The 72,089-nt window shown below is 37.2% G+C and overlaps 3 protein-coding genes across 5 annotated transcripts; 2 read left to right on the top strand and 1 right to left on the bottom strand.

The window, feature by feature from the left end:
- The first annotated feature begins 37,163 nt into the window (after window positions 1-37,163).
- On the top strand, window positions 37,164-39,176 carry LOC107820859 (protein NUCLEAR FUSION DEFECTIVE 4-like). Its single transcript, XM_016647215.2, has one exon. It carries the CDS (start codon window positions 37,262-37,264, stop codon window positions 39,005-39,007), a length of 1,746 nt encoding a protein of 581 aa, XP_016502701.1. The 5' UTR covers window positions 37,164-37,261; the 3' UTR covers window positions 39,008-39,176.
- Window positions 39,177-41,893: 2,717 nt separating this feature from the next.
- Window positions 41,894-57,178, top strand: LOC107762737 (uncharacterized). 3 transcript variants are annotated; one of them, XR_012698179.1, is made up of 19 exons: window positions 41,894-42,162; window positions 44,330-44,577; window positions 44,709-44,864; window positions 45,026-45,184; window positions 45,369-45,452; window positions 46,458-46,525; window positions 46,605-46,952; window positions 47,041-47,092; window positions 47,164-47,322; window positions 47,659-47,802; window positions 47,897-47,999; window positions 48,119-48,268; window positions 48,340-48,394; window positions 48,491-48,549; window positions 49,908-49,980; window positions 52,214-55,124; window positions 56,126-56,346; window positions 56,412-56,574; window positions 56,874-57,178. XR_012698179.1 is itself a non-coding variant. In XM_075228460.1 (17 exons), exons 1-16 carry the CDS (start codon window positions 41,937-41,939, stop codon window positions 55,110-55,112), a joined length of 4,980 nt encoding a protein of 1,659 aa, XP_075084561.1. In that variant the 5' UTR covers window positions 41,894-41,936; the 3' UTR covers window positions 55,113-55,124; window positions 56,874-57,178. The 3 variants fall into 3 exon arrangements, 2 of the variants coding, with proteins under 2 accessions (XP_075084561.1, XP_075084560.1); XM_075228460.1 differs by lacking the exons at window positions 56,126-56,346; window positions 56,412-56,574 and having other exon boundaries at window positions 52,217-55,124; XM_075228459.1 differs by lacking the exons at window positions 56,126-56,346; window positions 56,412-56,574.
- Window positions 57,179-61,907: 4,729 nt separating this feature from the next.
- On the bottom strand, window positions 61,908-68,256 carry LOC107762739 (putative pectate lyase 5). The gene is made up of 5 exons (XM_016581122.2): window positions 67,897-68,256; window positions 66,571-67,276; window positions 65,558-65,749; window positions 64,276-64,481; window positions 61,908-62,234 (listed from the first exon to the last, which is right to left on the bottom strand). The coding sequence occupies exons 1-5, from the start codon at window positions 68,025-68,027 to the stop codon at window positions 61,988-61,990; spliced, it is 1,482 nt and encodes a 493-aa protein (XP_016436608.1). The 5' UTR covers window positions 68,028-68,256; the 3' UTR covers window positions 61,908-61,987.
- Window positions 68,257-72,089: the final 3,833 nt, after the last annotated feature.

Genomic DNA, 72,089 nt, shown 5'->3' with positions numbered 1-72,089 from the left:
AAGGCCCAATATACCTAGGGCTCAACTTGCCCTTATTCCCGAACCTCATCACACCCTTCATAGGCGAAACCCGGAGCAATACCCACTCACCAACCATGAATGTAACATCACGAACCTTCCGATTTGCATAACTCTTATGTCTAGATTGGGCTGTACGAAGTCAATCCTGAATCAACTTAACCTTTTCCAAGGCATCCTGAACCAAGTCTGTACCCAATAGCCTAGCCTCGCCCGGTTCGAACCAACCCACTGGGGACTGGCACCGCCTACCATACAAGGCCTCATACGGAGCCATCTGAATGCTTGACTGGCAGCTGTTGTTGTAAGCAAACTCCGCAAGTGGTAAGAACTGATCCCAGGCACCCCCAAAATCTATCACAAACGCACGAAGCATATCCTCCAGTATCTGAATAGTGCATTCGGACTTCCCGTCCATCTGAGGGTGAAATGTTGTACTCAACTCCACACGAGTACCCAACTCTCGATGTACAGCCCTCCAAAACCGTGAGGTAAACTGTGTACCCCAGTCAGAGATGATAGATACCGGTACACCATAAAGTCTGACAATCTCACGAATATATACCTGAGCCGACTACTCTGAAGAGTAAGTAGTAATTACAGGAATGAAATAAGTTGACTTGGTCAATCTATCCACAATCACCCAAACTGCATCAAACTTCCTCCGAGTCCGTGGGAGCCTAACAATGAAATCCATAGTGATCCGCTCCCATTTCCATTCTGGAATTTCCAACTTCTGAAGCAATCCGCTCATTCGTTGATGCTCATATTTCACCTGCTGACAATTTAGGCACCGAGCTACATATTCCACTTTCTCTTTCTTCATCCGCCTCCACCTATAGTGTTGTCTCAAGTCTCGATACATCTTTGCAGCACCCGGATGAATGGAATACCGCGAACTGTGAGCCTCCTGGAAAATCAAGTCGCGCAAACCATCTACATTTGGCACACATAGCCTGCCCTGCATCCGTAATACATCTTCATCTCCAATAGTGACTTCCTTGGCATCGTCGTGCTGAATTGTGTCCTTAAGGACAATTAGATGGGGGTCATCATACTAACGTTCCCTGATACGGTCATAAAGTGAAGACTGAGAAACCACACAAGCCAAAACTCGACTCGGCTTGGAAACATCCAATCTGACAAACTGATTGGCCAAGACCTGAACATCCAAGGCCAGAGGCCTCTTTGCTACTGGTAAATATGCTAAGTTACCCAAACTCTCTGCCTTACGATTCAAGGCATCGTCCACTACATTGGCCTCCCAAGATGATAGAGAATGGTGATGTCATAATCCTTAAGCAACTCCAACCATCTCTGTTGCCGCAAATTAGGATCCTTCTGTTTAAACAGATGTTGTAGACTTCGGTGATCGGTGTAGACCTCGCAATGGACACCGTACAAATAATGCCGCCAAATCTTTAAGGCATAAACAATAGCTGCTAACTCAAGGTTGTGTACAGGATAATTCTTCTCATGTACCTTTAACTGTCTGGACGCGTAGGCAATCACCCTATCGTCTTACATCAACACTACGCGACGCATCACAATACACAATATAAGACCCTTAAACCTGTAGGTAATACCAACATTGGGGCTGTAGTCAAAGCTGTCTTGAGTTTTGGAAGCTCTCCTCACATTCCTCAGCCCATATGAACGGAGCACCCTTCTGGGTCAATCTGGTCTTAATAGTTGTTCATAATCAATTACAAAATCGTCAATTAACTTCATGTTAACAAAAATCTCATTTTAAACCTTCACAATACTGATAACGAGATACGAGGCATGAAGACCTCATAATTATTTACCCGAATTAATGAGTCACATTTAACGTCACCTGGGCGGAAACCTACCTCGTAGGTTAAAACTCAATAATTACAACACAAAATTGGCAAGTATGCACAGAGAATTTCATATAGAATTTTCAAATAAGCCTAATGGGCATGACTCCCTATTAGTACTATAGTACAAATTTAATTTCACAAGGGAGAACTTAAACACAAGAATTTTTCTCACAAGGATCTCGTTCTTATATAACTTCCATCGCAGCTCGTAGCCCGATTTAAACATATCAGTTTATATTAAAATGCGAGGATCTCGTCCTCGGTTCTGAATCACAAGTAATATGCACATGTGCCAATCAAAAGTTTTCATTTTCTCCTTCTAAATAATTTCCGTTAAAAAAGAAAATCACAACACATAATGAAACCCATACCGGTAGGGCATATAATTCATAATTTGTAATTAATTATCTGTAAATTACATCAAAACTTACCGAAATGAGTAATAGAAAACCACATTTAGCCTCACAGGTCTTATTAGTGACCAACATGTAATGATAGGCGTAGTTATCTCCATGGAATCTCCCAACAGGAGTAAACACATAAGTAGATTATAGAATTATGAAACTCACTCATAAGTGGAGCACAATAGGAGGACTCGTCTCGATACTCAGAACCGAATCAAGTTAAGGAAATTATTTCTTTATATTATATCAAGGTCATACCTGTAACGACACCAACTAATGTAGCGACCTCCGCCATACCATAAAACAAATATATCAACGGTTGGGTCTCCACCTCTAGGACGCCTTCTACCCGTCTGTCCTCCACCCCTAACTGGTCATGTGGGTGGTGTAGTAACTGCAATAGGGCACGTAGCCTGAGTGCTTTGATGAAATAAGTCTCTCCCAAGTTTGGGACAATTTTCTCATGATGTGCCTAGTAACACTGTATTCATAACAACCCCTTTGCGAGTTAGGTTGCTCATATTGAGTCTGTGCCAGATAACTGGAATAACCATTGTAGGAACTTATGTCGGTGGTGCATTAAAAGAACTTACTGGAGCATCCCGAGTAATTCGATGTGCGGACTGGGCTGGCCGACTGCCCGAGCCCTCGCCATAATGATTTATACTTACAGAGTAGAATCCACTAAATCCTCCAGAACCTCGAGATGTCTTGGTCTCCTTAGTTTCCTTTTTCCTCACCCCGAACACATTCTAATATCTTGGTAATTTGTACAACTAGCATAAATGAAGTATCAGCTAGTAGCTCCCGAGTCGTACAAAATTTTACGATCATAATTGAGTCCTTTAATGAGTCCGTGGACTCACCCTCTGGCTGTAGGAAGCAAAGTAGGAGTATGACGGGCTAACTTATTGAACTTGATGGCATATTCTGACACCGTCAATGGTGACCTGACGCAATCGTTCAAACCCTATGTGCCACGCATTACGGAGAGTCTGGGAAACAAACTCTTTCAAAAGCGTTTCTGAGAACTGAGCCAAGTGGGTGGTGTTGTATTGGTTGGTTTGCCCTCTTCATAGGCTTGCCACGAACACTGATGGAGAATTATCTCTCCCAAGGCAAATTTCTTCTTTTGTTATGCTGACTCAACACTGTTGAGCTGATCAATTTCTTAACATACTCTTCGATTCTTCTCCACCCGAAACCCTCGGGACCTTAACCAATTATTCCAACATGTCCCAAAATACCATACGAACTTAGTCAAGGCTTCAAATCACATCAAACAACATCAAAACGACGAATCGCACCTCAAATCAAAATTTATGAACTTTGAACTTTCAAATTCTATATCTTGTACTGAAACGCATCAAATCAATTCGGATTGACTTCTAATTTTGCACACAAGTCATAAACGACATAACAGACCTATTCCAATTTCCAGAATCGGATTCCGACCTCGATATCAAAAAGTCAACTCCCTAGTGAAACTTCCCAAAAAATCAACTTTTGGCATTTCAAACCTAATTCCACTACGGACTTCCAAATAAAATTCCGATCACGCTCCTAAGTCCAAAATCATCATACGAAACTGTTGGAATCATCAAAATTCTATTCCGGGGTCGTTTGCACATAATTTGATATTCAGTCACTATTTGAACTTAAACTTTTAATTTTTTATTAAAATTCCATATCTCGGGCTAGGGACCTCGGAATTTGATTTCGGGCATACGCCTAAGTCCCAAATCACGATACGGACCTATCGGAACTGTCAAAATACTGATCCGAGTCTGTTTGCTCAAAATGTTGACCAAAGTCAACTTAGTTGAGCTTTAAAGCTCTAATTCACATTTTAATCCTTTTTTCACCTGAAAACTTTCTGGAAAATTTTACGGACTGCGCACGCAAGTCGAAGAATGGTAAATAGTATTTTCGAGGTCTTAGAACACAAAATTAATTATTAAATTTAAAGATGACATTTTGGGTCATCACATTCTCCACATCTAAAACAAACGTTCGTCCTCGAACGGAGTTAGAAAAAGTACCTAAGCTGGTGAATAAGTGTGGATAACAGCTGCGCATATCATGCTCGGTCTCCCAAGTCCCATCTTCGACCGGATGACCCCTCCACTGAACCTTCACGGAAGCAATGTTCTTTGACCTCAGCTTTCGAACCTGCCTATCCAAGATAGCCACTGGTTCCTCAACATAAGATAGATCCTTGTCCAATTGAACCGAACTGAAGTCTAACACATGAGACGGATCGCCGTGATATTTCCGAAGCATGGAAACATGGAATATCGGATGAACCGCAGAGAGACTAGGTGGTAGTGCAAGTTTTTAAGCCACCTCTCCAACTCTCTCAAGAATCTCAAAAGGCCCAATATACCTAGGGCTCAACTTGCCCTTATTCCCGAACCTCATCACACCCTTCATAGGCGAAACCCGGAGCAATACCCACTCACCAACCATGAATGTAACATCACGAACCTTCCGATTTGCATAACTCTTATGTCTAGATTGGGCTGTACGAAGTCAATCCTGAATCAACTTAACCTTTTCCAAGGCATCCTGAACCAAGTCTGTACCCAATAGCCTAGCCTCGCCCGGTTCGAACCAACCCACTGGGGACTGGCACCGCCTACCATACAAGGCCTCATACGGAGCCATCTGAATGCTTGACTGGCAGCTGTTGTTGTAAGCAAACTCCGCAAGTGGTAAGAACTGATCCCAGGCACCCCCAAAATCTATCACAAACGCACGAAGCATATCCTCCAGTATCTGAATAGTGCATTCGGACTTCCCGTCCATCTGAGGGTGAAATGTTGTACTCAACTCCACACGAGTACCCAACTCTCGATGTACAGCCCTCCAAAATCGTGAGGTAAACTGTGTACCCCAGTCAGAGATGATAGATACCGGTACACCATAAAGTCTGACAATCTCACGAATATATACCTGAGCCGACTGCTCTGAAGAGTAAGTAGTAATTACAGGAATGAAATAAGTTGACTTGGTCAATCTATCCACAATCACCCAAACTGCATCAAACTTCCTCCGAGTCCGTGGGAGCCTAACAATGAAATCCATAGTGATCCGCTCCCATTTCCATTCTGGAATTTCCAACTTCTGAAGCAATCCGCTCATTCGTTGATGCTCATATTTCACCTGCTGACAATTTAGGCACCGAGCTACATATTCCACTTTCTCTTTCTTCATCCGCCTCCACCTATAGTGTTGTCTCAAGTCTCGATACATCTTTGCAGCACCCGGATGAATGGAATACCGCGAACTGTGAGCCTCCTGGAAAATCAAGTCGCGCAAACCATCTACATTTGGCACACATAGCCTGCCCTGCATCCGTAATACATCTTCATCTCCAATAGTGACTTCCTTGGCATCGTCGTGCTGAATTGTGTCCTTAAGGACAATTAGATGGGGGTCATCATACTAACGTTCCCTGATACGGTCATAAAGTGAAGACTGAGAAACCACACAAGCCAAAACTCGACTCGGCTTGGAAACATCCAATCTGACAAACTGATTGGCCAAGACCTGAACATCCAAGGCCAGAGGCCTCTTTGCTACTGGTAAATATGCTAAGTTACCCAAACTCTCTGCCTTACGATTCAAGGCATCGTCCACTACATTGGCCTCCCAAGATGATAGAGAATGGTGATGTCATAATCCTTAAGCAACTCCAACCATCTCTGTTGCCGCAAATTAGGATCCTTCTGTTTAAACAGATGTTGTAGACTTCGGTGATCGGTGTAGACCTCGCAATGGACACCGTACAAATAATGCCGCCAAATCTTTAAGGCATAAACTATAGCTGCTAACTCAAGGTTGTGTACAGGATAATTCTTCTCATGTACCTTTAACTGTCTGGAGGCGTAGGCAATCACCCTATCGTCTTACATCAACACTACGCGACGCATCACAATACACAATATAAGACCCTTAAACCTGTAGGTAATACCAACATTGGGGCTGTAGTCAAAGCTGTCTTGAGTTTTGGAAGCTCTCCTCACATTCCTCAGCCCATATGAACGGAGCACCCTTCTGGGTCAATCTGGTCTTAATAGTTGTTCATAATCAATTACAAAATCGTCAATTAACTTCATGTTAACAAAAATCTCATTTTAAACCTTCACAATACTGATAACAAGATACGAGGCATGAAGACCTCATAATTATTTACCCGAATTAATGAGTCACATTTAACGTCACCTGGGCGGAAACCTACCTCGTAGGTTAAAACTCAATAATTACAACACAAAATTGGCAAGTATGCACAGAGAATTTCATATAGAATTTTCAAATAAGTCTAATGGGCATGACTCCCTATTAGTACTATAGTACAAATTTAATTTCACAAGGGAGAACTTAAACACAAGAATTTTTCTCACAAGGATCTCGTTCTTATATAACTTCCATCGCAGCTCGTAGCCCGATTTAAACATATCACTTTATATTAAAATGCGAGGATCTCGTCCTCGGTTCTGAATCACAAGTAATATGCACATGTGCCAATCAAAAGTTTTCATTTTCTCCTTCTAAATAATTTCCGTTAAAAAAGAAAATCACAACACATAATGAAACCCATACCGGTAGGGCATATAATTCACAATTTGTAATTAATTATCCGTAAATTACATCAAAACTTACCGAAATGAGTAATAGAAAACCACATTTAGCCTCACAGGTCTTATTAGTGACCAACATGTAATGATAGGCGTAGTTATCTCCATGGAATCTCCCAACAGGAGTAAACACATAAGTAGATTATAGAATTATGAAACTCACTCATAAGTGGAGCACAATAGGAGGACTCGTCTCGATACTCAGAACCGAATCAAGTTAAGGAAATTATTTCTTTATATTATATCAAGGTCATACCTGTAACGACACCAACTGATGTAGCGACCTCCGCCATACCATAAAACAAATATATCAACGGTTGGGTCTCCACCTCTAGGACGCCTTCTACCCGTCTGTCCTCCACCCCTAACTGGTCATGTGGGTGGTGTAGTAACTGCAATAGGGCACGTAGCCTGAGTGCTTTGATGAAATAAGTCTCTCCCAAGTTTGGGACAATTTTCTCATGATGTGCCTAGTAACACTGTATTCATAACAACCCCTTTGCGAGTTAGGTTGCTCATATTGAGTCTGTGCCAGATAACTGGAATAACCATTGTAGGAACTTATGTCGGTGGTGCATTAAAAGAACTTACTGGAGCATCCCGAGTAATTCGATGTGCGGACTGGGCTGGCCGACTGCCCGAGCCCTCGCCATAATGATTTATACTTACAGAGTAGAATCCACTGAATCCCCCAGAACCTCGAGATGTCTTGGTCTCCTTAGTTTCCTTTTTCCTCACCCCGAACACATTCTAATATCTTGGTAATTTGTACAACTAGCATAAATGAAGTATCAGCTTGTAGCTCCCGAGTCGTACAAAATTTTACGATCATAATTGAGTCCTTTCATGAGTCCGTGGACTCACCCTCTGGCTGTAGGAAGCAAAGTAGGAGTATGACGGGCTAACTTATTGAACTTGATGGCATATTCTGACACCGTCAATGGTGACCTGACGCAATCGTTCAAACCCTATGTGCCACGCATTACGGAGAGTCTGGGAAACAAACTCTTTCAAAAGCATTTCTGAGAACTGAGCCAAGTGGGCGGTGTTGTATTGGTTGGTTTGCCCTCTTCATAGGCTTGCCACGAACACAGATGGAGAATTATCTCTCCCAAGGCAAATTTCTTCTTTTGTTATGCTGACTCAACACTGTTGAGCTGATCAATTTCTTAACATACTCTTCGATTCTTCTTTGGGGTAACCCTTACCCGTATTTATACACAACGATCACAAAATTAGAGCTCCATATAGAAAAATCTTGTCACGAACCACATAGTCCAGACTCTCGTCAACAAGTGTACTTCCTCCGAAGCACCCCAAAATTTGCAATAATGACGTCCACGCTAAGTAGACCTTCTACAAATTTAGAGTTGTTTCTATAACTCCTTTGGTATTGAAGTATAGGATTATTAAGGAGGCGGACATACCGCAAGTCCCAACCTTATCCTCTACAAAATCTCAGGTCTTAAACATGTGTAAATTTTAGGGAACCTTTTAGTACCACATATATACATTTCAGGCCAAAACTGATATAACACATGACCCCGCAATCCACCCATTGATAGTGGACTTCCCCCACTCGGCGCGAAGTCATAGGTCACAACGTCCGATGATCCACAATAATAACCTTCACAGCTTGTATAAATCAACCAGACGCTAACGTCCGTTGCACCCCCACATGATTCACTAGGTGATCTCTCAATAAGCCCGCATCTTCAGTCAGAACAACACGTTGAGGCAATGTTTGAGCATCCCTGGCTCCCTCATAGTCCATCTACGGCATCACGAACCGTCGACGCACAACTGATACCGAGTGAGCAATGTCATACACGAGTGGATACAAAGGAATATAAGATATATGTTTCAAGCTAAATCAATGTCGCACGATAAGGAGTCAAAGAAGTGAATATTTCCTAACAGTTCCATAGCCTCTCGAAGATAAGTACAGACGTCTCTGTACCGATCCGCAAGACTCTACTAAACCTGCTTGTAACTCATGACACCTATGAACCTGGAGCTCTGATACCAACTTGTCACGACCCCAAATTCCCTCCGTAGGATGTCGTGATGGCACATAGTCTCTAAGAGTAGGTAAGCCTATCAATGCAGAATAATAATAAATATCTGAAATAAATAAACTATAATTCAAACAATTTGAACTCTCATAACCCGGTAGAAATAAGTCACAAGCTTCTAAGAATTTATTCTCTATGTCTCTATACATCAGAGTCTAAAGCAAATAATGTAGACAATATAGTAAGATAGAAAGGGACTCCGGAGTCTGCGGACGTTGGCAGATATACCTCGAAGTCTCCTCGTACAGCTAGTTTACTGATGCATGGTCTGATAAGATGTACCTGGATCTGCACAAAAAGATATGCAGAAGTGTAGTATGAGTACACCACAGTGGTACCCAGTAAGTGTCATGCCTAACCTCGGTAGAGTAGTGACGAGGTCAGGTCAGGCCCTAGTGGAGAATAAATAATGGCATGGTAAAATGTTTAAACAATATTATAAGATAAAATGACAATGGAAATGAATCAAGTAGTATGTCACATTTAATAACATCAAATAATGGCAAATAAATACCTCGTGGAAACAAAACAGAATTCTTTTCAACTTTAAAAAAATCACAACAATAATCAAAGGCAACTGCGGCCATAAATCAATATCAACAAGGGCACTCCCGAGGTACCGCCTCGTAGTCCCAAATCATAAATAAATTCACAATATCTCATTTCCTTATCTCACCGCGGGAGCTTTCACAATTTATTTGAAAGAAAATATTTTTTCCGAAATAGCATCCCGCGTTTTAGCCATCCTTATCATACCGCATGACTTCCAGTAGTTCCTCCTACTAGCCATGCGTATCAAGCCACCCTTATCTCACCGCATGCGTTTCAATACCCAAACCTTATACCACCGCATGTGTATCAATATCACAATATATCACAATTTAAACCTCAAGTGCTCAAATAATTTAACTTGCCAAAATAATTCAACAACAATATTTTTCCACAATAAAGAGCTTACGGCTCATGCAAATATAAATCATCAATAATATTTTTCCACAATAAAGAGCTCACGGCTCATGTCAAAATAATTCAACAATAATATTTTTCACAATAAAGAGCTCACGGCTCATGTCAAAATAATTCAACAATAATATATTCCACAATAAAGAGCTCACTGCTCCATCATAATGAGTACGAAAATCTTACAAAAATATTCAGGAGTAAATAATTCAGGAAAATAATATTTCAAAATCTTTAATACGTTGCTTCAATATCATGTTTAAAAATGTCAAGTACTTCATATTAATAATATTTAATTTAAAGAAAATCAACCTTCAAATAATGCACAGAATAAAAGAAACCAAGTTCCAACTAAACAGATAAAACAATTAGTAGGAAAAGGTCAAGCAAATTTAAAAATATAAACATTAAATCAATAATGAAGAATATAACAAAATAAAATAATTTAATTAAGGCGCAACAGTGATCTACACAATTTAAAACATAATCTTTCACATTTAGCCCGTGTACACACTCGTCACCTCGTGTACACGACTTTCCACACATTACAATTATCAATCCTAGGGGAATTTCCCCCACACAAGGTTAGACAAGTCACTTACCTTGACGTGCTCCAATTTAACCAAGTATTATGCTTTTTCCTAGATTTTTTCGACTCCGATCGACTCATATCTAGTCATAATTAATTCGATACACTCCGATAATTCAATAAAATCCGAAATTAGCTCAAAATTTGCCCGTGGGGCCCACATCTCAAAATCTGGCGAAACTTACAAAATCCGATAACCTATTCAATTACGAGTCTACCCATACCAATTTTATCAAATTCTTATAACAACTCGACCTCCAAATCTTAAATTTTTATTTTTGGAAGATTTTGTAAAATTCTTGATTTTTCTTCCATAAATTCACGGATTCATTATGTAAATGAGTATGGAATCATGAAATATAAACAATATAGGATAAGGAACACTTACCCCAATGTTTTCTCGTGAAAATCGCCCAAAAATCGCCCAAGAACCGAGCTCCAAAATTCCAAAATGAAATGAAGGAAATGACCATTTTTGGTCCTTAAGTTTCTACCCATCCGTCACTAAAAGTCCATTTTCCGTCACTAAAAGTCCACCAGAAACTGCTCTACCAGCCTTCCTTCAATCAATCATAACTTTATGTACAAATGTCCAAATGATGAAAGGTTTAATTTTCTGGAAACTAGAATCAAATGACTACAACTTTTATGTTTTAAAAATTTTCTGAATCCTTATGAATTGCGAGATATAAACTTCCAAAGTCGGCTCCACGCATCAGAAATTTCTGGCGAAACTGCTCTACCAACCTTTATTCAATCCATCATAACTCTCTGTACAAATATCCAAATAATTAATGGTTTAACTTTCTGAAAACTAGAATCAAACGACTACAACTTTCATGTTTTGCAAATTTTCCGATTTCTTATGAATTACGAGATATAAGCTTCTGAAGTTGGCTCCATGCACCAGAAATTTCTGGCGAAATTTCTGCAAGCACTCTTTGTCCGAAATCCATTCTGTTTACCTTCCGAAATCCACCCGAGACCCTCGGGACCTTAACCAGCTATTCCAACATGTCCCAAAATACCATATGAACTTAGTCGAGGCTTCAAACCACATCAAACAACATCAAAACGACGAATCGTACCTCAAATCAAAATCTATGAACTTTCAAATTCTATATCTTGTGCCGAAACACATCAAATCAATTCGGAATGACTTTAATTTTTGCACACAAGTCATAAATGACATAACAGACCTATTCCAATTTCCAGAATCTGATTCTGACCTCGATATCAAAAAGTCAACCCCCCGATCAAACCTACCAAAAAATCAACTTTTGGCATTTCGAGCCTAATTCCACTACGGACTTCCAAATAAAATTCCAATCACGCTCTTAAGTCCAAAATCACCATACAAAGCTGTTGGAGTCATCAAAATTCTATTCCGGGGTCGTTTGCACATAATTTGACATCCGGTCACTATTTGAACTTAAACTTTTAATTTTTCATTAAAATTCCATATCTCGGGCTAGGGACCTCGGAATTTGATTCTGGGCATACGCCTAAGTCCCAAATCACGATACAGACATACCGGAACTGTCAAAACACTAATCCGAGTCCGTTTGTTCAAAGTGTTGACCAAAGTCAACGCAGTTGAGTTTTAAAGCTCTAATTCACATTTTAATCCATTTTTCACCTGAAAACTTTCTGAAAAATTTTACGGACTGTGCACGCAAGTCGAGGAATAGTAAATAGTGCTTTTTGAGTTCTTAGAACACAAAATTTATTATTAAATTTAAAGATGATATTTTAGGTCATCACACCCCCACCATGTGAACAACATCACGAACCTTCCTGTCGGCATAACTCTTCTGTCTAGACTGTGTCGTGCGAAGTCATTCCTGAATTACTTTGACCTTCTCTAAAGCATTCCGAACCAAGTCAGTACCCAATAGCCTAGCCTCACTCGGCTCAAACTAACCTACCGGAGATCGACACTGTCTTCCATACAAAGCCTCATACGGAGCCATCTGAATACTCGACTAGTAGCTGTTATTGTAAGCAAACTCCGCAAGCGGCAGAAATTGATCCCAAGAACCCCCAAAATCAATGACACAAGCGCGTTACATATTCTCCAATATCTGAATAGTGCACTCGGACTGTTCGTCCGTCTAAGGGTGAAATGTTGTACTTAACTGAACCTGTGTGCCCAACTCTCGCTGCACTGCCCTCCAAAACTGTGAGGTAAAATACATACCCCGATATGAAATAATGGACACCGGAACACCGTGTAGGCGAACAATCTCGCGAATATAAATCCCAGCCACCCACTCCGAAGAATAATTAGTACCAACTGGAATAAAATATGCGGACTTGGTCAGCCGATCTACTATCACCCAAACAGAATCAAATTTTCTCAAGGTCCGCGGGAGCCCAACTACGAAATCCATAGTAATACGCTCCCATTTCCACTCCGGAATTTCAAGTCTCTGAAGCAATCCTCCCGGCCTCTGATGTTCATACTTCACCTGTTGACAATTTAGATACCGAGCTACAAACCCAACTATATCCTTCTTCATCCGCCTCCACCAATAGTATTGCCTCAAATCCTGATACATCTTCGCAGCACCTGGATGAATGGAGTACCGCGAACTGTGAGCTTCCTGGAGAATCAACTCATGCAAACCATCTACATTAGGCACACATAGCCTGCCCTGCATCCGTAATGCACTGTCATCTCCAATAGTGACTTCCTTGGCATCATTGTGCTGAACCGTGTCCTTAAGGACAAGTAGATGTGGATCATCATACTGCATTCTCTAATACGATCATACAGAGAAGACTGGGAAATCACACAAGCCAAAACTCGATTCGACTCCGAAACATCCAATCTAACAAAGTGATTAGCTAAGGCCTGAACATCCAAAGCTAAAGGCCTCTCTACTACCGGTAAATATGCTAAGCTACCCAAACTCTCCGCCTTACGACTCAAGGCATCGGCCACTACATTGGCCTTGCCGGGATGATAAAGAATAGTTATATCATAATCCTTAAGCAACTCTAACCATCTTCCCTGCCGCAAATTAAGATCCTTCTGTTTAAACAAATGTTGTAAACTCCGATGATCGGTATATACCTCACACTGGACACCATACAAGTAATGCCGCCAAATTTTCAAGGCATGAACAATAGCTGCTAACTCAAGATTATGGACTGGATAATTTTTCTCATGTACCTTTAACTGTCTGGACGGATAGGCAATCACCATACCGTCTTCTATAAGCACTGCGTCGAGACCAATACGCGATGTGTCACAATACACAGTATACGACTCTGAATATGTAGGCAATACTAATACTGGAGCTGTAGTCAAAGATATCTTGAGCTTTTAAAAGCTCTCTTCACATTCATCCGACCACTTGAACGGAGCACCTTTCTGGGTCAATTTAGTCATAGGCGATGCAATAGACGAGAATCCCTCCACGAAGCGACGATAATAACCGGTCAAGACGAGAAAACTCCAAATCTCAGTAATTGAGGATGGTCTGGGCCAATTCTGAACTGCTTCTATTTTATTTGGATCCACCTTAATTCCTTCACTTTACACTATATATCCCAAGAATGCCACTGAACTAAGCCAGAACTCACACTTAGAGAATTTAGCATAAAGTCTATCCTCTCTCAGCCTCTGTAATACAATACCCAAGTGTTGTGCATGCTCCTCCTGGCTACGTGAGTACACCAGAATATCATCAATACATACCACGACAAAGAAATTAAGATATGGCTGAAATACACTATTTATCAAATGCACAAATGCTGCTGGGGCATTGGTTAGCCCAAAAGACATCACAAGAAATTCATAGTGGCCATAACGAGTCCTGAATGCCGTCTTTAGAATATTCAAATCCCAAATTTTCAATTGGTGATACCCAGACCTTAAATCAATTTTGGAGAACACCCTCGCTCCCTGAAGCTGGTCAAATAAATCATCAATACGCGAAAATAGATATTTATTCTTGATTGTAACTTTGTTCAACTGCCTATAATCAATGCACATCCGCATGGTACCATCTTTCTTTTTCAGAAACAGAATCGGTGCACCCCAAGGTGACACACTAGGCCTAATAAACCCCTTTTCAAGGAGTTCCTGAAGTTGCTCTTTCAATTCTTTTAACTCAGTTGGTGCCATACGATACGGAGGAATAGAAATGGGTTGAGTGCCCTGCACCAAGTCAATACCGAAATCAATATCCCTGTCGGGTGGCATACCTGGCAGGTCTGTAGGAAATACATCCGAAAAGTCTCGCACGACCGGTACTGAATCAATAATAGGAGTATCTGTATCAATATCTCACACAAAGGCCAAATATGACAAGCATCCCTTTCCAACCATACGTTGGGCCTTCAAATAAGAAATTACCCTGCTAGGAACAAGATCTAGAGAACCCCTCCATTCAACCTTTGGCAACCCCGGCATCGTCAACGTCACGATTTTTGCATGACAGTCCAGAATAGCATGACATGGAGACAACCAATCCATACCCAGGATTACATCGAAATCAACCATACCGAGTAATAAGAGAACAACTCTAGTCTCCGGCTGCCCAATAGTTACCACACACGATCGATACACACAATCCACAGTAATAATATCGCCAACCGGTGTAGATACACAAACAGGTGGAACTAAGGACTCACGGGGCATATCTAGATAATGAGCAAAATATGATGATACATATGAATAAGTGGAACCAGGGTCAAATTATATAGAAGCCTCCCTGTGGCACACTGAAACAATACATGTGATCACTGCGTCTGAGGCAACAGCATCTGGCCTGGCAGGAAAAGCATAGAATCGAGCCTGCCCACCACCTGATCGGCCTCCCCCTCTTGGGCGACCCCTAGCTGCCTGACCCCCACCCCGAGCTAGCTGGGCGGGTGGTGTAACTGTTGGTGTCAGTGCCGTTGGTCAAGAACTCTGCTGTGGAGCCCCACTCAATAGCCTAGGACACTCTCTCTTGAAGTGACCAAATTCTCCGCACTCGAAACAACCCCTCCTCTGACGGAACTGTTGCTCCTGATAACCCGAGGAATAACCTGCAGAAGCCTGTGCGGACGAGGCATGATGAGAACTCTACGCTGGTAGTGCACTGAATGAAGACTGGCCTGAGTGAGCACTGTAAGAACCGTGGCTAGCTGATGCACCACGACGAGCTAGACGACCCGTCTGAGCGTGTCTGTAAGAACGACCCCTACCACGGTGAAACTGACCCCATAAAGGAACATCGTTGTAATCACCCGGACCACGAGGCCTCTTAGCCTCTCTCTCCACGTTCCTGGCTATGAACCATCTCTATCTGCCTAGCAATGTCCGCTACCTCATCAAAAATAGCACCAAATACTCTCTCCCTAGTCATAAGTAACTGTTGCTGATATGTGAGGCCATTAATGAACCTCTTAATCCTCTCCCTATCAGTGGGAACCAAACAGACTACGTGACGAGCCAACTCAGAAATTCTCATCTCATACCGTATCACGGACATATCACCCTGGCGAAGCTGCTCAAACTATCTGCGCAGCTCTTCTCTACGAGAATGAGGTACGAACTTCTCCAAAAAAACCACGGAGAACTGATGCCAAGTAAGGGGTGATGCACCAACAGGCCTACGTCTCTCGTAAGTATCCCACCATCTGAGTGCAGACCCAAAAAACTGAAAAGTAGTGAATGAGACCCCACTGGTCTCCAAAATACCCGCTGCCCGAAGCATCCATTGACACCTATCCAGAAAATCCTGATCATCCTCTGACTCAGTACCGCTAAATGGTGGAGGTCGAAGCCTCTCAAATCTCTCAAGTCTCCTCTGCTCATCATCTGCCATAACAGGAACTACCGGGGCCTGAGTAGCTATAACCGGCTGGGCTAGTAGTGCCCTCGGTATCTGAAGTCCCTATACTACCTGGTCTGGAGTACGGGCAACGGGGGTATGAGTACCTCCCCCAGCCTGAGAAGTGGCAGGTGCGGCCTGAGCCGAAACCACTTGAGCAAGACCAGTGCAGGCTGCCAATATCTGGGCCAAAGTCTCCTGAATACCTACAATCTCAATGGGCACAGTTGGTGCCTAAGCTAATCCTGTCGGCTCAACTATATCTGGAATCTGCTCCTGAGCTGGAGCAACTGGTGGAACTACAGGTTCTTCCCAACTGTGGTACGAGTTATACCTCGACCTCTACTTCGTCCTCGTCCTCGGCCTCTACCACGGCCCCGGCCCCGGCCTCTCGTGGCCCTAATTGGTGGCACTGGTGGCTGACCATCCGATCCGGTAGTACGTGTCCTCACCATCTGTGAGAGAATAGAATTAAAAAAATTTAGTTTCCGGAATCAACAAATTCGCACGACAGAATACAAGAAAGTGAAATTTTCCTAAGGGTTCTGCAGCCTCTCGAAGATAAGTACAGATGTCTCTGTACCGATCCGCAAGACTCTACTAAACCTGCTCATGACTCGTGAGATCTATGTAACCTAGGCTCAGATACCAACTTGTCACTACCCCAAATCCTAACCTGTCGTGATGGCACCTATTTCAATACTAGGCAAGCCGAAAATCTCAATGAACCACAAATTCTTTTAAGTCCGAAAATGTAATATTTTAAATACAATACATAATCCCATAACTACTTATACGAACACTTCCCAAAACCTAGTGTCACTTAGTACATGAGCATCTAATATAAATACAAGTCTGGAAAATATGGTCTATAATAGTCTGATACCAAATAGAGTAAACAAAGAAATAGAGAAAGAGAGACAAGGTCTGCGAAACACGGCAACTACCTCAAAATCTCCTGAAAATCAACCGTGCGAAAGGATCAACACCCGCTATGTCCGGGAATACCTGGATCTGCACATGAAGTGCAGGGTATAGTATGAGTACAACCAACTCAGCAAGTAACAATAATAAATAAGGAACTGAAGATAGTAACGAGCTACACAGTTATGGTTCATTTCCAGTAATTCCAGCGAAGAATAGACATGCTATCAAATCTGGCAGTTTAATGTCAAATCAATTTTTATACAGTTCATGTTCATGTAATCTGTATATAAAAATCTTTCAGATATTTCACAACAATGACAGATAGCAACTAATTGCAACAACAAATGGAAATCAAGTACAACCTCTCAGGACAACAATCACTCACTAGGCTCCCAGCCCTCATCACTCACTGGGCTCCCAGCCCTCTTCACTCACTCTCAATGGGTACACGCGCTCACTGGGGGTGTACAGACTCCGGAGGGGCTCCTACAGCCCAAGCACTATAATCTGCACGGACAACTCACGTGCCATAATATAAATATCTGGATCCACACGGCCAACTCGCGTGCTATAGTATAATATAAGGATCCGCACGGCCAACTCACGTGTTGCACGGCCAACTCATGTGCTATAGTATAATATAAGGATCTGCACGGCCAAATCACGTGCTATGGTATCAATATCTTACAATCAGGCCATCGGCCTCACTCAGTCATAAATCTCTCCGGTCTCTCAGGCTCTCAATAATCATGAAATCAGCCCAAACAACAATGATATGATGTATCAATAATAATAACAGAGACTGAGATAAAATGTGCAAGTAAAAACTGAGACTGAGTACATATAGCATTTAGCAGGCAATTCGACAAGTACGCGACCTCTATGGGTCCCAACAGTACTATCACGTAGCCTAAGCATGATTTGTAACATGATTTACAATCAAATTTTATCAACACATAGAGAGCATATAGCTAACAACAAATTATTCAACTTTACAGATTTCCCGGGACGGACCAAGTCACAATCCCCTCGGTGCACGCCCATACGCCCATCACCTATCATGTGCGTCACCTCCAAAATAATCACATGATACCAAAATCCGAGGTTTCATACCCTCAGGACTAGATTTAAAACTGTTACTTACCTCAGAGCGTGAAATTCTTTACTCTGCTATGCCTTTGCCTAGCAAATCGGCCTCCGAATGCCTCGAAGCTAGTCACAAATAATTCGTTTCAGTCAATAAAATTTATTGGAATTAACTCCATAAGAAAATGCTAATTTTCCATAAAAATCTAAATTTTAGCTCAAAAATTGCTTGTGGGACCCACGTCTCGGAACTCGACAAAAGTTATAAAATCCGAAATTTCATTCAACCACGAGTCTAACCATACCAATTTTATCAAAATCCGACCCCAACTCGACCCTCAAATCTTCAATTTAAACTAAGAGGGTTTTCAAACTTTTCCAACTTAATTCACCAATTAAATGATAAAAACAACCATGGATTTGGGTAATTTAACCAATATTGAGTTAAGAACACTTACCCCGTTGTTTTCCTTGAAAAACTCCCGAAAATCGCCTCTTCCCGAGCTCTAATCCGTCAAAAACTGAAAATGGGACAAAGTCCCATTTTCTGAACTTAAACTCTCTGTCCAAACCTCTCTTCTTCGCGAACGCGACAGGTCCGTCGCGTTCGCGAAGCACAACTCGATTGCCCATAAATTTAACCCTTCGTGAACGCGACTGTGGCTTAGCGAATGCGAAGCTTTACTAGCTCAGACCTTCGCGAACATGACTGCCACCTCGCGAACGCGTAGAACAAGGACCCGGGGGTCCCCAATAGCCTCACTCCTCTTCGCGAACGCGACACCTCTCACGCATTCGCGATGCACACATAGACCATACCTTCGCGTTCGTGTCCTCCCCTTCGCGGACGTGAAGAACAAAACCTCACACCCAGAAAACACTCTTCGCGAACGCGAGGGCCCACTCGCGAACGCGAAAGAGAAAATGAGAAAAATGCAGCAGCAGATATCAGCAATCTCACCAAAGCCAAAAATGATCCGTTAACCATCGAAAACTCTCCCGAGCCCCTAGGGACCTCAACCAAATATACCAACAAGTCCTAAAATATCATACAGACTTAGTCGAATCCTCAAATCACCTCAAACAATGATAAAACCATGAATTACACCCCAATTCAGGTCTAATGAACTTTGAAATTTCTAGCTTCTACAAATGACTCCGGAACCTATCAATTCCCGTCCGATTGACCTCAAATTTTGCACACAAGTAATAAATGACATAACATAGGTATTCAAATTTTCAGAATCGAATTCCGACCCCGATATCAAAAAGTCAACCCCCCGGTCAAACTTTCCAAAAATTCAACTTTCGGCATTTCAAGCCCAATTCCTCTACGGACCTCCAAATAATATTCCGGACACTCTCCTAAGTCCAAAATCACCATACGGAGCTATTGGAATCATCAAAATTCAAATCCAAGGTCATTTACACATAGGTCCAAATTCGGTCCACTTTTCTAACTAAAATTTTCAATTATGAGACTAAGTGTCTCATTTCACTGCGAATTCCTGCCGGACCCGAACCCACTAACCCGGTAAGTCATAAAATAACTATAAGGCACAAATTGAGCAGTAAATGGGGAAACAAGGTTATAATTTTCACGACCCAATTTCACCTATAGGTCGTGATGGTGCCCAACACTATAACTAGGCAAGCCAACTAATAAATTAAACATATATTGATAAAATTTAATTCCATGGAAAAATATAAGACACCAAATTCTACCAATGTGTGTGCCAAGACCTGGTGTCACAAGTGTATGAGCATCTAGTAGATTATACAAAACTCCAAATACTGTCTGAAATAAAAATAGACAGAATTAAAAAATACAAGAAGAGGCACTGGAAGCTGCAGGACGGCTCAAAAAAGGCAGCTCACTACTACGCCCCTGGATAACGAGGATGTGCGATGATAGGTCCTCCACTAGTATCTGTCTCAGATCCTGTACAAAAAGTGCAGCAAGTGTAGCATGAGTACGTAAATAACGTTTACCCAGTAAGTATCAAGCCTAATATCGAAGTGGTAGAGACGAGATGGCCGACTTTGACACTCACTAAGAGTCAACAATAATAGATGGAATAAATTATAATTATTCAACTCAACATGATTCACAGAGTTAACAATAATTTTATTCAATTAGCAGAAATAATTAAAATCCTTAAAATGCAACAATTTCCAATCTATTAATTAAATCCTTCAATTTCAATAAAAATTCCAATTTATCAAATAGCTTTACAAGCTGCAATTCAATTTCAATAAATTTCCAATTTATCAAATAGTTTTACAAGCTGCAATTCAATTTCAATAATTTTTTAATTTATCAAATACCTTTAAAAGCTCCAATAAACTGTCCAAGTATCGTGTAATTATTATTATTATTATTAAGCACAATTTCTGTCGAGGTCGTACGGTCCCGATCTAGAGTTTCGTGTACACTGCCGAGGGACGTGCGGCACGATCCATAGATGCATCTATCCTGCCGAGGCGTTCGGCCCGCTCCACAAGAAAGGAGGACATTTTCTTATGTACCTCTGGAATGAGAGTATATTTATTATAAGATAAATTCAAGAGGAAGAACAATTTCTCTTAACAATTAATTAATTTAAACAAAAAATTTAAGCATATGAGATTTTCATCCTTTAATATTTTTATCTAACCATTAAAAATATATAAATATATATCAAATAATATTAATTAAACAAAGAATACAATTTACACAAGTAATTCATGCTTTGAGTCCTAAACTACCCGGACTTAAACTACACGGACTTTAGCATTAATAGTAGCTACGCACTGACTTTCGTCATCTCGTGCGTACGTAGCCCCCACAATTAGCAACAATTATTTAATTTTAATCACCTATGGGGTAATTTCCCCTCACAAGATTAGACAAGAAACTTACCTCGTCTTGCTTCAATTTAATCCACTAGTAGGTTTTTTCCTCGATTATCCAACTTCGATTGGCTCGAATCTAACCAAAAATAATTCGATACAATCACTAAAATTTATAGGAATCAATTCTATAAGAAAATACTAAATTTTCAATAAAAATCCCGAAATTAATTAAAAATTTATCCGTGGGGTCCACGTCTCGGAATCCAGCGAAAGTTATGAAATCTGATAACCCATTCAATTATGAGTCCAACCATACCAGTTTCACCAAATTCCGACATCAACTCGACCCTCAAATCTTCAATTAAAGACTTCAACAAGCCCAATTTACCCATGCATATCCCTTTTACCCTTAATAGATTTCATCCTTAACCTTTAAGCCCCAATCTAGGTTATATGATTCAATAGTTGATCATTATTAAGCTATTGAAGTACTAGAATCACCAACCATCCTAACAAGATTCATATCCTAAGAGTTATGCTCGTTTGAAGTTAGATCTTGTGCAAACTCACTTGAAATATTATCCAATCATATAATTTTTCAACTTGAATTAGCCTTAGGGCTCTTCTTAGACCCTAAACCATTTTTAATGCACCTCATACATATATTATCAAGATCAATTGATATCATTCAAATTACCGGTCTTGTTCATACATTGATATATTTAGCATCCTCCAATCTTCTTAATGGTCTTAAAACACTTAAAAAAAATTTTCCGGGGTGTTACATTCTCCCCCACTTAAGAACATTCATCCTCGAATATTTTACAAGTCATTATTAGGCACATTATTATCCTCTTTTCACCTTAACCATCATCTCTAATCGTTCTTGACTTCATATAGATCTTAGATATTCTTCCAACATTTCAACGTCCTTAAGGCCCCAAAATTTGGCTAACTCCCAAGTTTTCAGAAATTTCGGCAGAGTGTCCTCTGCAATTGGCCTAACCATCTGCCATACAATCACCAAAATCAGTCCTAACAATATATTCATGAACCAACGACTCAACATAACATTTTAAAAATAAAAAAAAAACACCAACCAAGTACTAGTATAAAACCCCGCATTCAACAGAACGTCATTCCAAAACCTTCGTACACTGCCAAAGATGAAAGAAACAATCAAAAACTCATAACCACTCATCATATCAACTAGCCATAGAGCTCTCTCGCCCCAACCAGAACCACAATCCTCTCCTAAGCCGACTTTCAATATTATCCTCCCGAATATACCATAATCAAGCGTGATAGTACACATTTACGTCCAATGACCTTATTTTATTAAACACAACTATCCCACAGACACACCACATCAATATAACTCAAGCCACAACTGTGATATCCGTGTACCCAAATATGGGAGATGTCTCAAGGAAGAGAACCGTATTTCAAGTTCAATAAGCACCACCAAAACCGTAATGTTACAACCAACTCCTCATATTTCGTGAAGAGGATAACTGTAAATGCATGTGCACATTTGTAGAGGAAGGAAATTAGTAGATCAGATAAATTATTATAGAAATATAATTCCCACACATGACACAGACAACTCACGTGCCAATAATATGAATCGCCCGGCATGGACACATGCCTCCAGTCCCAGCATATCATACAGGAGCAATCAAACAAGTACACTTGTATATGATAATGAAATAAGATTCTCATGCTCCTAGACTGGTATAAATAGTACGCCATAGTGCAAGCATGTGCAAAGTCTGCTATCACACTTCAAATCGGTAATTTTTTATGCAGAATTAGTAACTACCCCGTTTATTTAGGGAATCATCTTCTTTGTAACCTCAAGTATAGCCCATATAGTTCTCAACAAAGGTACGAATACGGGAAATGTTATAACTTTACGCTTAACAGTCAACTCTAGGCATATAATAGCCTAAGCATTCTTCCGAGTATGAATACTTGCTCTAATGCCCGCACATGGGCTCAAACCTCACATATATGCACACCTATAGCGCATAGCTATCACAAATAATTAACGCAACTAGTGCCTCCACTGAGTTAAAATAAAATACTCACCTCTAACAGGCCGCAACCCGAAACAATATACTTCTGAGAACTCCAGTCTCCAAATTCATCAAACACATGAATCACCGTAACTGATCCCAACTCCAGCACTAGAATGACTAACACATCTTCCATTCACGATCTTCCCATACGGAGTACTTTCATAATTCTTCTGTTCTCACATAGCAATAATTTAAATCTCGGCAGTCTATTAACCAGGTGAGTACTGCAATACCAATGAACATCCGTAAGTCAAAATACAATGCGCCTTTTGAAATGCGCACCTTTCTCAGGGATTACCAAGCAGTTATAACATTCATCTAATTATCTGAAATTGACCATTATGTCCAAAATTCGTGATCTTCCTTTCAAGAATGAACTGTCACCTTGTACATGTAAATCTTAATCCCGCACCACACATCACATCTATCATGTGACAAGCACGAGAATCTCATTATCAACTTTGCGTAACCAGAAAATTACATACCCGGTCATTCAGTAACCTTCATCTTGCTTCCTTCTAGGAGGAATTCATAATACACAACACGTTCCCTACGCCGGTAGAATATATCTGGTTCAACCCATGGTAGAAACCATTAAGAACACTTTGAAATCCATTTGCACATAACCAAGCTATCATAATTGAATCCCTCTAACTCGACCAAGCCACGCAGGTCACCAAACCCAAGAATATTGCCACCAAAATTTTTGTAAAGTCTCACAACATCATAATTACCCCATAAATACCACAACCGTAACACTCACTCTGAAAATACCTTATGTAAATTTAAAATTGTTCTTCTTTCCTTTCTTATACTGAAATATAGAATCCATAGTCATACAAAATTACCGCAAGTCCCGACACCTTCAATGCGAATCTCAGATTTTATCCATACACCAGTCCGAAAACATTCTCAATTGCTATATATAATTCTCAAACACACTAAAATTTTCTCGGGAGTCACCCACTTTGCTCAAATCTAAATTGCACCGCCCAAACAGGCCAAAAAGCACAAGTCTCATTAGCACAACAACCCCCAAAGAAGTAACCATGCCTTAACACCACCAATCAAATTCATACTTCGTGCGCACTACGTTCTTCAAAATAACAATTTAATCATTCCATGATTTCTGTATTTCTATAAGGTGCCCTATAACCCGTATTCAAGAATTTTCTTACTCGAGTCATCCTCGATCTCAATCTCTGCAAGTCATACCTGATCCACAAGTATGCCTCCGACCAAAACTAAAATTTTAACACATAACCATGAAATCAAATTGTCAATAGCAGGCTCCCCCACTTAGCCTTAAGCTGCAATTATATAAAATTAGAACCCGCAAGGATTTCTCCTTCTCAATTACCAAGATCTCACACCGTTAACCCGCCAAACTTCTCGAAGTCTTTTGTTAAGATTTTCATGAACATTCTGAATCACCAGCTACAGTCACACACTCGACCTCTTACCAGGTAGCAAGTAATATTCCTCATAGAAGTTTCATCAACATCACGCCACCGCTAACTGCTCACAGGAGATAACCCACATGTGGAATTCCTTACCGACATCTTCCAACAACGCTGCACTGGGTGCAACAACTATGTAATCAGCAAATTCTCCTAAGCTAATGCTCGCCCACTATTTGTATAAGTCTGCACTTTCGCTATCGACATCAACTGAAAGTTCAACAATACCTTCTGAACTCAAGTCATATTGCACCTGAAACGATAATCAGATCTTCACATCCCTCTTCATTTCAAACAAACTCCTTTCTGCCATACTCAATCTTTCTTCGTACAGTAACCATTACTCCAAATAAAGTCTGTAGGCCAAATCACATTCTATCATGATTCCAAATTGTTTTACACTTTCTCAAGGCGCGCGACTACCCTACCACAGAATCCATATGCTAATCTGCCACTGTTACTTCGATTAAACCATCTCTTTTAAGCAACTTCTTAACCTCTACTTCTCCTACTTGACCTGCTAATACTTCAACCACCGCAAAATACTTCTCGTCATGTCTTCCCTCATAATTTGTTGTCTAATTGTTGCATCAAATCAAAATGCATCTTTGTCGCACCTGAACCAATAAATGTTACCGACTCTAAGCCTCTTCGAAGATCATCTTTCTCGAGCCATCAACATTAGAAATGCCCATTCGCAACCACAATTACTACAAAATCACTTACTCTTCTTAAGTCCAAACTCATTGACAAGATCTGAGAATTTAATTTGTCCCGCAATTTAACAACGTGAAAGATCCTTCAATACACTCACACCTCGAGACTATACGTCAAATCAAGATAGAAATCAAGTACCCAATAGCAAACTCTTGAGTCATAAGCAAACTTTATTCATCTCATCCAACCCATCTGAACACATCAAAACGAAAATAAAGCACTCAATGGCCTTCCTTTACATTTCAAGAAAACACTTCTCGTCACATTCAAATTGTCTTAACACATCCCGCAGTTACATCATACTCATCACAAAGCCATTCCACCACTCATCGAGCCATAAATTCCACTCGTAGGGACATTACCTGACATATGAGTCCAAATGTACAGGTTACAACTGAAGCTACCAAGCCTAAGCTGCGGTCTAAACCTGACCTCAAGTCCTCCAGACTATCCCATCACCAAAACACAGAATACACATCTTGAATCTCGTTCATAAAATCACAAGCCGACGATGCACAGCTGATACCGAGAACTCATATGCGCATACGAAATGCGTGGAAGGAATTCAAAGAGTTATGTTTCAAGCTAAATCAATTCCGCACGATAGAATACAAGAAAGTGAAATTTTCCTAAGGGTTCGGCACCCTCTCGAAGATAAGTACATATGACTCTGTACTGATCCGCAAGACCCTACTAAACCTACTCATGACTCGTGAGACCTATGTCACCTAAAGCTCTGATACCAACTTGTCACGACCCAATTTCACCTATAGGTCATGATGACGCCCAATACTATAGCGAGGCAAGCCAACTAATAAATTAAACATATATCGATAAAATTTAATTCCAAGGAAAAATATAAGACACCAAATTCTACCAATGTGTGTGCCAAGACCTGGTGTCACAAGTGTATGAGCATCTAGTAGATTATACAAAACTCCAAATACTGTCTGAAATGAAAATAGACAGAATTAAAAATACAAGAAGAGGCATTGGTAGCTGCAGGACGGCTCAGAATGGCAGCTCACCACTACGCCCCTGGATAACGAGGATGTGCGATGATAGGTCCTCCACTAGTATCTGTCTCAGATCCTGCACAAAAAAGTGCAGCAAGTGTAGCATGAGTACGTAAACAACGTGTACCCAGTAAGTATCAAGCCTAATTTCGAAGTGGTAGAGACGAGATGGCCGACTTTGACACTCACTATGGGTTAATAATAATAAATGGAATAAATTATAATTATTCAACTCAACATGATTCACAGAGTTAACAATAATTTTATTCAATTAGCAGAAGTAATAAAAATCCTTAAAATGCAACAATTTCCAATCTATTAATTAAATCCTTCAATTTTAATAAAAATTCCAATTTATCAAATAGCTTTACAAGCTGTAATTCAATTTCAATAAATTTCTAATTTATCAAATAGCTTTACAAGCTGCAATTCAATTTCAATAAATTTTCAATTTATCAAATAGTTTTACAAGCTGCAATAAACTGCCCAAGTATCGTGTAATTATTATTATTATTAAGCATGATTTCTGCCGAGGTCGTACGGCCCGATCCAGAGTTTCGTGTACACTGCTGAGGGACGTGCGGCACGATCCATATATGCATCTATCCTGCCGAGGTGTTCGGCCCGCTCCACAAGAAAGGAGGACATTTTCTTATGTACCTCTGGAATGAGAGTATATTTATTATGAGATAAATTCGGGAGGAAGAACAATTTCTTTTAACCATTAATTAATTTAAACAGAAAATCAAGCATATGAATTTTTCATCCTTTAATATTTTTATCTAACAATTCACAACATATATATAAATATATCAAATAATATTAATTAAACAAGGAATACAATTTACACAAGTAATTCATGCTTTGAGTCCTAAACTACCCGGACTTTAGCATTAATAGTAGCTACGCACTGACTCTCGTCATCTCGTGCGTACGTAGCCCCCACAATTAGCAACAATTATTTAATTTTAATCACCTATGGGGTAATTTTCCCTCACAAGATTAGACAAGAAATTTACCTCATCTTGCTTCAATTTAATCCACTAGTAGGCTTTTTCCTCGATTATCCAACTTCGATTGGCTCGAATCTAACCAAAAATAATTCGATACAATCACTAAAATTTATAGGAATCAATTCTATAAGAAAATACTACATTTTCAATAAAAATCCCGAAATTAATTAAAAATTTGTCTGTAGGGCCCACATCTCAAAATCCGGCGAAAGTTATGAAATCTGATAACCCATTCAATTACGAGTCCAACCATACCAGTTTCACCAAATTCCGACATCAACTCGACCCTCAAATCTTCAATTAAAGTCTTCAACAAGCCCAATTTACCCATGCATATCCCTTTTATCCTTAATAGATTTCATCCTTAGCCTTTAAGCCCCAATCTAGGTTATATGATTCAATAGTTGATCATTATTAAGCTATTGAAGCACTAGAATCACCAACCATCCTAACAAGATTCAAAAATTCACTATTCATCTTCTTTTCCATTCAAGAACCCTAACTCACAACACCCATTTCAAGGATTAGCATAATTCTTCAATCACTTGGTACTTTCTACTTCACAATACATCCCAAATACTTAATCCATAGTTGTATTTAAGTGTAGGGTGGAGAATTTATCTCTTGTAGCTCAAACCCTACCTTGAACCCTTTTGAATGATTCTTGAAGATTAGAGAAATCCCTATGAATTTCAATCCATGTAGATATTAATACTATCATTAACTAGTGTTAATCCATTATAAAAATATCATAAAACTTACCTTTGATGTGTATTTGGGTTGAGGATGCCCCACCTTCTCTCTAAAACCCAAAACTTAGCAAAAATTGTTATGTTTTTCTCTCTCCCCGAACCTCTCCTGTTTTATAAAAAAAATGAACTGCGTAGGCTGGCTGCGTAGCCTACACAGATTGGCTACGCAACTTAACCCTCACTGTCACGACCCAAAATCTAACCATGATCGTGATGGCGCCTATCGTGTTACAAGGCAAGCCTACTTCCCAAAATATTTCTACTAAACCGATTATAAGAATTTAATAAAATATTTCAACATTTGAATTGCTCATAAACTAAATCAACTTTAAATATAATTTTTGAAATACGGAAACGAGCCCCAAACATCGGGGTGTCACTAAGTCATGAGCGTCTAAATCTATGAAGAAAGAAATGAAACTGTCTAACTGTCAATACAATCCAAAAGAAGAAATGATAAAAGGAGTAACAAGGTCCTGCGGACGCTAGCAGCTACCTTGCAATCTCCACAGATGGCCGGCCTGAAATCAATGATCACCGCGCTCTAACTCACCTGAATCTGCACATAAAGTGTAGGGTGTAGCATGAGTACAACCACCTCAGCAAGTAACAGAAATAACTAAGGAACTGAGCAATACTGACGAGCTAAGTAAAATAGTCCAATTATTTATTTTCACAATTTAAAAATAAACATAATTAAATAGGTAAATTCCATAACTCAGAAAATGCCACAAGGAAGTTTAACAAATAAATGTAGCAACAACACAAATAAATACAACCTCACAGCAGTGTCACTCAGCACTAGCACTCAGCACTCAATACTCAAAACACTCAACACTATGCGCTCACTGGGGTGTGTACAGACTCCGGAGGGGCTCCCAAAGCCCAAGCGCTAAGCATGGACAACTCACGTGCCATCATATCAATACTTGGATCCGCGCGGTCAACTCACGTGCTACGCGGACAATTCACGCGCTATGTTGTCAATACCTAGACCCGCACGGTCAACTCACGTGCTACACGGACAACTCACGCGCTATGGTATTAATATGCTCACAACCAGGCCATCGGCGTCACTCAATCATGTACCTCACTAGCCTCACCATCATCAACAATAAGGGAACGCATCCCACATCAAGTATCACCGCGTATTAGCAATTAATAGAGACTGAGGTAAACATGTACCATAATTTCTATGACTGAGTACAAATAATGTGAGCATGAATCCTAAGCATGATCTCTAACATGAAGGCAAACAAGTTCAACAACAAATAAACACGTAACCACAGATAATAGCCATTAGGCCTCACGGGACGGACCAAGTCTCAATCCCTCGCGGTGCACACCCACACTCTCGTCACCTAGCGTGGGTATCACTTCCAAACAATCACGTGATGTCAAATCTCCGGGTTTATACCCTCAAAGCCAGAGTTAAAACTGTTACTTACTTTAACAGCATAAAATCCTACTCCGAGATGCCCTCGTCTCTGGACTCGGTTTCCAAATGCTCTGAATCTATTCACAATCAGTACAATACCATTAATATACGCAAATGGAATGAATTCCACGAGAAAAACTATCAAATTAGACCAAAATCCGAAATTACCTCAAACCCGGCCCTCGGGCCCACATCTCGAAATCCGACAAAATCTACAAAACTAGAAGGCTCATTCACTCACGAGTCCAACCATACCAAATTCATCAAAATCCGATATCGTTTGGTCCCTCAAATCCTTAAATTAAACTCTTAAAAATTCCAAACCCTAACCCCTCATTTTCACTAATTACAATGATTAAACAACGAAAAATCACCATATATACAAGTAGTAGGGCTCAAGTAACTTACCTCAATGAAACCCCCTAGATTCCCTCTTCAAATCTCTCCCAGAAGCTCCAAAATCGGATAGAAATGGTGAAGAACGCACCAAAATTCGCGAAGTGTGATATATAGGATATGCCCCAGGGATTCCGCACCTGCGGACCCTTTCTCGCATCTGCGGTCCCAAGTGCGCATATGCGAAAGTCACTTAGATGCCAAGCTTCGCACCTGCGGCTGCCCCTTCGCACCTGCGGGCTCGCAGGTGCGATCCTCTCTTCCGCACCTGCGCTCAATGGCAGGCCTCCATTTTCCGCATCTGCGACATGGCGTCCACACCTGTGATCATCGCACCTGTGGTTCCCAATCCGCAGGTGCGGACACACCAGAACAGCAGCTCCAGCTGCATTTTCCAACTTCCAAACTCCCCGATACCCATCCGAAATCATCCCGAGCCTCTCGGGACCTCAACCAAAAATACCAACAAATCATATATCAACATTCCAACTTAGTCGAACCTTAGAATCACTTAAAACAACACCAAATTATCAAATTACCCTCGGATTCAAGCCTAAGAACTTCTAAATTTCCAAATTCGGCAACCAATGCCGAAACCAACCAAACCACGTCCGAATGACCTCAATTTTTGCACACACCTCACAAATGACACTACGAACCTACTCCAACTTCCGAAATTCCATTCCAATTTCGCCAATTCAAGACTAATTCTACCACGGACCTCCAAATCATATTCTGGACGCACTCCTAAGTCCAAAATCACCTAACGGAGCTGGCGAAATCATCAAATATCAAATCCGAGATCGTTTACACATAGGTCAACATCCTGTTGACTTTTTCAATTTAAGTTTCTACTTTAGAGACTAAATGTCTCAATTCACTCTGAAACTACTCCGGTCCCGAACCAACTAACCCGATATAACTCAACACAGCTGAACAACACATAAAGAAGCAGTAAATGGGAAAACAGGGCTATAACTATCTGAATGACTGGTCGGGTCATTACACTCCCCTCACTTTCATACTGATTTTGCCTACGCAAATCTGCGTAGGCTACGCAAGACTCGCGTAGCTGTTCTGCCACTCTTTAGTAAAATGGTCATAACGTCTTGTAGAAATCTCCAAATGACAAACGGTTTAATGCGTTGGAAACTAGACTCAAAGGGCTTTAATTTAATAGGTTATACACCATATAACTATTCATATCATGAGAGTTATGCTCATTTGAAATTAGATCTTGTGCAAACTCACTTGAAACTTTATCCAATCATATAATTTTCAACTTGACTTAGCCTTAGGGCTCTTCTTAGACCCTAAACCATTTTTAATGCACCTCATACATATATTATCAAGATCAATTGATATCATTCAAATTACCGGTCTTGTTTATACCCGAATTGATATATTTGGCATCCGTCAATCTTCTTAATGGTCTTAAAACACTTAGAAATCTTTTTTCCGGGGTGTTACAATAATACTCAAAACGACCAGCCGGGTCGTTACAGCTTTCGGAGGCCAATCACGAGGCAAAGGCATAGCAGAGTAAATAATTACCCGATTCGAGGTAAGTGACTTATCTAACCTTGTGGGGGGGGGAGGGGAGGGGAATTCCTCTTAGGATTGGTATTGATATGATAATTGTGATGTGTTGAAAGTCATGTACGCGAGGTGACGAGTGTGTACACAGACTAAATGTGGAAAACTCTGGTTTAAATTATGTAGATCTCTATTACACATTAGTTAAATTATTTTATCCGGTTATATTCATCATCATTGATCTATTTTTATATTTTAAATTTGCCTGACATTTTCGTGCTAATTGTTTTACCTGTTTAGTTGAAACTTTTATTTATTTTATTTTGTGCTCATTATTTGAAAGTTGAATTTCTTAATTGAATTATTATTAATATGAAGTATTTGACATTAAAAAAATTTGGTATTGAGGCAAGGTGTTAAATTTGTGAAATATTATTTTTGTTGAGTTATTCACTTCCGAATATTTTATGAGATTTTTTATTCACTGTGATTGAGTCGTGAGCTCCTTATTGTGGAAATAATGTTGTTGTTGATTTATTTTGGCAAGTTGAAATATTTGGGCACTTGAGGTACAAATTGTGATATATTGTGGTATTGATATGCATGCGGTTGTATAAGGTTTGGGTGTTGAAACGCATGCGGTGAGATAAGGGTAGCTTGATACGTGTGGCTAGTAGGGGAACTACTAAAAGTCATGCGATGTGATAAGGGTGGCTAAAACGCGGGATGCTATTTCGGGGAAAATATTTTCTTTAAAAAATTAAATGTGAAGGCTCCCGCGGTGATATAAGAAAAAGAGATATTGTGAATTTATTTATGATTTGGGACTACGAGACGGTACCTCGGGAGTGACCTTGTTGATATTTCTTTATGGTTGCATTTGCCTTTGATTATTTTGATGTTTTCCTTAAAGTTGTAAATTTTTGTTTTCCTTCTGCGAGGTATTATTTGCCCGTATTCTGTATAGTTAAATTGTGACATACTACTTACTTGATTTATCCCCATTGTCATTATTATTATTATTATTATTATTATTATATTGTTAAACTTTTCTCCGTGCCTTTTATTATTCCAGTAGAGCCTGACCTGACCTCGTCACTACTCTACCGAGGTTAGGCTTGGCACTTACTGGGTACCGTTGTGGTGTACTCATACTATGCTTCTGCACATCTTTTGTGAAGAGCCAGATACTTCCTATCAAACCAGACATTCGTGAACTAGCCGTACGCGGAGACTTCAAGGTATATCTGCCAGCGTCCGCAGACCTCAGAGTCCCTTTCTATCCTAGTTATGTTGTTTTCCTTGTTCTCTTTAGACTTTGATGTATAGAGATATTTAGAATAAATTATTAGAAGCTTGTGACTTATTTCTACTGGGTTTTGGGAGTTGTAACTATTTGAATCGCGGTTTGATTTATTTTATATGTTGAGATTTGAGTTTCAGTTTTGTATTCCGCATAATTGATAGGCTTACCTAATCTTAGAGATTAGGTGCCATCGCGACATCTTACGGAGAGAAATTGGGATCGTGATATTAGATAAAGCCAAAAGAAAAATATGAAAGAATTTCAACCAAAGACTAAAAATATAAATAAAGTTCTTATGTAGATAATTTCTATTAAAACTCATCCTTTTATAGTGAAATAAATTAAATTTTTTCGTAAAAAGAAAGAAAGACATAAAAACAAGATAAAAGAAAATAAATATATAAAAAATGTATGAAAAATCTAAAAACCATAAAGAAGAAATGACAACGAATTTCTTCTTATGTTTCATCTTTGTTGAGTATAAAAATTTTGGAAGCTGATCTCACCGATTTCAAATATTTTTTTCAACTCAAATACATATATTATAAGATAAGGACATCTTAGAATATATATTTTAATTTATATTGTGTGTCGTTTTTAACAAATCACTATTACTAACAAACTGATATGATATTCGAATTTGAATTTAAATGCAATTTGAGTAGTTTACATTGAGGTTAAGCTAAGTATGGTGTCGAGAAAAAAACACTTGGCAATTTTAAGACAGTATATGCAATGTTATATAATAACAATCAACTAATTTAACACTTAATGATTCAAAGAACAAAAAATCTGTATATATAGGATATTCAAAATTCAAAATCTGTGGTTAGAGATACCGATAAATTCAAAATGGAGTCATACTAAAATAAAAAATTTTTGGCTAAAGAATCATTTAAATTTTTAGATAGCCGATTAAAGTAGATTTTAAATTAAGGATAATATCTTCACTTGTATCATTATAAAGATGATCATTATTGAAAAATATATAAAGTTTTAGAAATTGATATTTCAAAATAGATTTTTTTTAAAAAGATAACAGCATACAAAATAAGAGTTCAAGTCGTAGTAAAAGAGTTATGTCATAACCAAAGAATCGTTCATACTGTTGTAGACCTATAAAATTTGTAAAATTAAATTCATAAACTAATTTAGACTATATTTTAAATTTAAGATATATTAGTCCAAATAAATTTATTGGGCTAATATAATTGGATTAATTATATAAGTCCGATATAGATGGACTTAATAAATTAGTCCAAGTTCATTGGGCTACAAGCGACGAGCCCACTCTATTAAGCCCAAGATGCTATCTTCCTAGAGGCCTAGTTGGTGACACGTGTCAAATGACGTGGCACGCCAAGTTAAACGGAGGAGCCAATGAGGTCATGCCACGTGTCAAAATGACAAGGCATGCCAAGTCAAATTAAAAGGCCAATGAAACCATGCCACGTGTGCTAGTGACATGTTCTCGCTAATCAAATGCGGCCTTGTCACACTTCAATTTGATTGGTCGGAAAGAGTTTATTATTATCATAACTCTTCTCTCGCTAAGAATTATAAATAGGGGTCTTCATAACTCAGAAAGGGGACCATAAGTTATAACAAGAAGCAAGAGAGAGCTCGTGGATCAAACGCTGCAAATTCCTCCACAAGTTTCAATCTTCAAGCAATTAAGTTCAAGTTCAAGCCCAAGAACGAAGAACAAATCAAGATTCAAGGAGTGTCAGTTCAAATTAAAATTCATGCCATTTGAATTCAAGATCATCCTTCGTGCCAACAAATATAGATTCAAGATCAAGGGTCCTTGAATTTATTTACTATTAGAAAGAAGAATCAGAGGATCCATAGAGATTGTACACTCAGATTATTTGAAATCAAATACTACGATTGTTGCGATATTTTTCGGTCTCGATTATTTTTATCGACGCAAATTTATTGTCTACAAATTCTGGCACACCCAGTGGAACAATCTCTACCTCTCATCTCTTCTTTTCAAAGTTCAAGAAGAAGATCTAACAATTCGAACATGGAAAAACAACTTGCAAATTAGACCAAAGCACTTGAGAAGTTGACCAAGTATATGGAGGATCGAGATACTCGCCTCGAAAAGTTAGCAAGTGAGATCGAGAGATTAGCAGAAGCAAAATCAATTCAAGCACATGTGGAGCTTTCCGAAGATAAAGATGAGGGAGAATCCTCTGCGAAGCGAATGATCGTGGTTAAAGAGATCCAAGTTTCTTCAGAAGGCCTAATTCATGTTGATCAATTGAAGGACTTCATCATGGGGACAATTGAAGATAAAATTTATCCTCCGATTAAATTTTCCCTTGCATATGCAAAGTCATACACACAGCGAATTGATAACTTGAAGATGTCTACAACTGTGTCAACCTTTGTGCTTTGCCATAAATACGAGTTATTATTTCACTTTGTGGCTATTATTAGGTTCCAATGACACCAATGAGAATGGTGCAAAAATAAAATTATCACTACGAGATTTGAGAAAATGTTAGTCTTTTTTATTTAGTGTTTCTTAATTAATATCTAACGATTATCTATAATTATCTAGAAGGTTTAAATTTTAAGGTTATTTACATATAATTCAAATAACTCATATATTTAACATGATTAATGTCAAATATCAAAATGGAGTCATACTGGAAAAAAAATTCAATGGGTAAATAATTTTTTATATTTTTAGATTGCCGACTAAAATGAGTTTTGAATTAAGGATATAAAAATAATTATTATTGAAAAATAAAGTTTTGTAAACTGAAATTTTAAAATAGAAATATTTTTAATAGATATCAACACACCAAATAAGAGTTCAAGTAGTATTTAATTGAGTCAAGTCATATCCAAAGAGTCCTTCATAGTCTCAACCTTTGATTGTTTTGCCATAAATATGAGTTATTATTTTGCTTTCTCGCTATATTTAGGATCCAATGACACCAGCGAGAATGGTACCAAAAAAGAAAAATAGATTTATAACTAGAAAATTTGAGAAATTGTTAATTTCATATAGTGTTTCTTAATTAATATCCAATGATTATCTATATTTATCGAGAATGTTTAAAATTTAAGATTATTTACATATAATCCAAATAACTCAAATGTTTGACATGATTAGTATTTGTGCATCCATGTGGGTGCTAATACTAGTTTATATGATAACCATTATTAGATAATTTGGAAAATTGATAGCTAACTTGTTATCGTATCATACTCTCACGGTGGTAAAACTTGTGTATAAAATCCCTATTTTAAAGGATATTGATTTCTTTTTTTCTCGTGATTATCGCTTTATTTCCTTAAAAGTGGAGTGTCCTATTGGAAGAAACATATTAAGGATTTTAAACTTCTAGTAAAAATCAATTTCCTCCTCCTGATTTTGTTTCAAACTCAAGCATATTCTCCAGCTTTTAAGTTCCAATAAAAGACAAAAAGACCCCAACCTTTTCATACTTCTTTATCCAGTCCCCTATTTCTCTAATTCCCTTATTATTACATACAAATATAATAAAGGACTATCTTTGTACTTGCGGCATTTACAATCTTTTTAATTAAGCCTAAATCTTTATACACTACAAAAAAAAATTACGAAATTTACGCTAGTCTGTCACTAAATAGTCCATAGTTAATATAATTTTGTGATAATACATCGCTAATTCACCGTTAAATAGAATTAGCAATGAGTTTATGCTATTTAGCAACAAAATTTGTTCCGTTGTTAATTTCTTTTTTTCATGAAATTTACGTTGGTCTATCGCTAAATAGTCCATAGAAAGCATAATTGTGTGATAATCCATCGCTAATCCACCGTTAAATAGGATTAGCTAAATTTTTGCCATTTAACGACAAAATTTATTCGTCGCTTTTTTTTTTTTTTTTTTGTAGTGATAACGTATCTGTGGCCTTACCTCCGAATAAAATCGATTGCTTTATACTTTCTGAATTGATATCATACCTATTAGGAATTCTTTTTAAAAGTCAACTTATAGAGGAAAAAGGAATTATATTCAATGAATAACTAATGCTCCTGAGAAATCTAACGTATATATCATGACCTCGGTTTTATGCTTATCATGATTTACTGTATTTTATCCAAATTAAAATATCTTATTCCAAGACTCCATAAACTCAAAAACTCCTTCAACTTTATCCTTTTATCCAGCAACCAAATCATATATCAATTCGAAAACACTTCAAATTTATTCTCACAAGTCTAACCAACTACCACTCATAATGCTTATAAGTTATCCTTAGTAGAACAAATCCCCATAAATCAGTCCTTTATATTACTCAGAGCTCTTTAATTTTATCACTAACAAAATATGGCTGACTCAATGGTGAAAAATCCTAATTTTGGATTATGCAATTTCACTTTGCAATTCCTACGTGGACGTTGGTTTATGATGTTTGCTTCATTCTTGATTATGGCTGGAGCAGGCGCGACGTATTTGTTTGGTGTATATTCCAAAGTTATAAAATCGACTCTTGGATATGATCAGTCCACTCTTAATCTTCTTGGTACGTGCAAAGATTTGGGTGCTAATGTTGGGGTTCTTTCTGGACTTTTAGCCGAGGTAACACCAACTTGGTTCGTTCTTTTAGTTGGATCAGTCATGAATTTTGCTGGATATTTTCTTATTTGGCTAGCCGTGACCAAAAAAATTGCAACACCTAAAGTATGGCAAATGTGTATTTACATATGTATTGGTGCTAATTCTCAGAATTTTGCTAATACAGGTTCACTTGTTACATGCGTTAAAAATTTCCCAGAGAGTAGAGGAATGATGTTAGGTTTAATGAAGGGTTTTGTAGGGTTAAGTGGTGCAATTTTCACACAACTTTATCTTGCTATTTATGGTAATGATTCTAAGTCTTTAATTCTTCTCATTGGTTGGCTTCCTGCTTTGCTTTCCATTCTTTTCATCTTTAACATTAGGGAGATGAAAAGTTCTAGACATCCCAATGAGGTTAGAGTCTTTTACCAAAACCTTGCTATCTCAATTTCCTTGGCTTTGTTATTGATGGGGTTAACAATTTCCCAAAAGTATCTTAAATTCTCACACAATGCTTATGTAGCATGTGCCACTATTGTTTGTGTGGTACTTTTCTTGCCATGTATTATTGCAATAAGGGAGGAGTTTTACACTTGGAAATTGAAAAGGAAAGAAATAATGCAACCCCCTACTAAGATTATTGTTGAAAAAACCCATTTGCCGGTGTCAGAAATTGTGGAGTTGGAGAATTTTTCTATGGCAAAAACACAAGAAAAGAATGAAGTTGGATGCTTTAGTAATATTTGCAATAAGCCAAAAAGGGGTGAGGATTATACCATATTACAAGCCCTTTTAAGTGTGGACATGTTAATTCTATTTGTGGCCACATTTTGTGGACTAGGGTGCAGTTTAACAGCAGTGGATAATTTGGGTCAAATTGGTGAGTCCTTAGGTTATCCATCTCATACAATTAGCACATTTGTGTCCCTAGTGAGCATATGGAACTATTTCGGCAGGGTTTTCTCTGGGTTCGTCTCTGAAAAGATTCTCTTGAAATGGAAAGTCCCACGCACGCTGATGATGACCTTCGCTCTACTCTTACCAAGCATTGGCGACCTCCTCATTGCCTTCCCATTCCCGAGTTCAGTTTATGTGGCATCGTTGCTGATAGGCTTCTCTTTTGGTATCCAGTTGACGCTTCTTTTTATCATAATATCAGAGCTCTTTGGATTGAAGTATTATTCAACGTTATTTAATTGTGGACAATTGGCTAGTCCTATTGGATCATATGTGTTGAATGTGAAAATTGTGGGCAAACTTTATGATAAGGAGGCATTGAAGCAACTAGCAAGTAAAGGTTTGACAAGATCAATGGTGAAAGAACTGGTTTGCATTGGAAAGCAATGCTATAGGAATTCTTTTATTATACTTGCTTGTGTGAATGCATTTGGAGCTCTTGTTTCTTTGATTTTGGTATGGAGAACTAAGGATTACTACAAGACTGACATTTACAAAAGATTTAGGGATGAAATGGAAGCAAATGAAAAGGAGATGAAGATGGTTGCTCGAAAATAGGTATTGATTTGAAAGTTGAAGGGTTTGTCTTGTGAAATTCAAGAATGAGTTATACTTTAAAAATTACTCGAGAGAAACGTATTTTTCATTCTAGTTTAGTTTTCTTTTTTTGGTTCTTTTCAAATGATTGGTTAAATTTGTTTTTGTTTGATTTCTAATGATACAATTGTGAAGGAGTTTAATTCTACAATATCCAAGTTCTTGAATCCCACTGCCAATGTTTATTTACATTTCATTTAGCATCCTTTAAATTTGTTTTTCTTACGTTCTACTTTGCAATTTTATTACTACAATTTTTTTCGGATTTAGTGTAACTCTTTTTTTTAGTTCTTGCTAGACTTTAATTTGTACAAGTGTTTGAGAAACACCTTTTCAAAACCTTTACATGGAATCAATATACAAACACTAGAATACTACAATATTTGGCAGCACTATATTCCAGCATTTTTCTCACTATTTTATACATATATCTTTAATTGAGGGCTTATTAAAAAAAGAGGATATTTCAATTTACATTATTAGCTCTAAAGTTATATAGACTTTTCAAGAACTAATTGAGCATTTAAATTGGTTGGTTTAAGAGAAATGGTGTTTTTGGATAAATTTATTTTAAAAAACTGATTTTGGATTATTTTTTGTTTTTTTGTTTTTGTTTCTGGAAATATACCACAATAGATGCTGTCTCTTTCACTTTCACAACATGAATCGTCAATATTACTTAATTTTTAATGGTTCACTTACCAATGAAAGAACTCTTTTTGTTTTTTCCCCTCAGATGTATACATTTTATGGCTTTTAACTATCACCATCATTGCTTTTATCCTAATATCAGTAATTTATCTGATTATTATCAATCAATCTATAAAAGGAAACTATTCAATACTGACAAATTTGCCAATAAGTTTCCAGGTGCTAGTACTCGATTAACTAGAAATAGAAACATTATCAATATGTACAAGTGTGTAGAACGACTAATTACTAATGGGAACAACAGAAGCTTTAGAGGTTAAATTCTACTCATTGTATGAGTTTATCTAAACACGTCACATCCAAATTAAAGTTACTTAGGAGCCTAGCTATCACTTTATTTTAGGCTATTTAGCAGGCAAATTGTCATATTTTGACTGGATCATAATATAAGAGTAGGATTTTGCAAAATATAAGGAATAATTTGGTAAATATCGAATTACTATATCGAAATTGAATTTTTTGGTATTTGGTATTTTGGTATTTGATTTACATTTTAAAAAAATTTGGTATTAATTATGGTATTTGATATTTTTTTTAAATACCGAAATACCGATACCGTACCGAAATATATATTATGTAGATTAATTTTAAATGTCCTGTCATCCTTGCAACCTGCATTTACAAGAGAGCTTAAGGAGAATGTTTCTAGTTCCATGTTCTTTAGTTAAAGTCCGTGCGTCATCTATTTTTGTCTATGTGGTTAATGGATGTTAACCGAATGATTTCTGTAAACAACACTTGTGAAAAACTTAATTTGGTCACATTTGAGAAGCTTACTGGTGTCTGGTATATCACGGAGATGCAAGTTAGAGCTTTAGACCAGACATACTTACATGTTGATGAAGTTTGTAAACGTTATTCTAATCTTATGTTGTTGTTTATAGAAGTCCAATATATGATGTGTAGTGAAGTCCAATAAGATTGATTTTGCTGGCTAGTTAAGGTGTTATTCTCCCTTAAATATAACGTTCAGAAGCTGCTTTAGAACCGAATAAACCGAAGTTACCGTACCGAATAAACCGAAACCGAAAGGTAAAAGACCGAACCATACCGAATTTAATTAGGTACGATATTTGTATAGCATTTTAGGATACGGAATACCGAACCGAAACATCTAAATACCGTACCGACCGACGAACCCCCTAGCCAAATATGAGCCCCAAAAAAACTTTGGCATGAAATTCAATATAAATTCATTAATTTTTAAAAAGAAACTATACATCTTCTGAATTTTTATATATAAGTCTCAATTCTGATAGTTATAAGAATACTGTAAAAACACATAAATAAATGAAGAATTTTTTGACGTACCATATAAAATTAGACAAATATAGTTATTCAGATGAACAAACCATTCTATCTGTTAGAGTTTCATCCCCAAAATTTGTAATAAAATGAACAACATAAATCTTAATGGAGGATAGATTCTTGCCCTCGACATATATAAAACGGTAGCTCGGTGCACTAAGCTCCCGTTATGCACGGGGTTCGAAAAAAGGTCGCAGCCTTACCATGCATTTCTGCAAGAAGCTGTTTCCACGGCTGGAATCCGTGACCTCCTGGTCATAAGACAGTAACTTTACCAGTTACGCCAAAACTCTTCTTGCTTGCGACATATGTGTATCATGAAACTAACCAGAGATGGATCTATGCTCGGAGAAGATGGGCTACTTGACTCCGTCAATTTTAGCAAAAATTCTAATATATATAAGTGTATAAATTTGAAAACGGTCATATATTTTGCTTGGAATCCTTTAAGATCAAAAGTCCGATGGGGCACTGGTTAATCAATTTGCTCATGTGTTTCCACCGCCTTCAAATCCCGGGTATGCCTCTCAAATTAGTTGGAAATATAGCAGGTAAATCCCAATTGATAAACGGGAAGTATAAATTGGAGTTTCAAATGCGTTTTATAAATCTGAAACACCGACTTATCAATCGCAATTTGAATTTATAAAGATTCTGCCACTTCGTATTATTTTTTGTGTAAAATAATGAAAAACGAAAAACACAATTAAATGAATACTAAAATAAATCGAATCTAGACCGTTCAATTATTATTGTACACACGTGGCTTACATCTAATAGCGTATTAGGAAGTACTGAAAATAAAAAGCCATTTCACCACTCACACTACTCATACTCTCTCTGTTGATTGCTGCTGTAGAATCAAAAAGAGATGGGTAGAAAATCGTCCTTACCGAAGGGTAAAGATAAAGTCATCGACGGCAAAGCCTCGTCGGCCGGAAAAAGAAAGCGCGACGGTTACGATGAGGATAAAACCGGTGGCCGGAAAAGGAAGGGTGTACTTCAGTTCGTTGACGACGCTGCTTACGAGGTCGACGACGATGACGACGACGACTTCGATTTCGATTTCAGTGACGACTCCGATTTCTTCGACGAAGGTATAATGCGTTACAGCTGTCACTGACTTGATTTCTTTTTTATTTTGTTTTAGCTGAAAGCTACTTAGAAAATTAGGGATTCTTGGTATACTCGGTTTGGTTAATTAGCTATAATGTTCTGCATTATCGTAGAATTTTTGACTACTTATGCATGTTTTTAAACTTTAAATTTAGGAAATTGACTGAGAAATTAGGGATTTGTTTTGGTAAAATCGGTTTGTTTAATAAGCTCTATTGTCATAGATTTTATGATTACTTATTTGCATGTTTGAGTTTTATTTAATAAATAGACAGCATTTACTTAATGCCTTTTTCTTAGAAAAATGAGTTGGAATTAGGGATTTTTGGTGAATTTGTTTGTGTAATAGCCTATGCCGGTATGCATTTTTCGGAGATTTGTTCTTTTATTTTTTGCTCTGCATGTTTGAGGTTTATATAAACTTTTTTAAAGAACTGAGGTTTTTAAAGCTAAAAAATCGTTCTAAAATTGCAGCTATGTTGGTGTAATATTTTCTGTTCCGTCTGTGTGAGCTTGCTCGCATTGGCGGTCCCGAGCCCAGAATAAAGGAGGAGGGTTGCTGTAGGCTGACAGCTATAATGAGGATTCATATAGTCGACTCCAACTTGTTTGGGTCTGAGGCGCAGTAGTCCTTGGTTATTTTTGTTTGGTTTTTCCAATTGGCTTAGTATAGGAGGTTTTTTGTTTAAAATTTTTTGTTTTTGTTTACCTAATGGCAAGTGAACAAACTTTGCTGCACCACAATAGAATACCTTTACCAATCAAAAAAAGAAAGAGGAAGAAGAAGAAGCAAGTGAACAAAGAAAGAAAAAAAAACATATGTAGGGTTTCATTATCCAAACTTGGAAGTTATTTGTTTTGACGGGATTCACTTGTCTATTGTTTCGGAAACAACCTCTCTACTCCTTCGGGTAGGGGTAAGGTCTGCGCACACACTATCCTCCCCAGACCCCATTAGTGGGATTTTATTGGGTTGTTGTTGTTGTTGTCACTTGTCTATTGTAAATTTGGGTTTTAAAAACTGAAGTTAAGCAAGACCATAGTCTACTATGATTCTGGTTTTGTTTTCCATTTTAATTTGTGTTTTTTTATTGTAAATCAGTTTATGTTTCTCAGTTTTTGGTGTATAGATGGTATGCGACATACCGGGTAAAACTACGCTTTGACGAATCTACATATTTCTTACATTCCTTGAAAATGCTTGGTCTAAGGCATGGTGGATTAGCTGATTTCCTTTGATTGAACTCTTCTGTAAATATTACATGTATAATAGGGGAATAGGATTGTGTTTTAAACAGCAGCTCCTCAGTACCATAATTCTCCAGGCTAAGAACAATTGATACATTATTCTTTGTTATTTTAAGCTTCATACTTCTACAGTTCTACGTTCATATTGTTTTCACCCTTCCATTCTAAGAGAAATTCTGAACTTCTTTATCTGCATTTTCTCGTGAGAATAGCTTGCTGCTAGCTTTATTTTTTGCAATTTTCTCTGTGTATGTGCTTGTTGTTTGTCGCCTCTCTAAACTCATTGTCCATTTAGAATTGTACAAAGATCTATGCTGCCACTAATTTTTAGTTTTTATCACTAGCTCTGCAAAAGCATGTCCACTTCAACTCTACCTGATCAAAAAGAAAAAAAATAACATTTGCTTGAATCATTTTGATATATAATTTTTATTTATTACCAAGTGACTATTTGTACAAAAAACTTCAAAAGAAAAACTGGAAGTTGGATCACTGTCCCAACTTTTAGCTGCAGAACGCCAGAACCTCACAATTGGTAAATAACTGAAGCAAAGAATACAACTTTTCTAAGGACAAAAGTCCAAATCTTCCATTCTTCTTGCTAATTTGATCTTCAGACTTGCCCTGCAGAAACATTTACTTGAATTTTGGTATTACAATAACAGCATTGCCTAAAGTTGCAAACGAAGGAATTATTAGCCAACCTTCCTTCTAGATTAAACAAACTACAAGGAGTTTATCTTATCAAAAGAAAACCAAACTACAAGCAGTTTAAAAAAAAAAATAGCAAACAAAAATATATTTAGCTCAGGTGCGTTGGTTATTTTTTTGGTAGGTACACTATGCCAGAGTTATTTTGACTTTGGTTTATCTAATCATTGTTGTTCTCCTGCTATACAGATTTTCTTGAGGAATTTGGAAGTAATGTTGAAATCAAGAATGAACCTGTGAGAACACCCCAACCCCCAGTGATCAAAGAGGAGGAATTGGATGGAGAAGAGCTGGAGAAGATGTTAAGGGAGCGTTATAGACCAGGTTCTAGTTTTGTTGCCTATGCAGAAGATAGTGATGAGAAGAAGAGGCTATTTGAGCAGGACACACTTGTGCCTTCTCTCAAGGATCCAACTATATGGAAAGTTAAATGCACGGTACTCTAATCGACGGCAAAAATGAAAAGTCATTGATGCATATATATCAGATTGCTGTCATTTAATTCTTTTTTACTGTCTTTCTAGTTATATGGCTTATGTTTTCTTTTTGTATTTGCTTTGTGCTATAGGTTGGAAGAGAAAGGCACTCAACTTTCTGTCTTATGCAGAAGTACATAGACTTGCTTGCTCTAGGAACAAAGCTGCAGATAATTTCCGCTTTTTCACTTGATCATGTAAAGGGATATATTTATATTGAGGCTGACAAACAATCTGATGTCTACGAGGTACTACTTCCTTTTTTTTTTGTTTTATCATGACATTCTTATGTCTTGAATTGGCCTTGATGCTTCTGTGGAAGTCTGAGCATTCGTTAGTGACATTCTTTTCTTGATGAAAACATTCTTTAATGACATTTTACACTCTCTAAGCTGAGCTCCTTGTATAGGCGTGTAAAGGCCTTTGTAGTATATATTCGAGTAGAGTGGCACCTGTTCCAAAGAATGAAGTTTCTCATTTGATTGCTGTGCGGAGCAAGTCTTCTGGGATTTCTGAGGGTATGTGGGCACGTGTCAAAAGTGGAATATACAAGGGCGATCTGGCGCAGGTACTTTTTATTCCATCAGCTAGCTGCTATTTAAATCTCTCTTATCATACATGTAAATGCAATATGAATTTTCTGCTGGTTAATGCTGCTTCCTGACCTCTCTTTATTTGTCTGAGAAATTAAACAACAATAACAAAGTACCTTCTTTTTAGAGCTTGCTAACAGTTTCATCATGGTCATGTAGGTTGTGGCAGTGAATGATTCACGGAAGAAAGTGACTGTGAAGCTGATTCCAAGAATAGACTTACAAGCCATTGCCGACAAATTTGTAACAATTTATACTCGATTTCATAAATGTTTTATGTTTTAGTTAGTGTGAATTACTCTGTAAATATGAAGATATGAAGCATAACACCTATGAAGCATAGCACCGTACTCCCTGCTTCTCGTCACCTCCTCATCATGAAAAAGAAAAAAAGAAAGAACAAAAAGCTGTGTTAGGGAGGGAGGGAGGGACAGTGCAGGTCATGATTTCTGGGTAATTGTGCTTTGGGTTATCTTAACCTCAAATTCCTTAAAGTAATGCACATCTGTTTGGAGTTCTTGTGCATTCGTACTTATTGGAGGTTTTGATTTTAGTAGTTCCTGCACTGCATGTCGTAGATCCTTTTAGTTGTTTGTATAGTATTACAATTTTAGACTGAAGCACTGTACTTCATCTTCTCTTTGTTTTGAATGTTTGCTCCTATGCTCTATTGGGACTTCTGCTTGATATTGACTAAGCACTTGAAGTATTTAGCTAATTATGCACTTAGCAATCCAGGTTTAACATCTCATTAATATATTTTCATTTAATTTAGGCTTGTATATCTTCTGTAGTCCGCTGCAGTAATGCTGGTTATCATCTTTGCTGATTAAAAAAATTGCTGCTTATCATCCTCAATACAATTATAATTATGACTAGTCTTCTTAAAATACATTTTTTCAGAGGCTATAGATTTCCTCTTTGCAAGAGTTCAACCTCTTATCTTAGAGTGGTTAACGAGAGAGTGCAAAAATGCAGGGATATTATAGGGTTGGTACCCCCGTCATTCAGGGAATTGTTATAAGTTCATCTTCACGGTTTATATATATTTTTTTTGGGGGGGCTTCAATTCCTAATGTTTAGTCACGGTTTAAGTTGATCCTAAAACAACTCTATAATTAAGTATTTATAGACTTCTAGTGATACGTACATTCATTACATAACTATTCGCATGTTGATGTTTCCATACCTAGTCATTTTTTTACTTTCAACTTGCTTAGATAGCTGAGTTTTTTATATGTTTTATAGGGTGGAGGAGTTGCTGCAAAGAAGGGAGTTATCGCAGCACCAAGACTAATTAGCTCTACAGAGCTTGAGTAATATGCATTCTCCATTTGTTACGATTAATATAATAGGTTGCAAGTACTTGACAATTTTTCCTTAATTAAACTGCAGAGACTTTCGGCCCCTCATACAATACCGGAAGGATCGGGATACAAACCTAATGTTAGAAATTCTCGACGGAAAGATGCTGAAGGATGGTTATTTATACAAAAAAGTGGGCACTGATTCATTGAGCTATTGGGGTGTAATGCCTACTGAAGCTGAACTCCTGAAGTTTGAACCTTCTAAAAGTGATGGACCCCAGGATGTAGAGTGGCTTACCCAGCTTTACGGTGACCGGAAGAAAAAGAGAATTATAAATGATTTCAAGGTTGGTCAGAAAGGAGGTGAGAAAGGAGAGGGTTCTTCAAGCTCTAGCATGGAAAACAATTTTGAAGTAGATGATCTTGTATTTTTTGGGTAGGTTTGTCTCTTACTGTTTACCAATGTGGAATCTGCACCCTGTATTTTGTCATTTTTGTTTAATCATTTTTCTATGCTATTACAGTAGGAATGATTTTGGCATTATTATTGGCAAGGAGAAAGATGATAGCTTTAAGGTATATGCAAGTCTATTGGCTTTATTTTTCTTTGGGTGAATGATGTCTTAATTAAAGCGATTATTTTTCAGATCATGAAAGATGGTTCAGAGAGACCTGTGGTAGTGAGCATTCAACTGCGTGAGTTGAAGCGTGCATCTTTTGATAGGAAGCTATTCACTGTGAAAGATCAGCTAACCAATACCATCTCAGTTGGTGATATGGTTAGAGTTTTGGATGGTCCCTTGAAGGTTTGACTGTTATTCATCTTTTATTTTTTCTTTGTTTGATCATGATAGTATCCGAGTCAGCTTGTACATACCTTGACTAATCCACCGACGACTTGCTATTTCCTTCTACTGCCCACCAAAGGTTAGGTAGATATGAATATAACACTAGTGCTTCTGCTGGCATTTGAAAACTTGGTTCCCAAGGTTTTTACTCCAGCTCTTTGACCACTAGGTCACCCCTTGGAATGTTTGACTGTTATTCATGGAAGCAGTAACATCTTTTCATGGAAGCAGTAACATCTTTTTATGTGTAAATTAGTCTTCTGAAATGATGTAATGTAGGGTTAATAAATGCAGGATAGACAAGGAATTGTTAAGCAGATCTATAAAGGAGTCGTCTTTCTATATGACCAAAGTGAGCAGGATAATAGTGGTTATCTCTGTGTCAAAGGTCAGATGTGTGAAAAAATTACAGGCAGTGATGGTGTATCAAATGAGAAGGTTTGTACATTTTGGGGCATATTAGAACTAACCGTATTCTTATGATACCCATATTTGTTCCCCTAATTTTTTTGTGCTTATTCTATTTAATCAGGGTAGTGAGCCTGGTCCCTCAGGTTTTGCAGATTTCTCGTCATCCCCTAAATCCCCTCTTTCGCCTGAGAAATCTTGGAGAGCGAAGGATGATAACTGCAGCTGTATGTTTTTTATTAGTCTGCTCTTAGATCCCCTCTTTCTATTTGATGTCTCGAATCAAGGCACTGCTCCCAATTCAAATATTTATTCCTCTAACTTCTGGTTCTTTTTCCTCAAACAGTCAAGCACGATGATAAAGATGGAATGTTTTCCGTTGGTCAGTCTCTAAGAATCCGAGTGGGGCCTTTGAAGGGATATCTTTGTCGTGTAGTAGCCATTCGACGTTCTGATGTTACAGTAAAGCTTGATTCCCGGCAAAAAATTCTTACAGGTTTGTACATTTCCTTGCATCTTCTTTTAATGTTATATGGGAAATTGTCACTAAACATTCTGTCATTGTAGTTAAATCTGAACACCTGGCAGAAGTTCATGGAAAGAGTTCTATCACGTCTCTTGGGTACAATTTCTTTACCTGAATAAATTGAAGGAGAAGCATTCAATTACTTTTTTTCACTTTGATTTCTTTTAATTTTCTCTTTACTTTCAACAATAGGGTCGATGGTGATTCTGCAAAACCTTTTGACCTGCTTGGAACACAGGATGGTTCTCAAGGTAGGAAGCATTTTGCTCCTTCACTGGATGAGTAAAAGTAATTTTATTCCAGAGAGACAAAACCAAATAGGTGCAGCTACATACAAAACAAAAGCTCTAGTGACTGAGGAATTCAAGTAAAGAGTTGACATCATACATCTGCCATCTTTCACCAAAAGTGAAAAGATATAATCACGAGTTTCTAAGTTTATGTATAGAGTTAACTAAGCCTTCAAAGCATCTTCTGTTCCCTTCCACCCAACTGGTCCAAAATGCATACAGGGATGGTCATTTATGTCTTCCACTTCTCTTGTGCAATCTTCTTCCATTTCTGCAACATAGTAGTTCCTCGACTGTCTTTGGCATTGCCCTCTTTTGATTGTATAAGCTGAGAAACATGCACCACAACTTTCTGGCCGCCTGACAGTGTATAAAGAGGTGATTCACTTCTTCCTCATTTTCTCACACGTGGAGCTTCTGCTGCACAACACCATTCCGGGCCCTTGTAATTTTGATCGTGTCAAACATGCTCATGTGCAGTTATCCAACAAAAATTGCCCACCTTAACTGATGCTTTGCTCTTCCAGATTATCTACCAAGGCCACTGCATAACAGTATTCTGCCTGTTGCACAAATTTCTATATCCAGACTTGACGGTGTATTTTGATCCCTTTGATATTCTCATTACTCATTTCACTGCATCTTCTTCCTCTAGACATATTCTGGCCCCTTCTATTTTCCCAGCAGATTGGTGACTTTCCCTATTCCCAATCTTCACAGTTTCTCCTAAAAGATAATTCCCATCCTCTTTGTGATGTTGTGCCGCTGTTGCTTTAGTATTTACTGCCAAATTATATTGGGGGATATCTTTTGCCAAATTTTTACCCTCATGCCATTACCCATTGTGAAGTGTATGTTTTTTTTTAATAATCATCTCAGATGTTTCAAATGTGCTTCCACAAGCCCACTCCATGAGCATGTCTGTCAATTATAACCTGTTTCCCTATGTGAAATTTATTACTGCTGTGGAACATACCCTTCTACATGGATGTATCTGATTGCAGAGTCTTCTTTTGTTTTTTTTAATATGTATTTTTGCGTTTTAGTTTTCTTTTTATATTGGTTGTCTCTCTTGCTATTTAATGTCAAATTTTCTGTAGATCCATACTTCTCCTTTCATAAGTATAGAGTCTGTACTTTTATCCTTTTTTGTTCTTCACTTCGTTGGAACTACTCTTTCCTTAAAAGGCAGTACTATCCACAGTACAATTAATTGATTAGTGTCGAGTAGTGCAGTTGATGAGATTCAGCCTAACTAACAAATTTATCAATGTTTAAGGTTGTGACTTATCGTTCTACTTCTTTTATCTTTTTGGCAGATTGGATGGTTCAAGGGGCCACAGAAACTGAGGGTAACACCGAGAATGCAGGAGCATCATCCTCTGCTGAAAGGTTAAAAATCATTGCTAATATTATTGTCCGTTTTCCTGTTCTTACATCTTGAAGTAGTATCTATGTAGAAAGGTATTTCTATTTCTTACTTTTTAAAAGTTGATTCATGTACCTGTTAATCACTGTATGGCAAAGTGTCTAAAGATGGTGATGCTTGCATCTGCTTTCCATACTTGAAAAGTACTAAAAACAAGGAGCTAAAATAATGCCTATCTTTTAGGAAGGGTTAAATTGTCTACTTATTTTCTTGGTATAGTAAAAGAGTTATCAAGAAAAGATCTAGTTCAAAACTTAAAAATCGTTGCTCATATTTACTGCTTTGTTTTCCTGAAAGGTTCGAAGTTGCTACTATATTTACTTTTTGTTTTCCTGTTCATACATCTCTAAGTAGTATCTATGTAGAACAGTATATCCATTTCTTGCTTCTGTAGATGTTGATTCATGCATCTGTTATTTCATCTCTAAGATTGAAATGCGTGCCATCTGCGTTCCATACTTGTAAAAAGAAAGAAGCTAAAATCATGTGTTATTTGGGAAGGGATTATTTGCCGCTTATTTTTCTTGTTATGCTAAAAGTATTGTTATGAAGAGTTTAATTCAAATCTTCACTAGTTCTGTCCTATGGATTTTTTTTTTTTTTTTGATGAAGTAAGGATGATTCATTAATAGGCATCAAGAAGATGCAAAAGGTACAAAAAGGTAGATAATCACTCCAGTACAAAAATCTATGCTAAGAACAAGGAGCTAATGAAATCCACAAGGTGATCTTCACTAGTTACAGGGGAAAGATAAATCCAGCTAAATAGATAACTAAGCAAATAGTCTTGAGGGAGTAGATTGGAGTTGAGATGCCATCAAAACACCTCTGATTTCTTTCTGTCCGGATACACCAATAAATTACTGCTGGAACCATTCTCCAGATCCTCTTGATGGATTCTAGACCAAAAATTGAGAAGAAGAGATTCCAGATTTCACTTGCAACTGCGCAATAGAGGAAAAGATGATTGACACTTTCTGAATTTTGTTGACACATGTAACATCTGTTAACAAGTATAATGTTCCTCTTTCTAAAGTTGTATTGAGTGAGTCAATACCCCCTTTATAGCTAGCCAGGTGAAGTAATTCACCTTGGTAGGCACCTTAGTTCTCCAGATATGTTTCCAAGGCCAGCTATCTATCATACCATTCTGGGAACAAAAGTGTTTGTAACCATCTTGGACTGTGTATTTGCCCCCCTTAGAGTGTTCCCATCTGAGTTTGTCTGGCTGCTGATCATCACTGATGTGGTCTTCTAAAGAGTGGAACATAGTTAGTAGGTCACTAATCTCCCAGTCCTGTAGGTTCCTTCTGAACAGGGGGCACCATGTGCCATTTTCTTTGTTCTGAGCAACAGTGGATTCCTTGTTGAGTGCAATCTGGTATAGATTGGGATATATATCCATCAGTGCATTATCTCCATGCCACCTGTCTTTCCAGAATTTAACATGATCTCCTTTCCCAACCTTGAAGGTTATATTTTGAAAGAACTCATCCGAGTGCTTGCTGATATTCTTCCATAGGCCAACTCCATAAGGAGTGTTTATTTTCTTTGTACACCAGTGATTATGTTGCCCATACTTAGCATCAATGAAACAAGGAGGTGGTGTTTTCTCTATCATCTTAAAAGTTTTAAAAACTCATATTTATCAGCTCACGTACTTTAGAAACATATTCACTGGACAGGTTATGAAAAGCTTGATAGGTTGCAGGTTTTTTTGCTTTTGGGGGGGTTGAGGTTACGAAGGAATGGGGGAAGACAGAGAAGAGTAACGAAAAAAATAGGCATACGAGGCACTAGCATGAGTGAAGGCGCTAATATCAAAAGGATAAAACTAACAATTACTTGGATATCCAAACTCACACTATTAGTATCAAACTTGATTCTGCCTCCTTCAATATCGTATGAGATTTGTGCTTAAGACTGTATGTCTTCTGCTCCATTATCTCCATTTGGCTTCTTAAGAAAAGCTCTAATTCATGCTGTTTTACATATTATGCAACTACTCTTCAGTCTTACACCCGCCATTTCCGCGGTATGAATTTTGTGATTTAGTGTTGCTTATAAGGCGCTGCAGATTTTACTTCTTTTGATTTCATTTGACACTGAAAAGATGGGTGTTTTTTTTTTCCTACCATTATTTTTGAATATTGTTGATACTCAATAGGACCTGATATAGGTAAAAATTTTGTGCAGAAGTTCTTGGCCTGCCTTTCCTGCTGTTGCTGGCTCTGGGCAAGATGATGGCTGGACAAAACCTGATGGTTGGGCGAAAGGTACTTCTACTGCTGGCGCTACTAGTGCTGTGTCTGACGGCTGGGGCAAAAAGGTTGAATCACATCAAGAGAGCACCGAGAAGGTTATGGATGATCCCTGGGGATCTGTGCAAAAACAAGAGAAAAATGATGATTCGGGCAGAACCTCATGGAGCAAGCAGGATGCTGGATCTTCTTGGGGTAAGCAATCTGATGCAGATCCAGAGACTGACTGGAAAAAGCAAGATGGTGGAGCGAACAAGACAGATAGAAAAACCTCTTGGAGCCAGCAGGACGCTGGAAGTGATGGTGGATCCTCTTGGGGTGCGCAAGCGGGAGTATCTTCTTGGGGTAAGCAATCTGATGCAAATGCAGAGACTGGCTGGAAAAAGCAAGACGGTGTATCAAATAAGACAGATAGCAAAACCTCGTGGAGCCAGCAGGGTGCTGGATCTTCTTGGAAGAAAAGTGATGGTGAAGGTGGATCCTCTTGGACTAAACAATCTGATGCCACTGCAGAGACTGACTGGAAAAAGAAAAATGATGGATCTGGCTGGAAAAAGCCAGATAGCAATGCTTCGTGGAGCCAGCAAGATGCTGGATTTTCTTCGAAGAAAAGTGAAGGTGAAGGTGGTTCTTGGAGTAAGCAATCTGATGCAAAGGCAGAGAATGACTGGAAAAAGCAAGATGGTGGATCTAGTAGCTGGGGTGGTGGTACGGACCTAGAGGGGAGCTGGGGAAAGCCAAGACAATTTGATGGAGGTCGTGGATCAGGTGGCAGGAGAGGACGAGGTGGTTGGCGAGGGGGTCGAGATCAAAGTGGTAGAGGAAGATCTTTTAATCAAGGACAGTCTAGTAGCTGGACTACTGAAGGTGAAGGCAATAATAATTCTAGTAATGTAGAATTTAAGGGGAACCAGTCTAGTTGGAATAGTTCACAGGAACTTGGTTGGGGAAAAGTTAATGATGACACCAGTATTGCTGGTAATCGATCATCTGATTTTCAGAGTGGTGGTGGTTGGAATGCCTCCAAACCATCAAATGAAGGATGGTCTTCTGGTTGGAATAAGAATTCAGCCTCAAAGGAGGTAGGAGGTTCTAGTGGAAACCAGTCTGATTGGGACAAAAGATCTGGTGAATCTGGGAGCAAGCAGTCAGCTGGTTGGGACAATAAGATCACTCAGAAAGAGGCAGCAGGAAACTCCTCTGCCTGGAATAGCAAAGCTGCAGTCGATAATGAAGACACCAGTATTGCTGGTAATCAATCATCTGATTTCCAGAGTGGTGGTGGTTGGAATGCCTCCAAACCATCAAACGAAGGATGGTCTTCTGGTTGGAACAAGAATTCAGTCTCAAAGGAGGTAGGAGGTCCTAGTGGAAACCAGTCTGATTGGGACAAAAAATCTGGTGAATCTGGGAGCAAGCAGTCAGCTGGTTGGGATAACAAGATCACTCATAAAGAGTCAGCAGGAAACTCCTCTGCATGGAATAGCAAATCTGCAGTCGAACAAGATGCCAATGGGAAAAATCAAAATGATCCATGGAGTGGTAAAAGAACTTCAGATGGAGGTTCATCTACAGGATGGGGTCAAAGTAATTTGTGGAAGAGCGGAAAGGATGATGCCGTTGGAAATCAAGATTCCTGGAGCAGCAAAAGTAACTGGAATTCTGGCAGTGGTTTTGGTAACAACGACCAGCAATCTGATTCTTATGGTGACCGGGGAAGAGGTGGTAGTTGGAGGGGAGGCCGTGATGGATCAGATCGAGGTGGATACGGAGGTAGGGGTGGTTCAGATCGCGGTGGCTTTGGAGGAAGGGGAGGTTTTCGAGGTAGAGGGGACAGGGGAGGTTTTAGAGGTAGAGGATCGGATGGGGGAGGATTTCGTGGTAGAGGGCATGGAAGGAGGGATGAAAGTGGTGATTGGCAAAATAGAACTGATTCGCAGGAAGATAAAGCCTACGGTTGGAGCAAAGAGTCAGGCAGTGATGCTGAGGGATTTAAGTCTAATAAGGGCAGTTGGAGTCAAGGTAACAATGACAGAGGGAGCTGGAAGACTGCTGATAGTAGAGGTAATGTTAATGATGGTGGATGGAAGAAAGGATTCGACTCCGAGAAGAATGGGAGTGGAAGTGGTACTAGTGCCACCAGTTGGAATACTCCAGGAAATAGTTGGAAAACTTCTACTGCTACTACGGGAGGTACATCTTCAGGGTGGGGTCAACAGACAACTGTTAGTGAAAAGGAGGATCAGAATGGTTTGGGAACAAGTTGGAACCAGGGGACTGCTTCAGGAAATGCGAGCACAGCTTGGACTGCAAACAAATCAAAAGAAACAAGTGATGGACCGAGTGATGCGTGGGGTAAAACAACCAGCTCTTGGGGCAAAGGAAACAGTTCTGGCAGCCAGGGAGGGGGGCAGCAGCCAACTGTTAGTGAAAAGGAGGATCAGAATGGTATGGGAATAAGCTGGAACCAGGGAACTGCTTCAGGAAATGCGAGCACAGCTTGGACTGCAAACAAATCAAAAGAAACAAGTGATGGACCGACTGATGCGTGGGGTAAAGCAACCAACTCTTGGGGCAAAGGAAACAGTTCTGGCAGTCAGGGAGGGGGTAAGCAGACAACTGTTAGTGGAAAGGAGGATCAGAATGGCATGGGAACAAGCTGGAACCAGGGAGCTGCTTCAGGAAATGCGACCACAGCTTGGACTGCAAACAAATCCAATACTGAGGATGTGAACAAATCAAAAGAAACAAGTGATGGACCGAGTGATGCGTGGGGTAAAGCAACCAACTCTTGGGGCAAAGGAAACAGTTCTGGCAGTCAGGGAGGCTGGTGACATCTTTGAACAGTAATTATTTGTACTTAAACTTGCTGATTTTATATCCTGCTCATTTAGGTCTTTATACTCAAACTTTCCTACATGGTGCATAGATTCTACTTGCAAATATTTGAGATGATAGTCTCAACTTTTTACTTTAATACTTTAAAGATAAACTATTTGAAACATCATAATGTGTCACTATATTATGCTTAATATACACGCCCTGTTGATATTATTATGTTAATATATACACGCCCTGTTGATATTATTATGTTAATATATTTTGTTTCGGCTGAATACATACGCGGCCACTTAAACTTGTCCGAATCTTTCACTTAAGACACCTATGCTAAAGCTTGTACCTATTGAACACTCGATGCTAGTTGAAAATGTGTCAAGTAGACACAAGTTGCTGATGTGGCCACTTGCATGTACCACGCCACTTAAGAGAGACTGAAGATACATAATTTCTTAATTTTTATTTTTCGAATTCTCTCTCCTTCGGTTTCTCTCTGCCACCGCCATTATACCACCACCGTAGCCACTGATGCCATCACCTCTAGCTCCTCGTTGTACCTTCGCCATGAAGTATTTTTGTAAACATTGGAGAAACAGCTCCATCTTGATAAACACACAGAACCACCATTCTTCCCTGCCAAAACAAACACCAGTCGTCCTCATTCTTTCTAAAACCAGCCTCTATCTGATTACCCCTATACAACAACTCCATAACTCCACTGTTATAGACCTATCTGCTCTTTTGCTCCACCTTCTGGGTTGCATCAATTTGAGTTATTTTTTGAATTGCTTGCCTTTTAGTTTTCGATGGGGTTGAAGGAGTGGTGCAGTGGAGTGATTCTGAAGGTGGAGGTTTTGTATTCAATGAATATAGATTTATGGGTTTACTTCCGTAAGGTTCAATTGACATAATTTGAGCATGGTTCAAGTCCATGATTAAGGAAGGTCAGGAAGATAAACATCAAAGAAGAAGGTAGAAAAAACGAAAGACTAATGCTTTGTGTCTGCAGGTCTGGTTTGAATGGTGGAAAGAGAGGATGTTGAAGAAATCAAAGAAGAAAGACTGGGTTTGTTGAAGAAAACGAAGAAGAATTTTGCTTTGCCTGTCTTTATTTTGTTTGTTGAGTGCCACTTCATCAGCGATTGAGTTGCACGCACTTGGTCTTTTGTCAGGTTCCGTAAGGTTCAATTGACATAATTTGAGCATGGTTCAAGTCCATGATTAAGGAAGGTCAGGAAGATAAACATCAAAGAAGAAGGTAGAAAAAACGAAAGACTAATGCTTTGTGTCTGCAGGTCTGGTTTGAATGGTGGAAAGAGAGGATGTTGAAGAAATCAAAGAAGAAAGACTGGGTTTGTTGAAGAAAACGAAGAAGAATTTTGCTTTGCCTGTCTTTATTTTGTTTGTTGAGTGCCACTTCATCAGCGATTGAGTTGCACGCACTTGGTCTTTTGTCAGGTTCCGTAAGGGTTCAATTGACATAATTTGAGCATGGTTCAAGTATTCAATAGGTTATGGGCTTAGTTTATGTGTCTAAATGAAAAAAATTGACCAAGTTTAAGGGGCTATATGCGGTCTTTTCTTTGTCTTTCCTTTATTTATCTTGTTTTGTCTTATTTTTTCTATTCTATTATAAGTAGCATATTTAGTCTACTTGTGGTTCTAGAAATTTTCATTTGCATTGCCAGTTTGCTGCGCCCATTTCCATCAACTTTATTGTTGTACATTCTACTTATTTTGTTTTTTTCTTTATGCAGGTTATTTTGCTATGGAGGGTCGACCGAGTTATCCATGTAAATGATCTGGTTTTTGGCTTGTAAAAAGAACTAAAGGATGGACTTGGTCTTTGGGGAAAGCATAAATGGCACTTTAGATGCTAGATGTATAAGCAATTAGACTTGAATTGCAGAATACCAACTTCTGAATGTTGGATGTTTGATAATCTCTTACTTAATTTTCACTTTAGTGCAAACCAAGGAGTAAAGCTAAAGTGAATTAATTTAAGAACAAGAAGTATAACCTAGGTTGGTGTATGGTGTTTCAACAGTTTGTGTTTGGTCCAGTACCTGTCTCTTCTAGTTGTTTTATTTACTTTTGTTTGATTACTTATTTTGGGGAATGCTAAGAGGAAAGTGATCTTGGTAAATGCATAAATGCTTAGAGCCTAGTCTGCAGAGAGCTAAATTTACAATCTTTCAGCTTACACATTGCTTAAAGGGCGTCTAAAAACATGTTGATGTCAAGTGGACCTGGAGTAAGCAATTTTGGCTAACTTTGGTTCTTTAGAAATAGAGGTTTACATTTTTACGGAAATACAATTTTTTCTAGTGTATTGGCATAGTTAATTTTGAATTCCATCTTGCTGTTATTGTTTATATGGGTTTTTGGCTTCTATTATGTTATATTAAGTCTATATGCCGAAATAGAGATCGTACTATCAAAATTTGAACACTTAACACGACCTTGTATTCTCAAGTTTTAGGGTACAACTAACTGTACGAAGAAAGCTATTCGTGAAGTACACACTTCAATATAAATAGCTTGCTATTAGAAGTAGGGTTATGCATAATTTGGCAAATACTGAATTACCGTACCAAAATCGAAAATTTTAGTATTTGGTATTTGTTATGGTATTTGGTTTAATTTTAAAAAAAATAGTATTAGGTATGGTATTTGATATTTTAAAATGAAATATCAAAATACCGATACTGTACCGAAATATATATTATATTGTCTCTAAAATTTTGCTTTCCTTTATTCTTTACGTTTATCAATTAACTCTAAGCAAGTAACAAGACGTTTCTAATGATCAAATTTATTTATTTATGTATAGTTTTTTCTCTCTGGGTTTATATTTACTGGTTTTGGACAAAAGTTTTATCAACAAACTTTTTTAGTTTTGTACTTTTAAGTAATTTAATTAAGAATATTACAATCTATGACTCTACGTACTAGTTAACATTCAAACTGAATAAACCGAAGTTACCGAACCGAATAAACCAAAACTGAAAGAAGAAAAATCGAACCATACAAAATTTAATTAGGTACGGTATTGGTATTGCATTTTAAGAAACTGAATACCGAAAATACCGAACCGAAATGTCTAAATACCGTACACCAGTGGCGGACGCACGTGATGGCAAGCGGGTTTAACTGTGTATAATACTGTGTATATGTATAAATTTCGATTAAAGCAGCGTAAATTTTGTATAAATATTTTATTTGAACCCACTAGGGCTGGCAAGTGGGCCGGTCCCGGGCCTAAACGGGCCAAGTGGGCCGGTCCAAACGGTCCCGGGCCCGGATCGGACCCAAATTAAAAGGGCCAAACGGTCCCGGGCCTAAACGGGCTTTTTCTAAGGACTGGCCCGGGACCGTTTGGTCCCGGGCTAAACGGTCCCGGGCCGCGGGCTAAACGGGCTAAGTGGGCCCAATTTTTTATAAAAAATAAAAATAAAAATAAATAGATATTAGAGACAAAAGGATGTTAAAATAAATATCTAAGATATATAGATATTCGAATATATATAGTATATAAGATGTATATAAGATGTATATATAGTATATCGATATAAGATGTATATATATATATAAGCTATATTCGATAAGCTATATATACATCTTATATACTATATAGCTAAATTAATAATTTTTTTACGAAGTTTTTCATTAGTAACTTTATATTATATATACATTTAATATATATACTATACTATATATACATCTTATATATAGTATATAAGATATAAGATGTATATATATATATATATATATATATATATATATATATATATATATATATATATATATAAAGCTATATTCGATAAGCTATATATACATCTTATATACTATATATAAGATGTATATATAGTATAGTATATATATATAATATATAAGATGTATATATAGTATATCGATATAAGATGTGTGTATATATATATATATATATATATATATATATATATATATAAAAGATATATTCGAGACAAAAAAATATTGTAAAGAGATATGCCTTGTAATTTTATTATAGCATTAAAAAATATGGCAATATCTTTCTTAGTATTCATCCCCCTATGGAATGAGCACAACAAGGTGCTAATACCACCATTGAGAAGAAAAAGAAACTAATCAAGATGTGCCAAAATATAAGTTACATAATACATACTAATTTTTGTTCATACAAGTTACATGGTATCTCTTACAAACTTCATAAATCTATCAAGGTCCGGAGGAATTTTCGTTGGTGGTGGCGAAAAAGTAGCTTGGTCATCGCCACTTCCGGATGAAGCAACATCCTCCGCAAGTTCAGCTAGCATTTCTTCGTAAGCTTTGTCTTCATCTAGTTGTGATTCAGCAAGTCCAAGCACTAAGTGCTCTTACTTCAAGCTCATTTAGTTGTGAAAAATCACTACTACTAGAACCTTGAGAACCCCTAAACCCCGCCCAAGTACTAAGTGCTCTTACTCCCGTAGTTATTTTAGATGATTGAGAATCAGAAGAAGAATGAGTTGGAACATTTGGTCTAGCATGATTTAATGCAACTTGATAAGTATTAAAAATAGTTTGAGCATTTATTCTAATTGAGGCTATTGTTTCCGGAAGTTGAGACAATTCCTCATCTTTAAGTGCTAAACCATTATAAACAGTTTTATACTAAAAATGAGGAACTCCTAATTTCATACAAGGATTTAACAAAGCAGAACTACCATAATTTTTGGACAAGGTTTAGGAACCTTTCTTTCTCTTAGGCCAAATTCATCGCATCTTTTAAAATATTCTCTAAGTTTACTTCTACGGTTTGAATAAAAAAGCCAGCTAAGAGCCATTTTAACCTTTTCAATTTTAATATTTAAAATTCTCATACCATCACCCACAATTAAATGGTAAGAAAAAATGAAAGAATGATGGAGTATTTATAGTTGAAAATAGAGAAAAATTGTAATTATAAAAAGTTTGGGATTAAAACAAAGTTGGGGGTTAAATGGCTATTTTATAAATAGCCAACGACTATTTTTGACAGCCTAACGGATATTTTTGACAGCCCAAAAAACTAAAAAAAAAAGAAGCCGTTGGGACCGTTTGGCCCGCTAAAGGACCGGGTCGATCCCGGGCCCTGGCGGGCTAAATGGTCCCGGGCCTGACGGGCCCAAATCATAGGACCGACCCACAAAACCGGCCCAGGCCCGTTTGGCCCGCGGTCCCGGGCCTGGACCGGCCCACTTGCCACCCTTAGAACCCACTTGACAACTACTATTTTACGACTAAAGTTATGTACTTCTAAGATTGAACCCGCTTGCACAAAATTCTGGGTCCGCCACTGCCGTACAATACGGACCGACGAACACCCCTAATTGGAAGGAGGAGAAGACATGGAAGTAGAACTTTTTTAGTTCCAAGGCTTGGCCTTAGTTTTGATATGTTCACATACGTATTTCTAGTGTATTTCTGAGTATATAATGGTTGCATAGTCACAAAATTGGAGGATTTGGACGTTGTGTTGGAGGGAGCTAGTTGTTGCAAAGGGAAGTGGCACCTCTTGTATATTGGCTCTTAATTATGGAGAAATTAATTGAATGGAGATAAATATCAATGACGAACAATAACAATGAAGACAGCAAAATTGAGGTGAATTAGTTTCTTATAATGAGTTCTTAACTTTCTTTTTTCATCCACAATAATATTAGTTATTGCATTACTTTATTTTTTTTCTTTTATCGAGGAGATTTTATATTTTTCAGCCATTTTAATTAATAAGCGATTAATCGGAGATTATTTAGGCGCATGTTACCAATGATAAGGCCCTTAATTATTGAAATGTTACAAGCTGTTGATGCCGTTGAAAGGAGTTAAAAAGCTTGAACTCAATCTTTTTCCCTATAGTAAGATTAGTTATAATTCTCTCTTCCTAGTTGCTTTCTCTTATTTATACAAAATACAATATCGTTCTTTCCCCTATTAACTTGAAATCTTGAATTATTAAGGGAAAAGGATATCTAGAATTTCCTCAAATCATTCTTACACTTGGATTATGTCAATTCTGTTTTAGTAGTGGAGACATCCACATTTTACTGATGCAATTATGAGATCCAAGAAAAAAAGTAAGGCATCACGGTACACAAAGTATTATGTATTCACGTACAATTCAGAGAAGAATCGCATCGCAAGTATATATGATGTAAACAACATAACCTAATGCAAGTATTAATAACTGCTTCAATAGCTCGAAAAGACAATTTTATCATTGCTTCAGAGCTCCCGAGAAAGCAAAAGAACATATCTTATCAAAGTGTTGGCTGAATTGAAAATGACTAAAAAGTCACATAGGCTCTGAAATTGATGTATGATCCGAAAAAGTAACCATGGCCAACCACACCCTATCTTTCTAAAAAATTAATACAATTTCCTCACTTTAATTCATCTAACCCAAAAAGTCAAGAAAATCCTGTGGCCGCCAATTCCAAGTCATATTCAAAAACCCCACAAGAAGGGGAAAAAAAATGAAAACAAAATGCTGACACAAGAGTTAACAACTCATAAATTCTCCCCTAGAGATTCCTATCAATTGATTATGTACAAACAGCAAACAGTGTCGTGGTGGTACTCTTTAATCCTTAACCAGAAGTTTTAGGTTCGAGTTTTTAGTATGAAATCGTCTTTGTTAGATATCGATTTAACTCCAACGTAAGACTTTTCGGTGCAAATTCTAATTTAGTTGTGCTCAATACAGGTATCGGACACCAAATGATGAACTAAAGAAAATTATATACAAAGAAAAATTGGGACCCTTGTGATTGATCTTTATCAAATTGCAAATTTTCTTTGACTTTTGATTCTTTCTTGAATAATATAGGAATATTCTTTACTAAAAATGCTATAGTAAGTGTAATAATTGTAATGATAATTGCCCACCATGGTTGGTGGTAATGTACAAAACTAAAATAATTAAATGAGACAATAAAATAGTAGTGGTTGTAGATGGTGATAATTTTGCTGCTGCGCCGCTCCCAAATATCATTCCAAAGAAATCACTATCGTTGCCGCCGGTGGACCCGGCACCGCCACTCCCGCTAGCTCCGGTGGTGGTCCCTCCTCCGTATGATATGCTAATACTATTATCCCTGTTTATTTACAATAATGCAAGATAGTTAAACCTATATACTGATAGTGTAAGTAAGTATGAAGAAGAGAAAGAGGAGAACAATATGGACCAATAAGGAGATAGTGTAAGTAATGTAATACATTCAATGCATTTTTAACATAATATAGTTGATAACCTATCTTCTCACACCTCACATGGCCTGATCCCGATCTTCCCTTTTTCCTTGCTTTAATTTTTTTTATTAATTACATAAATTAGACATTAGACAAATAATAAATAAAATAAAAAGATTCTAGCCGCGTCCAACTTAGTTACAAAGTTGTTCCCCGTCAAGAACTTCATTTTTTAAAAATTTTGTGTTTAATCAAATATTAATATTGTAATAAAACAAATCGAAGTGTGTGTGTATACAAAAATCATAAACAATCTTAAATTTTTATCTCATCTATTCCGATTTATATGAACCTCGATTTAAGTTTTCTATGTAAGGGTGGACCCCTTCTTTGAGCAATGATAAGGCGGATCCAACTTATATTTAACAGGTTTAATATTTTTCGAAAATACAATGTTTTCTTGCTAAAAGATTTAAAAATTAATTCATTAAAATTAAGTCGCCTAATTTCCCTCTAAAATGCAAATAGGCAATGGTCACCAAGTAGTTGAGCTATATAATTTTTTTTTTGGTTTTCTATTCGGTGTCTAATACTCATATTGGAGCGCCGACTGAATCCAAATTCACGGGAGAAATTTCACATTATGGGATTAAGCATTTTTTAACATAGCAGACTCATATCTAGAATTCAAACCTGAAAATTAAAGATAAAAGAATATTTACGATACTAGTGTAATCCTTATTGCGAACTATAGAACTCTATTCACAAAGGCCAAAGCAGTATCTCACTAAAAGTGACTGCTTAAATCTATGAGAAGTGGGAATAAGACAACTCAAGATCGAGTACAAAGCTCTATGTATTAATTAGATTCTCAATGCCCGTTTTATTTTTTATATAGCCATAACTTTGTACTTGTTCTGCCCTTTTCTAAAAAGTATATTTTTTTTTATAATCTTTAACAAATCTACTCTACCTTCTTTTCTTTGGGCAGTGAAAAGAACAAAGAGAAGCAAGTGGGTTCAATAGAGAAAATAAAAGCAGAAAATGTTTAAAAATGAGAAAAGCCCTTCATTTTCTTTTCTAAAAATAACTAGTGGTTCCTTAGCCTCTTCACTACTATTTTTTTCTTTCAAACTTGCTTTGTTTTTTCTTTCAGTCATGGTTTATCAAAAATAACTTATCTATCTCGCATAAGATAGACTTAAGGTCTACATACATATTACGGTCTCTAAACTCTACTTGTAAAATTATGAATATGTTGTTGTGATCAGTGGCGAAGCTATAAAATATTTCAAGGGTGTTCAAACTTATACAAGAAAAATAAAAATTGTGGAGAGTGAAGCTCGAACCCGCGCCCATGAGGCCCTTTTGACCACCCTTTGCCACTGAGCTATGAATCTTCATTGTTGCAAGGGTGTTCAATATGTATTACATGCATGTAAATCCAAAATTTTACCTATATACACGGTGTTCATTTTTCAACATTTTCCGACGAAGGGTGGTCAGTTGACCACCCTTGCTACACTGTAGCTTCGCCCCTGGTTGCTTATTGTGCTTCTTATGAAATGCCTTTAGTGTAAACTCTCGTCTTTAGTACTTCCTCCCTACACATTATGTTCTCTAAACTACACTCGTGAGATTACACTGAATATATTATTGTGATTGTTTTAACTAATATATTCTGAGTCGATGGTCTATTGAAAACAACATCTCTATCCTCACAAGTCATGGGTAAGGTCTGCGTACACACTACTCTCCTCGTACCCCACGGTGTGGGATAATAATAGGTATGTTGTTGTATTATATTAACTAAGGTTTCGTTGGTTGATAGTTTGAAATAATTAATCTAAGCATATAAAATATTTGGTTAACTTATTATGTAGTAATACTTGATGCTAGTTGACAATATTAAATAATATTCATTTTAAATTATGAAAAGAGGAGTACCTCGGGGCACCAAAAACACCGGCGTTGAGGGTGAGTTGATCAATAAGAACAGCGGATTTGGGCTCCACGCTCGAGGCCTTCGCGTATTGGTTGCTCAGCCCTTCACCTGATGGCACGAAAAATGCTCCATTTACCATTACGTCCCCATCACTTCTCCAGTTCCAGTCACTCCACTCACCCTCGTCTGTTTCCACGCGCTTTGTCACCTGTTCCCACACAAACACCTTTCCCTTAATCAGTATTTGAAGATATCAATATAATCATTTCAAGCAAACATCATTATGACCAACTTTGCATTTTCAAACATTGATTTAAAATTATCTTAGAAAAGGCCCAACCACAGCCAGAACAACAATACAGTCATAAAATATTCTATACTCATGCTGGTTCAGAAAAGAGTCGGACCTAAATAATCTATTATAGACAGTATATCCTAACACAAGCATTAGAGGTTGTTTTCATACCTCGAACCCGTAACCTATAGGTCAAATAAAGATAACTTTACTGTTGATTCAAAGCTCCCTTCAATTAAAGCAAAAACAATAAGGAAAGAGATTTTGATAAGTGTTCTTGTTTTTCTCTATTATGTTTGCTTTATTATTCGGAAACAGAGAACAATAATGTTAGCAAGCTTAAGCAGACAAAATTTGAAAAGAATATGATCAATGAAAATTTATACTCCCTCCGTTCACTTTTTTCTTGGCACGTTTTAACTTTTCACGTCATTTAAAAATAATAAATGAAATGCATAATTTACTATGATATCCATATTAATTGATGCATATTTTATTGGATTTGAGAAAATGATTTGATATGAGTAATAAATATTGTAGGTATAACAGGAAAAAAAATTGTATTCTATTGATATGCGTAAATTGATAAGTAAAAGTAAAAATTTATTTTTAGTATACTTGCTAAGTAAAAGTGAACGGAGGGAGTACAATCATCCTAATTTATTTTAACTACAATTGTTTTTGCTCCGGTTTTTCAGGTAAAAAATAAGAAGTCTCTAATACATTGTAAAATTTCCAGAAAAGACCAGGCACTAAACCGAAAATCGTTGTTCTGAAAGGTCTTTTCAGGTGCAAAAAAAGAGAATACCAAAATCACTCTTATTTAGTGGTTGCGCTAAAAAATTTGTGGGACATGGTCTAAAAAGTTAACAAGGATTTTCCCAAACATCATTAAGCCAATGATTTTCTTCTTTTTCACTAGAGAAAAAAAGAATGAAAATAATAAGATTTAGAAAATCTAAATTAAAAGAGTTAAGAAAGAAAATTACCTCCTTTGCATTTGGATCAACTGGCGCCATATAGCGATTGCCCTGACTATTAATAGTAGGATTAGCACTTCCTCCAATTGCATACATTTGCCATTCTGTAAAATCATTGTTCACTACATGGATATACCCTCTTCTACACCTTGGCATTCTTTGTACTAATCCTACTCCAAAATGATTGAACGCTATTGTCACCTATTTTACCATAAATTACACATTAATCCCCAAAAGTTTCCAATATCAGCAAGAAAAAACTCTTAAAAATGAAGGAAAGTAGTCAAACAATATTTTTCTACTATACAAAATATCCTAGTTTTGTCATTTGTTATACTTTCGGCTTATTCATATCCGTCGTTAGCAAGTCATCTTAATCTAATAGAACATCAGCAGGCATCCTAACCGTCATGGGCGGATTTAGGCCCAAATTATAGGGCATATGAATCCATAATTTTTTCGTCAAATTAAGTATTTTATTAGATATTTCTTAGAATTAAATATTATTTGCCCGCCATGCTCTAAGAAGGTTGAATGATATACATGGTTAAATTTTGAATTTTTACCCAAAGGAAGAGAGATTAATTCCCCCTTAATATTTTATTGTTTCTCCTTAATTTAGTGGTGCATCAATATTATAAAAGATATAAATGAGACGATTTATTGGTGCACCCTGTAAATTCATCCCCACTAACCGTAATCTAAAAGACTTTCGAAGAGGATTATAAATTTATGTGTAAAAAATTATTAAAATTGCAGAAAAAAATAGATATGAACCCAACAACAAACAACAACATACCTAGTCTATTCCAACAGGTAAGAAAGTAGATATAAACCCATAAATTTAAAAATATAATGAGTTTGAACACATAAAAGTTAAATTCTGAATCCGACTCTGGAAATGACATTTACTAATGACAAAGATATGGATAATCCGAAGTATAACTAGGAATAAAATTAAAATATTTCGTACTATAATAGATAAATGTCAAACCTTTTTCAATAAAGAAAATACATCTAACCTGCATTCCGGAGTCGGGCAAATATCTATCATCATGTCCCAAGAGCATAACTTCATCATGGTGAGTGAAATAGTTGTTAGATATAGTAATCGCAGTGGACCCCATGATAGCATCAATTAAGCCGTCGGTACAATGCGACAATGCACAATGATCAATCCAAATATTCCGCGAACCAAATATAGAAATTCCATCACCGTCCGATCTACCTCTATGCCCAACATGAGTCGGGGTCGAGCGTATATTAGTATTTCCCGAAGGGCGACAATTGTAAATATGCACATTGTGTATAATAACGTTACTTATATACTGTAACGTTATACACCCATTGCCCGTAATGTGTACTTTTGTACCACGACCGTCGATTGTTTTGTAACTATTTACGATAAGTTCATGTTTTAATTTTATGAACATGTCGGACGAGAAAATTATCCAGAGCGGTTCGTCTTGGATTACCGCGTGCCGGAGAGTCCCCGGCGTTGGGTTGGCAGTGTCTCTGTCGGAGGAATCGGTGACAACATAAATCTTACCATTTCTTCCTCCGATTGCGCCTTGACCGAAGCCTATGGCGCAATCTGCTAGACGTTGACGATTGCTGACCCAGTTTGGGTCGCAGCGCCAGCAATCGTCTATTGGGTTCCCTGTTTGACATTGTGCATTTATGGTTGTGTCTAACAGTTGTCTTCTTGATATGGACTCATTCACCCTCCTGTAACAATGCAACAATAAAAACAATTACGATATAAAGTAAATGTGCTAACATGATTAAATCATAATCCGTCATAACAAGAAAAAAGAAAAAAATTGTATGAATAATGCAGGTGGTGGTAGAAAAAGTAGGTGAAAGTTTTAGGTATTTTGAGCTTTAAAATTAGAAAAAATCGGAGCTTTATTGGGAAAAAAACAATATTTTCTTGATTGATTTTGGCAAAAGCAGAATGTGTACACAAAAAGTACTTAACTCAAGAAAGGTTCAAAAGTTTAATATGAGCAAAACCCAGATGGGTTTTGTTGATTTTCTTAGTAAAACAGAGGAACCCAGATGGGTTATTCTTAAAATAAAAAAAATAAAAACCCCAAATAGCCTCCCACCCTGTCGCTTAAACCAAAAATAACCGATAGAGGTATAATATACTCTATGCATTATTTGTATAATTATGTATCATCAATGTATAATGTAAATAGATGGCTATAAAAAAGAAAACAGTGAATATGACTTGCTACTTGTATAAAGATCAAATGAGCAAAATGTAAGAATGGGAAAACCCCATATGAGGAATTTGAGTATTAATGCTATGAATAAAGTTAGAATTGAAATGTAAATAATACCTTTGTAATTCTTGAACCACAGCTTCAGGGTAAGGGTGTTGATAGGGGAGGGTGAGATTAAGGGAAGTTGTAATTAGTGGGAAAAATGAGATTAAGAAACAGAATAAGAGAATGCAAATAGCAGAAAGCATCTTTAGAAGTGTAATAAAAATGGTTGAATGAATTAATATTCCTTGTAGTTGTAGTAATTGGTCTGTTTCTTCTGTAAAAGGAACTCTCTCAAAGGAGGGAAGAGATGTCTTGCTCTTGAAAATTTTGTAAAAAATGTAATGTTCCTTATATAATATAAGTAGTACTAGAAAACAAGAATGGGTATAATATTGGTTGAAAATATGATTAAACAAGAAATAAAAAAGAATATTGGATTGGCTTTAATATTAGGGTTTTGGACTTAGGTTTTGTAGTATATTTTTGTTTGAAGAAGAAGGAAGAGATTTTTGGTGTATTAGTGGCTATGATGTTGAAATAAGCCAAAACCCAATTCCCACATGAGAATTGTGAGTTTGAGAGAAAGAGAGGCTCTTGTTATTTTTTAGCTCCTTTTGCAGCCTCCTCGAGCCACTCACATAATTGGCTTGTTTTGTAATTATTCTAATATAAGATCCATATTTGAATATATATTAAATTGAGAAGAAAACTTGAGATTTTTTATTTCTAACAAGAAAGTGGCTTATCCAAAATGTATCAGCAGCTTCCTGTGGGGCTGTGGGGAAAGGAACATAGGAGGTGGGATTTGGCTACTTTAGGGGCTGGAGATTCTTTTTTGAAAAGGAGAAAGATCGAAACCAAAGGGTGATTTGACACATTTGTAAACAATTCTTTATTCAACACATTTTTTAATGAATAATATAGATAGATAATTATTTTTTTAAAATTCATTTGTCACCATTAATCTCAGCATAACTAATCCTAGAATAACTTGTTTTCAAACCAAACGACCTCTAAAAAGTGTGATGAGATGAATGAATTTTTTTCACCTTTAATTAAAAGTTTCTAGTTCGAGCTTTGAGAATAATTTTTTTGATAGGAATTGCTTCATTTTTATATGCGATGATATTCCGAATTAGCAATGCTACTGAATTTTAAATATAAAATGGATAGGTTGAAAAAAAAAAGAAAGATTTGTGATTTGTGAAGGTTAAGATTTGTACTAAACTAAATTAACTATATAGCCTTTTGAAGGCCATAACTGCAATAATAAGATGGTAGATCTCTTGCCTTTTTCATATTTTTTTTTATCATTACACCAAAATAATAAACATTAAAATGGTGATTAGTAATTTTGTTTTACTCTGTTCTTTCGTTTTAGACTTAAATATAGGCTAGTATTTCTTGAAGTAATAGTGACAGAAAGTTTTGGAAAGATGGAATCCTTTTTGTTAATTATATGCCTCAAATTGTAATTTCAAGTTATTATTATATAGAACTACCTATAATCAGGGTCGGATCTAGCTTGAAAGATGGCGCTTCAAATGAATTCCCTTTTGTTAAAATTTTTTATTTTGGAAGAAAAAATCGAATTCTTTTTTTATTATATATAAGCTTTGAATCCTTTTTGACGTAAGGAAAAATTCTAGTAAAACAAAAAAAGGAGTTTCAGAAATCTTTAGGTCAAAGGATCAAACCCTGTAATATTTTATATGATTTTATTGCTCTGCCACTGCCTGTAATTATTTTTTAACTAGCGAAATATAAAACAATTCCTCAATTAAGACTGGAACCTAAGATTTCATATCAATTGAGACTATAATAAAATGTCAACTATTATTGGATTAAAAGGATTCTCTCTACTCGGACTTGAATAAAGACCTTTTATCAGGTTACTACACAAGACCTTACGGCATACTCTAACTAGATAATATATATGGAGCATATATACTATAAAAAAAAAAGTTAAATCTTTCAAAATACTTATCTGTACTCGATGATTAACCAAGTTATATTGGTGATTGACGTTGCAATATATGGCGAGTGGTGATTATAGTGGCAAAGTAATGAAAAAAATATCACTTTCACATAAATCTTCATGAATAACGTTTTAATGATTTTAAGACTTTATATAAAATTTAAATAAATAGACCGAAACAAAAGAAATAAGTGGTTGTAAATAAAAAAATTAAATATACTTCAGAGGCTGAAATTTGAAAATTTAGAATTCAAGTTCCCATCCCATCAAGTGAAAATAACATGTCTTGGTAGAAACATGTTTGTTAGAAAATACATTAGGTTCATAGAGTTGAAAAAAAAGATCCTAAAGCTATGAAACTTTACCTTCTATAGAAATATCATTAAATTGAACAAAAGAAAACATAAATAATGATTCAAAATTTTGTATTAATTTGCCAACCACCACTACAATTATAGATGTTTCCATTGTCGTCTAGGCAAAGCATGTCAAGTTCCAAAACCAAGCAAACATCATGGAATTGAAGACCTTTGCATGCTAAAGTGTAAGGGTGTAAATGGATATTCGAAAACCGACTAAACCGATCGAATCGTATCGTATCGAACCGATTTTAGGTTTTTATATAAATCTATAACCGCATCGATAATTAGGGTAGGTTTTTTATTTTATAAAAATAAATCGAAAAAATACTGAACCGTACCGAATAAATTTTACATGTGAAAACATATTTATCTAGTAAGTTTAAAAAGAATAATGCATTAAATTTTTCTTTGGGCCTTGGAATTATGCAAACTATTACAAGCCAACAAGTAATTAAACTCAAAATACTAATTCCTAAAACCTATTATGCTACATCTACTTAAACTAAGTTATTTTAAATATCTTTATTAGCAAGACACAAAGTATTCTAGCGATAATGAGCAGCAAACTACAATGTATTGAATATGTTTCCTTTCATATAATTTAGATTTATCTTTTTGAATATTTAATCTTCTATAGACTTTATTCTTGATGAGTCCCAGCTTGGTTAATATCTTTCCACTCGTGTGATTTATATTTTCTTTGCCTTTGCTTGGTTTTTTTTACGTTGTTGTAGAATAGTTGATGGATCTACACTCTAGCCATCTTTCATTTTTTTTAATTCATCACCCTTTAAACAGTAAAAATATCTAGAGAATTTTGCTAAGTCATATAAAAAGAACGTATGTTATTGCATTCTACTTCTACTGGTGAATTTTATATGATATTTTAAAAAATACCGAAAATTAATCGAACAGTACCGATACCGAAGAGAAACCGACATAATTGGGACGGTTTCGAAAAGTCTAATTCTAGTTATGCATAATAGAATAACCGAAAAATTGGTATGGTACAAATTTTATATAATAACCGACCGAACCGAACCATTGACACCCCTACTAATTAAAGTGTTATGATTGATTTAATTACAAATATATGATACTTAACTAAAAAAAAGTTTAATTTCCTGAAAAAATATAAATATCCCCAAAAAATCTATCCATGCTAGTTGAGAAAAAATTAGTTAGCAAGATGCCCATGAATTATTTAGCTCAAGAATATAAAGTTTTTTCTGTTTTTCTTTCATGTCTAAACAAAATGCTATTTGGATAGGATTTCCTATGACAATTTTTCTCAAGATTAGTAGTTGAAATGAATGAGGTAGGTACAATATCAAATTTCAAAAATCAGTGAATAATACGTGGGGGAATATAATATATAATTCATCCCACCAATCTCATTATTGAGCAAAAATATAATAGAAGTGGTTATTATGTTAATTATCATAAAGAATTGCATTTCATTTATTTAGCCCTTCCAAATTGGTCTTTATCACATTAGCACTTAGATTCTGGACATCAAGCAAAAAATCAAATGGCATAGCGCTAAATAGTACTAGCTAGGTTAATAGTTGGTTGCTAGATGAGGAATGCACACCAAAAATAAAATAAATAAATTATTCTATGGGAATTAAGTTAATCGAAGACCTTGCGTAAATTTTCGATGTGGTCGGTTCTTTCTTTTGAAAAGAGGAACTAGCACTATAATTCCGAGTCACCTATCCAGTATGTGAGTGAGCCCGCTTATAAATAGGAAGATGAGGAGATAAGGGGCGATAGCGAAGGCTCAAAAAAAAGATTGAATGAGGTTGTATAATTTGAAAAGATGCTATTAGAGAAGAAGACATAAAATAAAAAATAAAAAATTTCTGTGTGTGTGAGAGAGAGAAACCATATTTCTATATATGGCATTATGACAATGAACATAT

Source organism: Nicotiana tabacum, chromosome 13, assembly GCF_000715075.1.
Source record: "Nicotiana tabacum cultivar K326 chromosome 13, ASM71507v2, whole genome shotgun sequence".
Lineage (NCBI taxonomy): Eukaryota > Viridiplantae > Streptophyta > Magnoliopsida > Solanales > Solanaceae > Nicotiana > Nicotiana tabacum.
Note: the sequence above shows the minus strand (reverse complement) of the source record. Positions and strands in the feature narration are given on the sequence as shown.

Coding starts and splice junctions, on each gene's coding strand:
- LOC107820859 (XM_016647215.2), top strand. CDS start 37,262: ATGGCTGACTCAATGGTGAAAAATCCTAATTTTGGATTATGCAATTTC.
- LOC107762737 (XM_075228459.1), top strand. CDS start 41,937: ATGGGTAGAAAATCGTCCTTACCGAAGGGTAAAGATAAAGTCATCGAC. Junction 45,185..45,368: donor ACAAGGGCGATCTGGCGCAG/GTACTTTTTATT, acceptor ATGGTCATGTAG/GTTGTGGCAGTGAATGATTC. Junction 47,803..47,896: donor ATGGTGTATCAAATGAGAAG/GTTTGTACATTT, acceptor CTATTTAATCAG/GGTAGTGAGCCTGGTCCCTC.
- LOC107762739 (XM_016581122.2), bottom strand. CDS start 68,027: ATGCTTTCTGCTATTTGCATTCTCTTATTCTGTTTCTTAATCTCATTT. Junction 65,750..66,570: donor TGCCCGACTCCGGAATGCAG/GTTAGATGTATT, acceptor ATGGTAAAATAG/GTGACAATAGCGTTCAATCA. Junction 62,235..64,275: donor GGTGTTTTTGGTGCCCCGAG/GTACTCCTCTTT, acceptor GTAAATAAACAG/GGATAATAGTATTAGCATAT.